At 39.1% G+C, this 60948-nt stretch overlaps 2 protein-coding genes across 7 annotated transcripts; one reads left to right on the top strand and one right to left on the bottom strand.

Moving 5' to 3' along the window:
* Window positions 1–10951: 10951 nt before the first annotated feature.
* erh (ERH mRNA splicing and mitosis factor) lies at window positions 10952–15693 on the bottom strand. Its single transcript, XM_066694586.1, has 4 exons — window positions 15537–15693; window positions 14468–14555; window positions 13095–13215; window positions 10952–12451 (listed from the first exon to the last, which is right to left on the bottom strand). Exons 1-4 carry the CDS (start codon window positions 15537–15539, stop codon window positions 12349–12351), a joined length of 315 nt encoding a protein of 104 aa, XP_066550683.1. The 5' UTR covers window positions 15540–15693; the 3' UTR covers window positions 10952–12348.
* On the top strand, window positions 14661–43532 carry psen1 (presenilin 1). 6 transcript variants are annotated; one of them, XM_066694583.1, is made up of 11 exons: window positions 14661–15069; window positions 17106–17232; window positions 21187–21428; window positions 28515–28656; window positions 29873–29940; window positions 31166–31386; window positions 33228–33326; window positions 34539–34628; window positions 35839–35994; window positions 40247–40365; window positions 40971–43532. In XM_066694583.1, the coding sequence occupies exons 2-11, from the start codon at window positions 17158–17160 to the stop codon at window positions 41124–41126; spliced, it is 1368 nt and encodes a 455-aa protein (XP_066550680.1). In that variant the 5' UTR covers window positions 14661–15069; window positions 17106–17157; the 3' UTR covers window positions 41127–43532. The 6 variants fall into 6 exon arrangements, with proteins under 6 accessions (XP_066550680.1, XP_066550679.1, XP_066550678.1 ...); XM_066694582.1 differs by lacking the exon at window positions 14661–15069 and adding an exon at window positions 15672–15722; XM_066694581.1 differs by lacking the exon at window positions 14661–15069 and adding an exon at window positions 15745–15924.
* The last annotated feature ends 17416 nt before the right edge of the window (window positions 43533–60948 follow it).

The raw sequence follows: 60948 nt of genomic DNA, 5'->3' as shown, positions 1-60948 counted from the left end.
CAACAGCTGCTTGCTGCTTGACTGTGACCCTACATCTTGACAGCACTTAGCTTTCAATGTCCAGGATGTAGGACCTCAATTACTGTACTTGTGTAAATTGTAAATTTGGAATTTGTAAAATGTATTTTGAATTGCTATGTTTTAGTTAAATTGAATTTGTAATGATTGATGCCTTGTTCTTAACTGTATTTTTGCACTTTGTTTGAACTTATGTTGTTACATATGTTGTTATGTTGTTATGTTACAGTGAATCATTTACACTAAAATAGCAACATAGTCATTACTTTTGTGAATCCAAAACTTTGAAACTAATTAAAACAAATTAATATAAACTCAATTAATACTGCACTGTAGATGTGGCATGGTTATCAACTTTAAACACCCACAAAAATGTTCTGTATCTCACAGAAAACAGAAAATAACATGTTTGAAATACAGAATCATTATGCAATAGCACCAACAATAGTCATAGCATATAGCGTAGGCATGGTTCACAAAAATAAAATATTTAAAAATAAAAGAATGTACATTCAACACACTTAAAAAATGCTTGCTAGTGACATCAGCATTCCAATATATAATGCATTCCATTGATTATTCAACGACTCTTATGTCAGGATATGTTGAACAGAAACTAGATATTATGACTGTGTTGTTTTATGAGGTTGGTAAAGTTTTGTGGCGCAACAATACACATAATTTAATCTCATAAGTCACTGAGAACCCTTCATTAGCTATTTTGGCTGTGATACTAAATCAAACACACAAAGCAAAAAGCATGGAAAAAATAAACATATAGAGCAGGATATGAAACAAGATTAAATAAATTCAAATTGTGGCACACAATGTCTTGAAATCATACTATGTAGCAGATCCCATTGTTATTAAGCAGAGATTTATGGTTTACAAACAGAAATTCATAGGTGTAGGTTTAGAAGGGGATGGGGAGGACGTGTCTCCCTCCAATGTTGAGAAAATGTTAAATTGTCCCCCCATTAATGTTTGCTGGGCTCCATAAGCATAGGGGACATGTGTCCCACAATACTGACAGCATCCCCCCTCCTGCTCAAAATGCATTCCCCTACATTCTGAAAGCAAACCTTTGCCACTGCAGAAATTGTTATTATTCATATTAAATCGTACCTTGTGCAATTAAAGACAGAAAACACAAGTGATAAGTACATTAGCTTGATGTACGTTGTTGGTTAAGTTTACAGTCCTTGCCAAATGGATTTTTAAGCACGTTTCTTAATTGTGCAGACCTGTTTAATAACTGAGGGTGAATAGTTATTGAGAACTGAGAGATTAATTATGGATTCTGGTAGAACATCTCTGTGTGTGGACTGTGAGATGTCTGTACTTAGAGTGTTTTAATTTAGGGTTTGATCGTTTAATATTGGATGGTTGATTCAAAGGCTCAAAGTAATAAATTGTTCCTCTTTGGAGGCAGTTGTTTGGAATGAATGCTAAAATTAGGCGATTATCATGCTTTAATTGAATTAGTTGCTGTGACTTGCATTCCTGTAATTATGTTTTCCGATTTACTTCATTTGACATCTTATTGCAATGCAGTTTTGTGCAGCTGTGAAAGGTTTATGAGTCTGTATGTAGAAGGACTTTCTGATGTATGAAGGTTTGACAGCCACCACATAGCCTATATGTTTGTGTGAAAAGAATAAGAATATTCAAGTTTATATTTTTTTCTTTTGGGGACTTCTGTGGGTCTGAGCATTGCTATACTCTTTCTGCTTAAGTTGAAAAAGTGTTGTTTTCAATTTGTTTGAGACCTCTTTCCTTTTCATTCCAACACACCTCACTGAATCAATTATTGGCTTCAGCAGTCAGGATTAACATTGTCTATAGGCACTGATAGAAGACACCTATAAAACCTGGTTGATTATTTTTGGATCAATTTTGGAAACCACTGATCTAAAACATTGAGACTGATGACCCCCACTGCTCAGGAAGACCACCACAAACATTCAGAAACCTGATCTCAAGACAACACTTTGGGAAACCTGTCTGTGCCCCTGCCCACAGACCAACATGTCATGCATTGTATAAAAGGCTGTCCACTTCTGCTGTTCAATAAGTCTCTGCTGAGGTAGAGTGCTTCCATGTTGGGCCCCTTCCAGGCCTGGCATGTTAAATAAATAAATTTATCATCTATAAATCCAGACTGTGACTTCATTTTATCTATAACTTTTCTGTCATATCAACTTAATTATTGAATGAGACTGTATATATTTGCTTCAAAATATTTTTTATTTGCGAATTTAAAAAGTATGAAAATATGATACATTTAGAGAAGGCTACCGCATAGGCTACCTCATATTTATGAATGATTTTAGTAACGCTATTGTAATTTGGACACATCTTAAAGATATTGTTTTAATTGGGCGATTTATTTATTCGGATACCCATTTCAAGTGAAGTTTAATTTCAACAATTCAGTAGGTTAGTATAAAAAGTGAGAGTCGTCAAGTCTAACGCTTAAATTGTTTCTATAAAACCTTCATTTTAGTAAAATAAAAAAAGGTTACTTTTTTAAAGGTTGCACCTTTGCCAATGATGTTTATAGATACCCTTGTTTCTGGTTCTATTCATATCAATTGGTTTCAATAAAATACGAGTTCGTTAGGTGTGGTCTTGCATTGCTCAATACTAAATAATAGTGAGTGTTAATCTGTAAACACGGGAATATATTCATGCATAACTGTAAGATTATTTTGGGTAAATATATTTTCCTATTTCCTATGTTTTGGAAGATATAGTGCATGTGAACAAACACGCAAGATCCGCGCCTGCGATTCATGGGATGATACGTAGTGTAATGCAGCATGTTTGATACGCATTTAACAGAAATTACAATGGGCAAAATATTCCATTACACAATAAAGACAATCCGACACGCCTGTTCTGAACAGAATTGCCATGCTTACATGATCACTGGTGCCTTAATAAGCAATTCTGTTCGATTAAAAAGGGCCTTTCCTTCTTTTCACAATCTCATCGCCTTGGCAGAAAACGATGACGATGTCGTCGTTTTCATGGGTACCGTAGGAGAGCTGCATCCAGCCCCAGACGGCATGTACCCCGACAACAGCTAGCAGCAGCATAGCGCGGCTACACAACCCCTAGCACTGCGCTCACTCACACGCCCGGAGGAGAGCAATACGCGCTACATCTGTCCGAAGTTCAAATGAATAACGCAAAACTGTCTTTTGCATTATTATTTTTTCAATCTCGTCACGGACTGCAGCCGTGGGGTCCCCACATCGCACCGACATCTTGTTACTTTGTTATCAGTGGAAATGACAGGCAAAAATAGAAAGAATTGCGCTCAGTGACAGATCGTACACCTCCAGCAGCTACTTCTGCGCCGGGCTATGGCTTTCCCGTCCCACGTTTCCATTTTCGCTCTGCACAATATTCAGGAATAAGGCGTTTTCCTCACGCCGCTGAAAACAAAGTGAAATATTTGGTGGTGTATGGGCTCTCATCTTTGTCATGTTGTACAAAACAAGTATATAGCTAACCTAGCAGATGCACGCCAATGGATTGAGCTCTCCTTGCAGCCTGATTATCATAACCCAGACACAAGTAATCATGTCACTAATGTAGTATAACGAAATTTACAGGTGTCTAATATGATGCACATTTACATATCTCGCCTACATACGTGTTTAGCGTATATTTGTGTGTGTGTGTGTATACAGCTTCCTTTCAATATAGCGCAGAAGAGTTAAAATAGCTGCGATACAATTATCCTCCCACTCACTGCAAGGGCAACTTGTCTATTTAATCAGCATCTTGATTAAGTGAGAGTTAAAAAAAAACGGAAGCTCATTTCCAATTATAACAAGCAAACTCCTCTGAACACTCGGTGTGTTTTTCCAGGGGAGGTCCTTGGGAGTGGGTAGACCTCCCAACCTCGCAGCACTGTCTCCCGATTCTTGTTTTATAGCTTTATTTACTGTATCTCTACACAAGCCCACAGCAGCCCGGGCTCTGCGACCAAACAGCCCAACTCCGGTTCATTTCAAACAGTGGCTGGAGTGGTGAAGGGTGAAAGGGGGGGCGGATGGGGGTGGGGGTGGTGGTGGGGGGGGGAGGATGAGGAAGATTGTGGAAAACAGGTAGAGCAAAATATACAGAAATAAATCCGTGTCAAGCAGAATGTCTGGTTGGTGCAGCAGTAGCGGGGTCCTTGCAACAGTCTATTGAGAAGCCTCCAAAAAGGTAATGCTCGATGCAGCCTTTTCCTAGCACAAAGGACCCTCTATCTCCCCATCAATGTGCCCTCCCCTCCTTCTCTCTCACTCCCGCTCCGGCTAAATCTGTATTTTAACTTTTAAAGCAACTCACCGCGTCTTTGTGGGTTATTCTCCTGTCAGAAGGGGCCTCTGCGCCATCGATTCAGAGGCAGCAGCGTTTTCAGATGCTAAGGGGGGGCGAGAAACAAGAGTGAGAGGAGATCACAACACAAAGGTGGAAAAGACTCCGGCAATGGGCTGTGCAGCCGCGTCCTTCATTACCAGGGATGCCTGCCACGGATGAAACGCAGCACACGCTTCAAAAAAACCCGCTTCTACAAAAAACAGATCATTTTTATCTTATGCTAATTCAAGTTCAGCCCTATTGAAAGGACGCGTCTTTTGGATCTATTTCAAGCTCCTTTTTTCTCTCATACCGATTCTTAATGATACATTGAGTGTGTTAACCCCCACTCCCCTTCGCATATAGGCTATACATTCAGAACCCCCCGTTTAGACAATGACACATTCAACTATAGCACCCTCTACACATTGATCAACGACAGTGACTCTTTTAAAACACCATGAACCAACATTGCTAACATTTTCTATAATTAGTATTGTACAAAATGTACCATACCTAACATGCATTTTGTATGAAAAATATTTAAATCGATTCAAGGAAGCACAAAAAAAAGAATCATACAAAAATAAGAACAAAAATAACGTGCCTCATAAAATGTGTTTTACAAAAAAAATATCAAAGGCAGGTTAAAAATGATAAAGGTATAAATAGGTGAATCAATAGGCATCTCCCGCGAGCTCCATCATGTGTGAAAATCAATACCTCTTTAGAACAACAAGGGGCTCCCCTACTAAGCGATTGGCCAGTTCGGCAATGATTGACAACTTGATGGTGTTTAAAAGTGCAGGGATAGGCGGGACTACGGTTGTAGGTTAAACTGGGCGCTCAGCGCAGGGATGCTGTGTGGCTGTATCGCTATTGAGCCTGGCTCTCCTCTCCTCTCCTCCGTAATTCAGTAGATACGTCTCCAAGCGAATGTTACATTGATATTGAGGGCATTTATTTCAAGTATGCTACATAAGGCGTCTTTGTGAGAATACAAAAATAGTCTATTATATATATATATATATATATATATATATATATATATATATATATACACACACACACCTGGAAAAAATGAAGAGACCATTCCAAGTTCAGAAATCAATGTTAAGTGGTCTCTTAATTTTTTTTATGTGTAATATATATATATATATATATATATATATATATATATATATATATATATATATATATAGAGAGAGAGAGAGAGAGAGAGAGAGAGAGAGAGAGAGAGAGAGAGGGTAACAGTTTCTCCCAATTCATGAACATCTCCTTAGCAACTATGGATAAATACAAACTGAAAGTAATGTCTCACTGTAGTGTATTTTTAATTATTTTTTGATATGGCAATTTAGGTACATTTCTGAATTAGAAAATTAAGTGACACCGTTCGGAATATTGCACCTTCATTGTACATTAAGGTTACAAATTTACTTCTGCTGTTCCAATTGTTGTTTGTATATACAGTTTATATATGTCTGTCTGTGTGTGTGTGTGTGTGTGTGTGGGTTAGTGTTTTAGTACCCTTTTAAGTACCATATAGTTACTGAGTAAACAAAACTATTCCTTGCTGAGAAACACATTTAAAACAATTTCATAACTTTCCATGAATTATGTCTGTTCCAAGATAATAGTCTTTAGATATGTTGGCCGGAACTGAATGAGCCTATTACAGACCAAGGATCCAATACTGATCCATTTCGAGTAGGGATGCATATCTGTGCACAGTCTCCTGGAGATTTGAAAAAATTATTTTTATTCCAAATTAATCCGCACAGTTCTAAACTAATTCAATTTGCCTTTGTATCAATTGATCACCGCTTTTCCTTCCTTGGACCACTTTTGATAGGTACTGACCACGGCAGACCGGGAACACCCCACAAGAGCTGCAGTTTTGGAGATGCTCTGACCCAGTCATCTAGCCATCACAATTTGGTCCTTGTCAAAGTCTCTCAGATCCTTACGCTTGACCATTTTTCCTGCTTCAAACACATCAACTTTGAGGACAAAATGTTCACTTGCTGCCTAATATATCCCACCCACTGACATGGGGTGACATTATTCACTTCACCTGTCAGTGGTCATAATGTTATGGCTGATCGGTGTATATATATATATATCCCAGTTTTTTCATGCTCCATACCTTACCTCAGTGCTGCTTCCAACTGGCACTGAGCTACACCCTCATACACACAGAGACCCCAGACGCCTGGTATCCTGCTTCCCTCTCCACTGCTTATAAACCCCTCAGTGACTTCCATTCAATGCTCAGTCTTGTCTATCTCACCATAGTATTTCCAAGCACTCCTTGTTATCCCTATTGATGTTTCACTTGTGTTTCCTGATCATCAACCCTTTGCCTGCTTCACCGACCATTGTCTCTTGGATTGTCCTCTCAGTGTTGTTTACCATTGGGCTTAGGACCCCCAGAGATTTATTTTTCTCCTAGGGAGTTTTCTTGTTTTTCTCTCTTCTGTACCTAATGGTGTATTTACCTTTTTGATCATTTCAATCTAAAGGTACTTAAAAAAAATTGAAAATGATCTGTGGCAACTCATTATGGGTGCTATACTAAATAAAGGTTGATTAATACTCCATAATGCCATCAAATTGGGAGATCGTTGTGTACATTCTATGTCTCGAATCCTCTTTGGATATATGTGCTACCAGTCAAAAGTTTAATGTCTCAATGTATTCTTTCTACAATGGAAATAAAATTGTTTGGAAAGTTCTTCCCAACACTGTTGCAGACGTTCCCACAAATGTGTTGCTTTTTCTTTCACCCTTCTGTCCAGTTCATCCCATGTTTTGTGTCATTATCTTGTTGTGGGATGAACCCCTGACCAACTAGGCATATACCAGAGGGTATTGCATGGCGCTGCAAAATGCTGTTTTGGTTCAGGGTGCCACTCATTTTGTGCAAGTCGCCAACTCTGGATCCAGCAAAAGAGCCTCAGGCCATCACCTCCTCCATGTTTGACAGTTGTCTGAGGAACCATCCTTTCACCTACTCGATGGCGTACAAAAACCCTGTGTGATGAACCGAAGATTTCAAATTTTGATTTATCGGTCCATAAGACCTTCTTCCGGTCTTCAGTAGTCCACTGGTGGTGCTTCATGGCCCAGGCAAGCCTCTTTCTTATTTTGCCATCTTAGCAATGGTTTTCTTACAGCCACTCGACCTGTCAAACCTGCAGCTTGAAGTCTTCTCTTCACAGACGAAACTGAGACTTGCTTACTTCGACCAGTGTTAAGCTGTGCTTGAAGCTGTTGTCCTGTGAGCCGCCTATCACACAACCTGTTGACTGTCAAACTTGTCTTCTGATTCTGTTGTGGCTTTGGGTCTGCCAGACCTCTTCCTGTCAGAGTTGCCTCCAGTTTCCAAGTGCCTTTTGATGGTGTAGGAAACTGTACTTAAAAACTGTGCTTAAATTTCAATAAAACCTGGAAAAAAGTTCTAAATATATATATATATATACACTCACCTAAAGGATTATTAGGAACACCATAATAATACTGTGTTTGACCCCCTTTCGCCTTCAGAACTGCCTTAATTCTACGTGGCATTGATTCAACAAGGTGCTGAAAGCATTCTTTAGAAATGTTGGCCCATATTGATAGGATAGCATCTTGCAGTTGATGGAGATTTGTGGGATGCACATCCAGGGCACGAAGCTCCCGTTCCACCACATCCCAAAGATGCTCTATTGGGTTGAGATCTGGTGACTGTGGGGGTCAGTTTAGTACAGTGAACTCATTGTCATGTTCAAGAAACCAATTTGAAATGATTCGACCTTTGTGACATGGTGCATTATCCTGCTGGAAGTAGCCATCAGAGGATGGGTACATGGTGGTCATAAAGGGATGGACATGGTCAGAAACAATGCTCAGGTAGGCCGTGGCATTTTAACGATGCCCAATTGGTACTAAGGGGCCTAAAGTGTGCCAAGAAAACATCCCCCACACCATTACACCACCACCACCAGCCTGCACAGTGGTAACAAGGCATGATGGATCCATGTTCTCATTCTGTTTACGCCAAATTCTGACTCTACCATCTGAATGTCTCAACAGAAATCAAGACTCATCAGACCAGGCAACATTTTTCCAGTCTTCAACTGTCCAATTTTGGTGAGCTTGTGCAAATTGTAGCCTCTTTTTCCTATTTGTAGTGGAGATGAGTGGTACCCGGTGGGGTCTTCTGCTGTTGTAGCCCATCCGCCTCAAGGTTGTACGTGATGTGGCTTCACAAATGCTTTGCTGCATACCTCGGTTGTAACGAGTGGTTATTTCAGTCAAAGTTGCTCTTCTATCAGCTTGAATCAATCGGCCCATTCTCCTCTGACCTCTAGCATCAACTAAGCATTTTCGCCCACAGGACTGCCGCATACTGGATGTTTTTCCCTTTTCACACCATTCTTTATAAACCCTAGAAATGGTTGTGCGTGAAAATCCCAGTAACTGAGCAGATTGTGAAATACTCAGACCAGCCTGTCTGGCACCAACAACCATGCCATGCTCAAAATTGCTTAAATCACCTTTCTTTCCCATTCAGACATTCAGTTTGGAGTTCAGGAGATTGTCTTGACCAGGACCACACCCCTAAATGCATTGAAGCAACTGCCATGTGATTGGTTGGTTAGATAATTGCATTAATGAGAAATTGAACAGGTGTTCCTAATAATCCTAATAATAATATATATATAAATAACACAGGTTTCAGATAAAAATGCTTTTATCATGTAATATCTAAATGTTCCCCCTGGCTAATTTTCTTAGGGTGGGTTTACACAATGCAGTAATAGCAAGGAACAATGTCTGGTTTAACAGGGTGTGAAGGAATGCTATGATTATGTATTTATTAAAATTATATAATTGCTTAATAAACCAACAAGGAACTGTAAGATGCATAGTTCATTAATTAGTGCCTACTGCATAAGAGGCTAAGCGGGCAAATATGTAGAATATGTAGAAGGTCATGCAAAAAGTTCTAAAAGGAAGCAACATGTAATACAAGATACAGCAGCTATCATACTGCAAGTTAGATGAAGAATTACAGCATAATACAATCGTCTAATAAACATGACTAAGAAGTAAGCAAAAGGTGCTTGAGATCAGCTGTTCCATAGTGGGCAATGCAGTTATAATAATTTGTAGGTGGGAACGAACATTTGGGGTGTACATTTACAGTTTGAACTGGCGAGTTCTCAGTAGGTGCATGAAGAGAATTAGAAACAGTACTGTAGATCAGCAGTTCCCAAACTGGGGTCCGCGGCAAATTACCCCCACCCCCACGAAACAAGAAAAAAGTTTTTTTTTTTTTAAATGCGGTCTGTCAGCATCAGTCCACACACCAACCCTTTACCCTAAATTGGTGAGGCAAGTAGATAACCTAAATATCAGTGTGGTCAGCCTCTGTGCTATCCTTCTTTGGTATGGTTATGCAAAGAGAACTCAACATTCATTCTGAACAGTACTTGCCAGTGGTACCTGAAAACTAAAAGCTCTGTCCATCAATAATCGGTGTAGGGCACATAACTTACTGTGAAAATTCAGAAAGTACATTCATTAAGGATTGATTAATTCCCTTTTTAACATGTCAGTTCGTAATTAAGCACTCATGAGCTGGAGAGCAAAGGGAAATGTGCTGTGCTGGTGCAAGACTCATCCAATTCATGTTATAATCAAGTCATTCAGGTCTCAAGATCCCAAGAGGTGGTTTTACTTTGAGTTTGTGAAAAAAATTATAAAGCAGACTTTAAATAAGAGGTTATACAGGTACATAGTTTAAATGGTTTAAATAGGTTTAAAATAATACAGCTTTACCCCCTTTCCACATTATTGTTCAAAGCATATCTAGCATTTCAACACACGTTAATAACTTCCTGGTTCTCATACTATATGGTAGCCTAATGTATACATCCATAAAGCTCTCATAAAATGTTTTTTTTTTTAAAGCCTCTCAGGATATTCCAAGCTTTTTTTTTTATATATTTTGCCTGGAACTGCTAAAATGACTTAATGCAGTGCAAAATGTGGTCCCCTCACAAGTTTTGCAAAACTCTATAAAAATATAATTTGCAGCAACATCCAAATACAAGGGATGAAACTAGTTTACCTTTGAAGCCTACAGTAAGCATTAGGCAAGTACTTGCTATTTTTGGAACATTTCAGTTAACTCCATTTGTGCCTTTCATTTTTAATTTTTAGTCCATAAACGAAGTTCATGCTTGCACATGCTATCTGAAATGCAAAGCTGTTCACACAGACTCAACTACCAAATCACTTTTACACTCTTAGATCAACCAGAATCCTAAATGGTATTCTAATATACCATCATAACCTACATGAATGTTAAAATATAATATATAAGTATAATGCTAAGACTTATGTTGTAAGTCACCCTGGATAAGGGCATGTGCCAAGAAATAAAAATAATAATAAAAGTAGAATATTTAGATTTATACAAGAAGAGATCTAACAAAAAAGTGATCAATGAGCTCTGTTTACTAAATTCTCATGGACAAAACGTGATTTAAAAAAGCAAACGCTAACCAGAAGCCTGAAGAATTAAAGAGGTATTTTTTTTATTTTTTGACAAACACTCCAAAAAGGAACATTATGCATCATTGCAGAGGGCACTGCACAAGGCCTACTTACAAAGAAATAAAGGAGAAGGTAAAACATTTAGGGTCAGAATTAAGAAAAGAGTAACCTCAAAAAAGATCAGACACTACAACTTGCAATGAGACCATGTTTCATCCAATGGCATATTGCTGAATGTAGAATTGTTGCAAAAAAATATAGAAAACCAAAAACAACTTCAGAGAAAGTTGTATTGCCCTTTCAGTTCATTTTAGAAGGCTTTAACATGGGTGTACCAACTCTAGAGGTCCAGACTACAGATTTTCATTCAGTCTGAGCTTTTAACCACTTAATTGAACAGTTCTGAGTTCAAAGTGCCATTGACAAGTTTTATAGGTGACAGACTGTTGGCTATCTTAGACTTAAACAGAACACCCCTGTATTAACTTTTACTTCTAATAAGAAAAGGTAGTCTAGGTACAGCACACAGGAGGTGTGTAATGACATCAATACATTGTATGTACTATAAGCACAATTTCTTAAAAGTCTGCACTGTGCCAGGCCATTTCTTGAGATCCCCTGACTCCAGTCTTAATCCAGGAAATGACAGCCAAGCATACTCAGTGCTTGCTGCTCTGAGACCAAGGGGCAGCCGATAGTCAAATTTAAGAAAGAAGAGGGGAGGGGGAAAACAAACAAAAAAAATTACTTGACAGCTTCCATGGTTGAAAGGGGGGCTATCTGAAATGCACAAGCACTGATAGTATTTCAGCAAGGGGATGGTAAAAATAGGCTTAAGTTACCATGCCAGCACAGTAACATTTAAGAAACCGCTTAAAAACTAAAATAAAAAAACAGCACAGTAGCTTCTCAGATTACAAATTGTTTTGTATTCAGACCTGTACATGAGAAACTGATGTCATTAGTTGATCAGGAGATACATTAAACAGCATGGACTAAGGAAGAACCCCTTTTCATCCACTGATAATCTCTGTCAAAGAACTGTCAAAGTAAGAAAGGGGACAACTGCTTTTGTGTGTTGCATTATGGGGAGTAACCATATCAAGACAATTAACCTTTTCTTCCACTAAGCACCATCAGGTGAAAGACCATAATCACAATCACAGATGGCAAAAAACCTTCTAGCAGAATAGCTGAAAACCAAATTATTTTTCTTATTTTGTTTGGGAGGTGTAAAAAGTGTGTGTGTGTGTGGGGGGGGGGGGGGGGGAATCCCTTACCCTTCTCCCTTAAAAAATAAAATAAGTTCACTAAATTAGCCAAAAATTCAACTAGTATAATACAAAAGTGGTCACTTCTTCCCCTTCACCTGTCCCTCCCCCCTCCCAAATAAGGCTCCCCTAAGGCCTTCCTACACTATTTGGCTGCCTGTTGGGCCTGGCGACGCAGCAGGACATAGATCTTCTCCTTGATCCAGTCCTTGTTGTTGGGCTGGTATGTCTGAGTGTCTGCGCGGAACCTGATAAGTGGAAAGAAAAGGTATACGATTACTACACAAGAGCTTTATAGCATTATTCTGTGCTGAATACTAATAATGCACTGATGGACTTTCAGAATCATATGACATGAGATTGCAAATATGAACCAACATAGGTCTTAAAAACTCAATATAGGAAGCAAGTTTTCTTCCCCCTCAGTCTGCCGAGTTGTATGATCTCTGAAAGGGTACTACTTTGCCAAATTTGATGTGAGGCTTTCATTGTTGGCACTCTCTTATTCACAGGTCTCTTTTTGGCTTTTGAAGACCCCAATGAGGTCTCCTTGAAGCCCTCCAAGTTTATAACATTCAAACATTCTCAGCAAAAAATAAAGCAGCCACTAATTGTAGCGCTATTCAGAACAAAAAACAAAACCAGTGCAAATTCTCCACCCCCCTCTCACATTCACAACGCCCAACTCCCCTCGCTCGACAATCTACCAACACCACCCCTCCCACCCCCCATTCTGTAACATACTGCCATGCCTGTGCTAATTACTGTAGGGAAACCCTACAGACACATATACAAACATACATGCACACACAAATCTCTATATAAAGAGAAATAACTTCAATTAATTTGCACTTTCATAAATTAAAAAGTAAAAAAATAAAATGCACTTACACAAGACAACTAAGATCAGCTAGTTCATCAATGAAATCAAACAGCTGGCTGATATCATACGTGATGGACGGGCTGTTGGGATTCATCCTCTTCAGATGCTCTTCGTACATTTTGCACACACCTGCAAAAACACAAAACACTTTAGGAATCCTCCCACTTTAGCACTATCCTACACAACACTCCACAAACCAGTGAGTACCAATCCAGTGAGTTTTACAAGTCTCCTGAAAAAACAATTACCAAGTCTGGTAAAACATGCCAATTAGTTATCAATTAATAGAGTCAAGTGTTGAATTAAGAGGAATCTGACACTTAAGGGCTGAAGGGTAATCGGGTGTATGTTCAATGTTATCTAAATTACTGAATTCAACAAAACACCTGATCAAGTCTCCAGAATTTTATGTTCCAAGTCTGACCTACCAAACCTACTGGTTTGGAGTTCTTCAGGACAGGCTGGAGACTCCTACTATGAAAACAAAACAAAAATCTACCTCAGTCCTAGCAAAGGTTACAATTCATATCTGGGTTAGACAGTCAAAAGAGGGGACTTTAAAAGAAAGGAAGTTATATTTTAGCATTTAAAATGCTAAAGAACACCAAAGGGTACAGGCAATAAACCCTGAAATAGTAGTCCATTGTGTCCAACTATCACATTTGCAATATACCTCAGTGACAACTTTCTGGGTTTCTTGGACAAGCCATTACTAATATAAATAAAACTTATTTTAAGATTTCTGAAAGCTGAGTGTTAGGAAACACAGTATGGAGGAAGATCAATGTTGCTTCAGGAGACAGTATCAGGTCATTACAATATAATGAAGCATAATCGTAACAGATATTAAAGTAACCGGACTGCAAACTTTCCATGGTTAATATTCTACTATGTACTTAAGTTTTACCATCTTGTAACCTGACATCTTTAAAGTTACTTACATTAGTGCACCTGACAGGATTAATCATATTTATAGTTGGTGCCTACCAATGAGAAGATCAGCCTAGACAAACTGTTTCTTGAAATAATGACTTCCAGGCAAATGGAGAGAGAAATCATGCCCCTCTCTATACACAGATGAAGATAATGTTAAAACCCAACTGATGGTTTAGGTAACTTTCCTACCATATTAAATCATACAGAATAATCACATTTTACCTATAGTAAAACAAATATTGGCACTTGGTATCTTCCTACATTGACTTACCCAATACATATACAATTCTGTCCATTTTAATGTGTGATTTTTGTGTATGTAGTTGTATCCTCCTTAATATATCAAAGCTCTTTAAAATAAATCTGCATAATGAAATAAACCTTTGAAATGCTTCATTAATAAATAAAACACTGCAATACATTTTGCATAAAGGAATTGACATACCTTCCAAACACTCGTTGACAGACTCATAATCAGCATACGTCCTACCTTCTGGCCTCTTGGTAGGCTGAACCAGCAAAATTGTGTGAGACTAGAACCCCCCCCCCCAAAAAAAAAACGTTTCAAGTTATAACACTATGTAAGTTAGTTTCTTATATTTGTGGGTTAGTTTCATTGAAGGAAGTGCGTTGGCAAAACGTGTTGACAAACGTTGAGTGTTGCCAACAGGACGTTTTCCAAGAGCAAACAAACCAAGAGATACTACATACATTACATGTATATGCATTTGTTTTTGAAAGTATCCGCGATGGTAAAATACTGGTTTTAAACGGTCTCTGAATAATCATACACACTGCTTAATACCAATTAGCTATACATCACTAATCGTGAGATCAGGAATCGCGAGTGGGGTTTTGGCTAATTAGAGCTTTAAAAGTACCCTTCACTATATGATCTGAATATCTGTTTAAAATGATATTAGCAGCATTAAGCTCGAAGGAAATATCCGTGTGTATCCTTTCAAGTAACATTTCTGCACAAAGCTGTGTCCGGACATGTAAAACGCCTTGGCAAACTCCGTCGCAAGTTGGCTCTTCGGGGTTAAGGTAAGGCTTGCAGATTTTTCAAACTCTGTGACTACTTCATTCACTTTAGATTAAGTAATGAAAACCACACTGGTATGGTCTTTTGTCAATGCTATTTTGTCGTTGTCAATTTGTACATTTTAGAAATATTTACGTGCCACATACGGTCCCATTTGTTGTAACTGTGCATTTTCTCTTGGCGCCATTCAAGTTGAAATATGGTGATTAAAAAAACATCTGATTAATTTAATCCGAGTTATGGGTACACAATACATACGCATCTTCCATCTGGACTACATTAAACTTATTATTTTCAACTGGACACAAAACACTCCATATATAGATGGTTATCACGGCACAATACGTTGGACACGGGCCTAGGAGATTGTGAAAACCAAAATATTTACTGAACGGAACACTCAAACTTTTGAAACATAGCGTATAATAGCACAAACAATATATGAACCCATCAAAGTCAACCATCTTACCATAATTTTCTCAATTCCGGAGAAATGTCGATTGTAAGGTTGTATTTCTCGGTGTTTCTCTCTCCTTGCTACCAAAGAGCACAAGCGGAAGTTAAGACCTTTCACCAGCGGAAGAACAACTCAGTCGCGTTGCATTGTGGGATGCATCGTCATGTGGGGTTGAGCCTGCAGACAGACAAGATAATCGTGTGTATTTCCTAATTATATTAAATATATGTATTTATTTCAATATTTTATTAATAAGAAAACTATACTCATGTAAAATAGACATATACGTCAATATAGCACTTTTCTCTAGTGTCGCTGTGATTTGAGGACAATCAAGCGGAGTTCATTGCAGCGACCCCTCACCACGGCCCGCCCCACCCTAAACTGCATTGTCTTAAGTGTACGATCTTTTTTATTATTATGTTCAATACAATAATGTATTTTACATCTGGCAACATCGATCTTATCTCCATTATTTTTCAACTCACATCCATTAATGCTTATGCTATCGTATTAGAATTAAAAACGTATTTCCGGTCTGGGTGGGAGCGGAAGTGCCGGATCTGGCTGCTACCCTTGTCACTTCCCTGATTATTGTGAGTGTGAAAACAAATGAGAATTATTTTAGCTAAGGCGAAATATAGCACAGCCACATTCTAAGTTAAAACTTCCCCAAAAAGTCTGTAATATACCAGTGTAGAGGCACTCCTACAAGGCCTTGAGGTAAGAATTTGATCGTGGAGTGAGACACTTGTAAGTTAGCTAGTTGCTGTAATGAAGTAGTGCAAACGGAGGAGAGTATACAGAGATTGCACTGCATTTATGTTATTGCTCATGATATGTGATTTCTTTCAATTCTTGTACTTCATAAACTGCATTCTAAGCCAGGAATAAGCGCACACAGCTGGGTTTTTACGCGTACGATTACTGTTAATATTGTTGTGTTATCCTTAACATTTTGTGTCACTGCTGTGGCTTACTTAAACCTATTATTAATCGGAGATTGCCTTGTTAAATAGCATATTTAATTTTTAGATTTAAATAAATCGTTATCTGGTTTTATTCGAACCCCGCTAGTGCAGCCATGATATCCATCTCATACACCTATGGGTGACTACTTTTGCATTGATTGCTTTTTTAAACTACAAATCTTTCACCGCCGCCCCTCCCCCGTGATTAATTGAATGAGCTGTAAACGAGTGAGACCACCCCACGCTGAATACTGTAAAAGCTTGAATCTGCAGACAATGGTCTTCCAGGACAAGTGTTAGGAACCACTGGTTTACACCGTTACATCCTACTACCTTTCTCTTTTACATTTTGATACTGTTTTTGTCACCATTGTACCATTGGGTACCATTTGTGTACCCTTTACTGCTTTTTAAAATCATGCAATAAGACTTTGGTAAAGGAATCTGCTAAATCCAACAATGCTTAAGTGCTAAACATAATTAATGTTGACCCTGGATTATTGCCTTTTATTCATGATAGTTGAACCACTTGGTTATTTTCATATACCTTCTGTGTATTACCCACTACTGTTCAGATCCTGCAGAAATAACCCTGACTCCCCCTCACCAGGAACCAGGATCTGTGATTTGTATGATCGGGATACAAGCATCAGATCTTCCAAATGGCTGAAAATCTGGCTAGTGTGTTGCACGAGCAGCTCTCGGAGGATTTTGCTGAGAGCCATCGAAATAATGTGGTAAGCATGCTTTGACCGTATGTGTGTTTTGTCAATGTGACAATTGACAGTGGTATTTTTAATTTTTTTTGTATTATTATTTTTATTTCTTGGCAGACGCCCTAACAACATATTAGCCAGTAGTGTGCAATCTTGGTCCTGGTGTACCTGATACTGTCTTATTTTTTGATCCAGTTTTCTGTTATCCTTACCTTACCTCCAATTGTTATTTAAAAAAAGTCAAGTTAAACAATACGTGTTTATGTAATAAAGAGTTCATCTGCAACAAAAAGTTACAGACACAAGGCTACAGAACAAAGATTGCGTATAATATAGGTCTAGGTGTTTTTAATACTGCCTAATAATCTTGCCAATACTGTCATTTAAGTAGACTTATAGCTAATACTACAGATGTATGGCATTAGCATAACCACATTATTATTATTATTATTTTTTTTTTTTTTTTCTTGGCAGATGCCCTTATCCAGGGCGACTTACAACATAAGTGTGAAGTGCAAAACCACATGTGATTCTAAAAGGTTATATATAGTATCTTTCAGGAAAAAAGCAATTGGTTACACTGTTATTGTATGGGCGACAACAGCCCATAAAGTAAAATACTGCAATATAGCAGGGGTGTGCGACCAGCGGCTCAAAGTGCCTCCACTTGCGGCCCACGACCACTGATAAGAAAAAAAAAAATAAAGAAGTGTATTTATGACAACTTGCCAATTTGTATCTACGTGTAACTCCTTTATTACATTGTTGATATGTATTTATTGCATTATATTGCATTTTTTTCATTAAAATGTAGCATTTGTGGATTGTAATGGTGTTAAAGGGGTTTTGCGGCCCAGACACTTATTTGACAACCCAACTTGCGGCCCACTGAATAATTTAGGTTGCTTTCCCCTGCAATATAGTATACACTCACCTAAAGGATTATTAGGAACACCTGTTCATTTTCTCATTAATGCAATTATCTAACCAACCAATCACATGGCAGTTGCTTCAATGCATTTAGGGGTGTGGTCCTGGTCAAGACAATCTCCTGAACACCAAACTGAATGTCTGAATGGGAAAGAAAGGTGATTTAAGCAATTTTGAGCGTGGCATGGTTGTTGGTGCCAGACGGGCCGGTCTGAGTATTTCACATCTGCTCAGTTACTGGGATTTTCACGCATAAACCATTTCTAGGGTTTACAAAGAATGGTGTGAAAAGGGAAAAACATCCAGTATGCGGCAGTCCTGTGGGCGAAAATGCCTTGTTGACGCTAGAGGTCAGAGGAGAATGGGCCGACTGATTCAAGCTGATAAAAGAGCAACTTTGACTGAAATAACCACTCGTTACAACCGAGGTATGCAGCAAAGCATTTGTGAAGCCACAACACGTACAACCTTGAGGCGGATGGGCTACAACAGCAGAAGACCCCACCGGGTACCACTCATCTCCACTACAAATAGGAAAAAGAGGCTACAATTTGCACAAGCTCACCAAAATTGGACAGTTGAAGACTGGAAAAATGTTGCCTGGTCTGATGAGTCTCGATTTCTGTTGAGACATTCAGATGGTAGAGTCAGAATTTGGCGTAAACAGAATGAGAACATGGATCCATCATGCCTTGTTACCACTGTGCAGGCTGGTGGTGTTGGTGTAATGGTGTGGGGGATGTTTTCTTGGCACACTTTAGGCCCCTTAGTGCCAATTGGGCATCGTTTAAATGCTACGGCCTACCTGAGCATTGTTTCTGACCATGTCCATCCCTTTATGACCACCATGTCTCTGATGGCTACTTCCAGCAGGATAATGCACCATGTCACAAAGGTCGAATCATTTCAAATTGGTTTCTTGAACATGTTCACTGTACTAAACTGACCCCCACAGTCACCAGATCTCAACCCAATAGAGCATCTTTGGGATGTGGTGGAACGGGAGCTTCGTGCCCTGGATGTGCATCCCACAAATCTCCATCAACTACAAGATGCTATCCTATCAATATGGGCCAACATTTCTAAAGAATGCTTTCAGCACCTTGTTGAATCAATGCCACGTAGAATTAAGGCAGTTCTGAAGGCGAAAGGGGGTCAAACACAGTATTAGTATGGTGTTCCTAATAATCCTTTAGGTGAGTGTATATGCTTTCAGGGTAGAATAAAACTTTGTCATCAGATCATTTACAGTAGGTGGTGTCAAACACTCACCATAGAAACCAGTTAATGGGAAACTACAGCAGGTAAATAAATTATTGCAGACCGAGTGACAGGAAATAGAGCTGGGAGGGGTTTTCAGTAGATGACTTACAGGTATTCTTTCCTAATGGTTAGAGTAGAAGAAATGCCAAGCATTTGTAGAAAAATAAAAACGGAAAAAGCTTGATTGGATAAGCGTCCATCCCGATTTTAATAGTAATCCTAACTAAGTGGTGGTGAAGGGGAATCCTCATTTAAATGCATGAAGCTCTGAGGGCACTGTCAATACAAAAGTTAAGTTCAAGGAGTGTAGACTTTCTATAGACATTATAGTATATTCGGTACATTTATATACAGTGCCTTGCCAAAGTATTCAGACCCCTGACCAATTATCTCATATTTAATTACAAATGGTACATTGAAATTTTGTTCCATTTGATTATTTTATTTCAACACTGAAACACAAAGTCAATTATTGTAAGGTGACATTGTTTTTGTGTTGGGAAATATCTGTAAGAGCATTCTACAGAAGTTAAAGTAATGCAAAATAATATCCAATTGTTTGGATATCCAAGTGAGCACAGTTGGATTAATAATCAGGAAGTGGAAGCTGCAACACACCACCCAGGCACTGCCAAGAAAAGGCCGTCCCTCAAAACTCTGCACTTAAACAAGAAGGAGACTTGAGATAGAAGCCACAGAGAGACCCACAATCACTTTGAGGTAGCTGGGAGTGGAGTAACGGTGCACCAGTCAACCATATCAAGAGCTCTGCATAACACTGACCTGTATGGGGGGTGGCAAGAAAGAACAGGATAGGACACTAAACATGTGAAAATCCACTTGAGACATGAGATGAGACTCATTCTGCCTGGGCTTGTCTGTTAGTCCTGGCATGTGTCTGTCTCTCTCTCCTTCCCCTCAGAAGCTGCAGGTTGTCACAAGTGATCTCAAAGAGTCCTGAGCTGTTTGCATTACATAACTACGTAAACATAGAATCTAGCTCTGTTTAAGCGCTTTTAACTGAAATTTGATTATAAAACCTGTGAGATTCATCAGCCTAATTATATATAAAAAGTATTCACTATTTTGCTTTGGGGACTTAGCTCTATAGGACACAAAATAAAGTATGGGGTCTGACTGATGTACAGATGGCTGTGGTGCCAATTTAGGCTATATGAGAGCTGACTGACCTGGATTCCCTAAGTGGTACTGAGCAATTGGTCAACCACCGTCTGTGCCTAGCAGTCTTGAAGTAGGTCAGTGTTTCTTCAGTTTGCAACAGAGACTGTTGTATCTCACTCATCGCCTGTGAGTCTGTAGTTCTAACCATGAGCGCCGCACTAGTATTTCCCAATACTCTGTTGCTCTCCTCAGCATCACTGTCCTAATAACTAAGGCCCCTTGAATCTGTTTGCCACAGAGAATGTTTAGCTTACCACTGACATAATCATACTCTTGTGATCAGTGCCAAAATATACTATAATAAACTTTGGGTTCCTCTCTGTGCTCGACCCCAACATCTCATCAGAAATGTTGCTGGAATACAGATGGAAATTTCTAAGTAAACTTAAGTTTAATCATACATACACAGCACATGCTGTATTACTGAAACAACAATAATAATGAATATATAGTTTCCATTTCTAGATTTTTAAGAGCTAAATATTGGGGAGAGGATGCTCTCCAGGATCAGGATTAATATGACAATCAGGTGGTTACGTGTACACAGTGTTAGGAGCAAAGTCTATATCTTGGCTGTAACCCTGTGCTTTTCTCTCCCAGCAGAGCGAAGTGGGGGAGCCACGGCGGCGGACAGAGGGTGGTGAGCCGGAGCAGAATGGGCAGCCCCCCTTGTCGCGTGCCTCCCAGCCCATGGAGAGCGAAGAGGATGAGGACGAAGAGTTGACACTCAAGTATGGTGCCAAGCACGTCATCATGCTGTTTGTCCCCGTTACCCTGTGCATGGTCGTGGTCGTGGCCACCATCAAATCGGTCAGCTTCTACACTCAGAAAGATGGACAGCTGTGAGTATGAGGTCCAGCTCTATGCCTTAGCTGCATGACTCTCGTCCTTTAGAGCAGAAAATCATCCAGGTTTTCCTTTTTCTCTCTGAATCATCAGAGCTTTAATCCCCATATGCTAACCCTACCAACAATGCTTAAGTGGTTCAATATATTAAATAAATGGTCCAGTCATGTAATTGAGACTTGAGGTGGTACAAAAACCTGAAGCAATGTAGCCCTCCAGGACAATAAAGAGTTGAATCGGGCAGGTAAGAACTTGGGTATAGTGAAAGCCTGACCGCAGCCCTCCAGGACCAGTCTTCTGCACCCATGGTCTCTAGGAGATTCTGGGATGCATGTAGGGTATTAGTTAGGGTTCTCTTAGTTGAGTTGCTTTAATCCACAGCGCTGGCAGCCGGTCTATAAGGGGCGTTGGGGCCCTGCCCCACCTGTTATATTACTTTTCTGTTTTATCAATAGCCGTTAGTAACACTCATTACAGTACCAGTGTGCACTAGCAGTAACCATTACAGTACACTTACATTGCCTAAAGCTACAGTTGCAAATGAGTGTGCATGTGCAGTAAGCACCTTCAGAGGTCACTACTGTGCTTGCGTTACCGGGGCGTTCTCGAGAACACCCGGCACCCACCAATGGCGGGTAAATCTGTGGCCAGTGGCGGGTAAATCTGTCAATCTTACCAGCCACTTTGGCGGGTGGCCAACAAGTGTACGGGAACTCATCTTTTAGTTTCTGATAGAGTATTTGTCAGTATGTTTCAAAATACGAATTAATTTGTTGACGTTGTAGTGTTGGTATGTTAGTTGATTTGGTAAACCGCAATATCATGTTTTTTGAAAATATATGGTATCTGGACAGTCTTCGGTCCGGGAGGACATATTTCATGGAGAGCAATGAAGGAGAAGTAAGGTGGTTAAGGATGTGGAAAAATAATTACTTTTAATTACTTTTCATAGTCATAATCACTTACTTTTTAATTACCTGGACCAAAGTGTTTCAGAATTATAATATGACAGAAAAGGAAAGAGGAGCAACAAACACATGAACACACACTGCCAGCTATTGCTATTTATTTTGTATTCACTGGAACTCGAACGCAGAGCGGCAGTCTGAGTGTGGTTTGGACAGGAAAAGCCAATCATTTAGTCGAGTAGACTGTATAAATTAGCTAGCTAGATAGGTCTTATACATTTTATATTTCGCTGTTGTGACCGGAAAACAATTCCACAAGGACGCTAATGTTAAGGCATTTTTGTTGCAGCTCACATTGCTAAACTGGCAATTGAATGAAAATGTATAAAAAATTTAAAAGAAAAACATATTGGTCGGTCAATTACAGCTGTAATTGCAAAATATTCCTTTATAAAACAGATAGTCACAACCTTTATAGTTAATTTGAAATTGTGACAATAAAAAGTCGTGATAATGTCGGGACAATAATACAAGAGTTGAAAGGTCTGCTCTTATTATGCTATTTCCATACATCTTCTAATAATGTATTTTTACATAGATATGTATTTAACAAAGTTATTGTGTTAGATAAGTATTCATCAGTTGCATCAATTACAATTAATTAATGTTGAAACGATTTGCGGATAGAGACATGCATTTTCTGCTGCGTAGCGGAGATTCTGCTGAAGAGAAACGTGCAGTTTGTTTGCATTGCATCTTTGCTGGCATGCATGGTATTGACTAATGGAAACGATGTTACTGTCTGTCATCATTCCTAGAGATTATATATTTTTTACCCAATCACAGACCGTGACTATGAATATCTAGCCGATCCAATGAAATCCTTTTAATGATGTGCAGAGGCCCAGAGAAGGGAGTAGCACTGAAGAGGAAGAGGAGTATGAAGAGCAATAATGTGTCACCATATAAAACCCCTTCTCATGTGTTAGTGTGTTTGTACAGATCCCCATTAGCTGCCGTGTTATTGTGTATGTGATTGATTAATTTGAAAATGATGCTCCCACCTCCACCTCAAGTTTTATAATTCAATAGAATGCAATGTTTTAATCAAAGACATTATAACACCTGTAAGTAGAAACTGTGGGAACATGTTTTTTCTATCCAGATCCTTTTTCCTCATATGCACCTGTCTAGTCTATACAGGTGTGCAATTAGCTTTTGTTATAGTGATTGATTAATTACCTGAATAATTGCCACATTTTAACATGTTCACCACACATTTACACACCCTCATGCATTTTTGGTGATGTTTGCCTTTGGCTGGTAAAAATACCAAGTGGCTGGTAAGTTTTTTCCTTCTACCAGACACAGTGGCTAAGTGGCCGAAAAAGTTAATTTTATCCCCTGCCTGGACATTTGTTGAGGAATTAATTCATCAGAATGAGTGTGAGGAAAAGATGGGATAAACAATGGATAAAAACATGTACATTCTGTCACACTTGATCGACTGTATGTGGTTTTGTGGTGCTTTTGTACATGATGGAACCGAATTATCTTTGAACCCGGGAGAGTGGCGGGGCTGGGTGGATTTTGTCTAGTATAGGCGGTGCAATGGAAGAGCATTTGAAAACATTGACTGTGTTTAAAGTGACTGCACAAACAGCACAGACAAGCTGTAAACTGTGTATCCTTGAGGTGACCAAGGGAGTTCATTAAAAAGTGTGCTGCCCTTATGGATTGCAGATAAATCAAACTGTAATCACCTACCTTATACAGAAACTTTTAAGAAATTTGATACTATACATGTCAGCAAAGACACTGCGGGGCAGCAGCTAAAAAAACCACTCGGCAAAACCACTGGGTGGCGGCGCTGAGAAGTGCTGACTTTGGGGATTGATGACGAAGTGCTCAGATATACCCCGTTTCCACTGGCGGACGCGTCCGGCCCCGGACGCTTAAACGGGTGTTTCCACTGGCTAAGCGTCCGGACGCGTCCGTGTTTTGTGGACGGTTAACTTGCTGGTGCTGGACGTGTCCGTAAGCGTCCGTCCCCACTGAGGACATGATTCGCTTTCATAATTGGAGGTGTGTGCTTGACTTGAGACAGGGAGGAGATCAGATACATTGTATCGGAAGATATAATCTGAAGTTCCGTGTGCGATCACGAAGAAATTACAAGTTTATTAGCAGCATGGAGTGAAATCCACGTACAGAAACAATGACTGCTTACAGTTAATATCCGAGTGCATTCAAAACTTGTATTTCACAGGACCGGTGCAGTGCCCTGACTAGTTAAAATAAACTTAAGGATAATAATCGGAGCGTTAGCAGACAATATTCTTAATATTTTATGAATAACTGGCCGGTGTTTCAGGCTGTGTTTTTTGAATGGTGTGCAGGACAATCCGCAGAGACAGTCAGCGTGAAGGCGAACACGATTTACTTAACGTGTCAATTTACAAGTTAAATTAATAAATAAATAAAGCAGATCTGGGTTTCCCTCTAAAACATTAAGAACTGGTAAAATAAATGCGTCCATAAACGCCATGACTGAAACGTGCACACTTTAGTTAAATTATAACCTACTATATTGTAGCTGGATGATTAATCGTGAAACGTGTGTATTTTTCCCTGGTTAAGGACGTCTGTTAAAGTAAATTAAAAATAATACGGCAAAAAGTATTGTTTGCACTTACAAATCTGTAGTAAGAGTAATAAATTAAGGGAGTAACGCTGTGCCGTTTAAAATACATATATCCTAGCACAAATTACGATAATAATAACAATACATATTTAATATTTATTATTATTGTTGCACACGGAACCGTATTCGTATGTGAACATGCTTGTCTGAATATAATGTTGTCTATACACGTTTAGCTCTTCCTAATATCTCTGAACAGAAACGTGTATTTATTACGCTGTTTACAATCATGTAAAGCACAAAGAATAAAACAGACACAAAAGTCCTCTCCACGTCAGGCTGTATCGCTCGTAGTGTTGCTCTGTCTCTGTTTTTAAAACGAAACACAAACCAAACCCACAGTCGCTGCTGCTCCCATCAGAGGGACGATTCACAGCTGCCTGGTTTTGCAAAAAAAAGCTCTGGGACGCGTCCGGCACGGCATAGCACGACACGGACGCTTAAGCCAGTGGAACCGAGGCATAAGTGTGGTATTCAGATGGTATTTATGAAACCTTGTAATCTATATATACACTCACCTAAAGGATTATTAGGAACACCATACTAATACTGTGTTTGACCCCCTTTCGCCTTCAGAACTGCCTTAATTCTACGTGGCATTGATTCAACAAGGTGCTGAAAGCATTCTTTAGAAATGTTGGCCCATATTGATAGGATAGCATCTTGCAGTTGATGGAGATTTGTGGGATGCACATCCAGGGCACGAAGCTCCCGTTCCACCACATCCCAAAGATGCTCTATTGGGTTGAGATCTGGAGACTGTGGGGGCCAGTTTAGTACAGTGAACTCATTGTCATGTTCAAGAAACCAATTTGAAATGATTCGACCTTTGTGACATGGTGCATTATCCTGCTGGAAGTAGCCATCAGAGGATGGGTACATGGTGGTCATAAAGGGATGGACATGGTCCGAAACAATGCTCAGGTAGGCCGTGGCATTTAAACGATGCCCAATTGGCACTAAGGGGCCTAAAGTGTGCCAAGAAAACATCCCCTACTCCATTACACCACCACCACCAGCCTGCACAGTGGTAACAAGGCATGATGGATCCATGTTCTCATTCTGTTTACGCCAAATTCTGACTCTACCATCTGAATGTCTCAACAGAAATCGAGACTCATCAGACCAGGCAACATTTTTCCAGTCTTCAACTGTCCAATTTTGGTGAGCTTGTGCAAATTGTAGCCTCTTTTTCCTATTTGTAGTGGAGATGAGTGGTACCCGGTGGGGTCTTCTGCTGTTGTAGCCCATCCGCCTCAAGGTTGTACGTGTTGTGGCTTCACAAATGCTTTGCTGCATACCTCGGTTGTAACGAGTGGTTATTTCAGTCAAAGTTGCTCTTCTATCAGCTTGAATCAGTCGGCCCATTCTCCTCTGACCTCTAGCATCAACAAGGCATTTTCGCCCACAGGACTGCCGCATACTGGATGTTTTTCCCTTTTCACACCATTCTTTGTAAACCCTAGAAATGGTTTATGCGTGAAAATCCCAGTAACTGAGCAGATTGTGAAATACTCAGACCGGCCCGTCTGGCACCAACAACCATGCCACGCTCAAAATGGCTTAAATCACCTTTCCTTCCCATTCAGACATTCAGTGTGGAGTTCAGGAGATTGTCTTGACCAGGACCACACCCCTAAATGCATTGAAGCAACTGCCATGTGATTGGTTGGTTAGATAATTGCATTAATGAGAAATTGAACAGGTGTTCCTAATAATCCTTTAGGTGAGTGTAATATTATATACGCTGTAGTTTAGGTGGAGATGTTCACAAAGTATTAATGTAACACATTTTAACAAACTTGCAACAGTTGATGCAGTTGAACATTAATGCATTTTCTTTTTTAAACTGTTTTGTCTGTGAAATTGATTGTATTTTAGTAATCTATATAATTTACAATCCTCCTATTTATTTATTGTTAACAGTCGATTTTCAACAACAACAAATAAACATTTTTGTCAATTATGAGTTATTTGTTGCACTGTTGTAAACAAAATTTAAACAAATATTTTATTAAGAAGGTATGGCACTGCTAATATTTATACACAGTTCTGGTAATATTTACATGAAGCTTCTCCCGCCCCACGTGTCTCTGAGGTCACCGGCCGTAACTGATCCTCAGTCTCCTCTAGTTCCAGTGGTGTTCTTGGTAACATAAAAAAAAAACTAAAAATAATGGTTGGAGATTCCATATTGCTCCAGATTCCACACTGCTATGTTATGACCTTGAAAATCTGTTAAGTGTTAGTTAAATTTAGCTATTTGCCATTATAGAATGGTGAATGAATGACCAACAGATGCAGTAGCTCTCAAAAATTTGCCTTGAAGTCCTCAGAACTAACCAAGGTAGTGTCTCTATATAAGGACTTCACCTGGTGAAATATGCATAGTTTCTTGCTTATGTGAGCCTGTTATGATGACATCAGTTCCCCTAGACCTGGTAGTGCTTAAAACCCTCAATATCAGGTGACCAGTCTTTTGGTGTTGCAGTTTTTTTGCTTGTGTGGGACTGTGGCCAAAGACGGCAGTATGTTTCTGAGCAGGGTCTGACCACACACGCCAAATGTAAACGTTAATAGTACTATCAGTACACTCATCAATTAAAATATCTGCACTCCGGCATATTTTTGCATCTGGACTTTGTGAGACATACATTGAAGATTTTGTGTTGTTGTTGTTTCTCACTGAGTACCATGCCAGGCAGTGTCAGTCTGCAAGGATTTAATAAATGTCCCCAATATAAGTGTTTTCACTCTACATTATCAACATGTTAATCTAAATTGTCAGATGCACAAATTGATTTCTGTTTTTGAATTTAAAGATTAACCGCAATTAATTTTCTTTAATTGAGAGTTTATAATGTTATAGTGAAGCTAGCAAACTGCAATATTTTGTTTGATTTTACAGTGATTTATTTTGTATTTTGAATTCCATGCAGGAGATGTTGTCGAGTGCGCAGTGATCCCTACAGTGCTTCCACTGATTTGTTTTACATTTTTTAAATGTAACACACTTTAGAGCAGACTACCGGCAGATTATTTTGTTTTCTATTATTGCTGAGCCTTTGAAAAGAAGTAGCCAATAAACAAAATAAATAAATGCATTACCATACTATGGAGATTAATGATATTGTTTCATGGGGCAAAAGGAAGGAATGTAGTTGTAATATAACATGCTAAATTTTAAATTAACTAATATGTAATACATATTAATATATTACTTTTTATCAGTAATGGCCCCAAAACTACTGCTGTGGGGGTGGGGGTGACACTCACTTTCACACTTATAGGTATATGTAAGCAGTCCTGCAGTTCACTTGATCTCCTTAAGATGGCAATCATGATTTGCAATACAAAGTCAGTCAAATGGACTATATATATATGACTGATCAGTCAGTAGGAGAGGTACTGGTCTTTTTTTCTAGTCATGGAGCTTCATTAACCTTATTTCATGTTCTGTCTGCCTGCAGGATCTATACGCCTTTCCCAGAGGACACTGAGACAGTGGGGCAGCGGGCTCTCAATTCCATCCTTAATGCGGCCATCATGATCAGCGTCATTGTTGTCATGACGCTGCTGCTTGTGGTACTCTACAAGTACCGCTGTTACAAGGTGAGGGAGATGCATCTGGAGCTGAGCAGCACTGAGCAGTGAACACCTGTTATTGCATTCATTAAATGTATAGATACATTTTTCTGGTGTAAAAGCATGAACCACTATAAATCTTCCCCTTCTAAATTGACTGACATGGTTTTATACATTGCTCTATGTGTCCACAAAATTACAAGGGTTACAGTATCACTACCAAAAATAGAAGACGTTGAACAATTAATTTACTTTTGTTAACCTAACAACTTAAAAAGTAGTTTACCACTACTTTGTACTCTTTCCCTCATCAGACAGTAAAATTTTCATGAATATTTCCCCATAGTGTCTTCAGCTTGGATTCTAAATATTCATGGTCAATTACAAATCCCATGACTTTTAGTTTCAGGCCTGTGCCTATAAGCAAAGGATCCCTGCATTACAGTTTAAACTTTGAGAATAACAGTTAAGGCAGAGTCTAGTAAAGTTCACAGATCACACACAGTGCCAAAACTGAAATATATTCACTTGAAAAACATATAACATGTCTTTGTAATGCTAGTTGTAATAACATTTGCCATTATGGAAAAATTCTGATTGTGTCTCGGCAGTATAAATTGAGATAAGACTCAGCAGTGGGAGCATAAACATGTCTTTTCATGCTTTTTAGTATCAATTTAAAAAAATGTTCAACGTAGCCCATATTTTTGGGAAAGGAATGCTGTTTTGCAAAACTGTGGAAAATGAGACTTATCTTAAAAAATGTAGCATTTTAAGATAAGCCAGAGAACCAGACATTATATATTGTCATACACTTACTGACATAGATAAGTTTTCCTGTTGTAGGTTGTTGAGTCTTAATGCATAAAGCCTTTAGACTTTGACACATTTTCAGCAGCTCTGATAGAACACCAGTGGTACCTATTATAAGATGTTACAAGGTATAGTTATCTTTTGATCAATTCAAAATGATAATTTTTTACTTTGTCCTTGAATTCATGATATTAATCAATCTTACAATTCCAGGTTATTTTCATTAATACGGCAATTTGAGTGACTTGAATAGTTTTGTACACTCACATACTGCATACGGAAATATAAAAACAATCCTTTGTGTAAAATGTTACATTTGGATGAGTAAAAGTACAGCAATTTCTCTCGTCACTCCTGTTGCCCGAAGATGTGTAGTGTGGTCTTCTCTCTAAACCCTATCCTCGCGGTCTTGGTGATTTCTTCTGTGCAGGTAATCCATGGTTGGCTCATCGTCTCCTCCCTGCTGCTGCTTTTCTTCTTCTCTTTCATTTATCTGGGGTGAGTCCATTTCAAATGATGATAGTGACTCTGCTGCCTGTATGTGTTACTACAGCACTATTCAGCATCTCAAATATTCAGGCAACAAATTAAAAGTTTCAAGTAACTCTAAACTGGAGATTCACTCCCTCATCTGCACTATGTGCAACTCGCCAGGTAACTGCAAACAACAGCTTTCACTTGAGTGTGTAATCTAGAGTGACAGAAAATCATACAGAAAACATTATAGCCCTTTCAAATCTCTAGCCTTTCCTAGGCAACAGCCTTCTGCACTCTCTGCAGTTCAGCGGGGGCAGAGTGCTGATTATGACACGGTGTCCATGATGTTCAGGAAAAAAACAAAAACAAGCAGCTCTTGTTTCTTAAGAGAGAGTGTCATTGCCAAAAACCCTGGTCCTAAAGAATAAATGGCTAAAGATCATGACTAACCTTGACTTATTAAGTCCAATAATTGTTTCAGTGGTCTAATTTAAAGCTTAGAAATTAAAAGCAAAATACAGAGTTCTTCAGTACCAGGGCTGATGATGCCTGCTGTAGATTTCTACACAATACTGTGGAAATAAAATCTTTTTTTTAGTGCAGAATCCCATGTGTATTTTTGGTACCTTTAAAGTGAGTTTAAGTCTGCACCCCACTGAATTAATACTTGGTCGAAGCATGTTGATGTACAGCAATCTTCCAAGTCATGGATCAAATTTCCAATTGGATTTTGGTTGGGGCTCTGATTGGGCCACTCGAGGATATTTACAGTTTTGTTGCTTAGCCACTCCAGTGTGTAGTTTTGGCTGTGTGCTTCGGTTAGTTGTCAAGCTAAAAATTAAATGTCCATTCGAGCTTTCTTGCAGAGAGCAGCAGGATTTCCTCAAGGACTTTTCTATACTTTGCTCCATTCATTTTGTTCCACAGGACACATTCAAGATTTACAGATTTGATAATTGTGTATGCTTTTCTGTTCCTATTTATTCAAGTGTATGAATACATGTGGAAGACTGGATGTGGGTGGGTGGGTGTATGCATGTATGTATGTATTTGTGTGTATATATAATAAATTAATATATTATAAATTAATTAATTCAGGCCCATGACCCTCACCAGGATAAGCGATTTCGAAGAATGAATGAATGGATTAATTCAGGATTATATGTATTGTTGATTAGGTTTAAGACTAGGTTTGCACTGAGTAATATGTTTTTAACCCTTTGCTCTGTGTGCATGCCTTTGACAGAGAAGTATTTAAGACCTACAATGTGGGCATGGATTACATCACGCTGGCTGTGATTATCTGGAATTTCGGGGTGGTCGGGATGATCTGTATCCACTGGAAAGGCCCCCTGAGGCTCCAGCAGGCCTACCTCATCATGATCAGCGCCCTCATGGCCCTGGTCTTCATTAAATACCTCCCAGAGTGGACTGCCTGGCTCATCCTAGCCGTCATCTCCGTCTATGGTGAGCTCTGCATGTGCGCTTGTCATCTCTATGGAGGTCAATCTGATCTTACACTGTGAGCAGTGGTGGGGGAGCATCCAGCATCTCTCTTTATATCATTAGTGCATCCAGAGCAGGTGAAGTGGGAAGTGTTGTTAAATTAGCACTGTATAAGGCAATTATGAGTTGTTAGGTCCCCACTAAAACATTCAGTGATCTAGTATTATGTTTGTCTATTTATTTTCAATCTGCAAAGTGCTCTGTGTCTACCCTTTGAAGGTCACTATACTAAATTAAAAATGTATTTATTTATTAATGACAGATTCCTGCTCCTGACAATTAAGGGAAATGTTCAGTTTCTTTACTTTACTTATAATATAGATCCTATCAGAAAAATATTATGGGTAACCTCTGTGCACTGTAGTAAAATGCCTTCCAACATTCATAACTGATACTCCTTGCTGATAAATTAAATAGATCAAATCCCATTTATTTTTTATTTTTTTTGGTCATAGCATGGATTGGCCTTATTTGTGTAGGTTGAGGAATTGCAGCCTTGCTCGAACTGCCTCTGGAAAGCACTGGAGACTCCAGTACTTTGACAATGAGCAGTCTAGGGTCTTCAGTCAAAAGCTGTGTACCCTCATTTAATCTAATATTCATGTTAAAAAGTAGCCTCCTTATTTAGAACTGCAGTTGAACAAATTATCTCTGTTGTTAACAGTAATCCAGGTATTGACGAACCTCTGAGGAAAAACACCCAGTAAGAAAGTGCGGTTGCAATTTACCATATTAAAATTAGACGGGGAGTAACTGATTGAAGTGATCGTGAAACTGCAGAATATACTGATTAATTTTATTCCCATGATACAGAATTGCAACACTGCATTGAAGTAGGCCAATATTATTCTTAAATGTACCTCCTAAAAGACATGTGTGACACTGTGTAAAAAGAGCGTGATAGGAAATATTTCCTGAAGAGTCTGCAGTACCATTTCTCTGCACTTTGGTGTTGGACGGTCAACTGACAGTATTTTAACTTATTCCTCTTGGTTTATAGTAATTTGTTTACAGTAAATTATAATACATTATCAACATCTTAAGGCTAAGGTTTAGGTTAGTCCATTTCAGCTAATAACTAGGTTAATTATGTAATAGATCATGTGCAATAACAATGAAAGGTATGTTGGGCACCCCTTGTTTTCACGGCCCACAGGATAAACATTTCAACAGTCAGTCAACATAGCTAGCTAGTCTATGAAAGGAATAGGGTTCTTTAAAACCTTACCATAAAATATGTTTTGCAAAATATATGATTTTGAGGGATGCACAAAATATGGAATTATATCGAAGAGACATCCAGTAAACAGGAAGTAACTCTCAAATGAGTCCTGTGAGCTGAAAAGATTATAAATACTCAAGGTTCTGTACAAATGCTTCCTGTAAGCCAAAATGTAGAGGTCAGACATTCTGTGGTGAATACAAACATTTGAACATTTTATTATTATTTTTGCAATTAAGTGAAGTACAAAATGGAACACATTAAATTAAGTTTGCACTAGGTGCCAAATTTACGTGGCTCTTTTCTCTGAATGGAATTAAATGCTGATATTTCAGAACTGAATACTAACAACTTCAGCTATTAAGTTAGGTCTAATCCTTCCCACAGAAAGATGAGGTGCATTTAGGAAATATGCCATAGAGTACCACATTTATTACCACGTTAAATAAAACTACTAAAGATGGGACAAGATTGTATTTAGATCAAGTTTGTATTGCCTCCCATTTCTCAGTGAGCAGAAAAGTTTGGGGAGGATACTCTTTTAGTTTATACTAACCTTGCTCTTCTACCCCATGCCCAGACCTCATTGCGGTGCTGTGTCCAAAGGGTCCCCTGCGAATTCTGGTGGAAACAGCCCAGGAGAGGAATGAACCCATATTCCCAGCGCTCATCTACTCCTGTGAGTCCTAGTTTCACATTGAGTTATACACACTGGCCCTCAAAGAGCCCCTGAGACATTGGCCCCTGGTACAGAAATACAGCTTAATCTATCTTGTCCCCATGTATTGACTACCAACAACTAGTTTATTTCTCTAAAAGGATTATTATTGCTATCCATTGCAATGAAATAGTGCCCCCTTAATACAAACAAGTGATTTCTTCTTTGCCTTTAATTCTAGACATTACTTTCTCACAAGATTGTAGGTCATGTGACTGTTTTTTCATCAAAAAATACATTTTATTTTAATTGTTAGGTGTTTTTTGGTTTACATTTATCTTGAAGAAATTAATGTCTCATCTCATGTCTAATGTCTTTTATTATTACCCATCTGTTACTGATCTAGTACTGACTTGTGATAACAGGTCTGTTCCAGGCTGGAGCCGGGTTCAGCACACCTCAGAGAATTCTCACAAGATTAAAAGCTATTTTCTGACAATGATGCAACTGCTACTTAATTGGCTAAGTGTTTACAAGGAGCAGGGCAAGATAATTAGTTGTTAAATCCTTTTTTGAAAAGTGACCCATAGCTCCAGAGGATTCCAGGAAAGGTAGACATAATTAATCCTGCACAATGGGGTGTTTAAACATAAACCGCCTGTGCCTGAGTCTAGACATCCAGTAAGTAAATCAGACTTATGCAGTGATAGTGTCACTCAAAATTGTTTGACAATTTTAAGCTTCATTGACTTCTCCATATGGTTGAAGTATATGCTGTCTTCCATTTTCTGGCACACACACAAACCCAAGTTTAAACATTTAGGGGCAGATAGCCAACTATTTAACATAAAACCTATATTTAATAAGGTTAATTGTGGCTGTTCTATACAAAACCTGACTTGGTAAACGATGACACATGCTACACATTTATGAGACTGAAGAAACAGTAATAATCATGTCCACTGAAATTAAATGTAGTATATTTTAGTATTTACATTACCAATTCAGTTAAGCTGGGACTGTTGATGCAATTTAGCAAAGTGACAGAATAGTAATCGGTACATTACTTTTATATTTTTTACACAGCATCAGAATTCTTAAAATCAGGTTAGTAAATAAACCAAACATGGTCACTTCTTTTTAATGAAATGAATTATTGTTTGAGCACAGAAAGTATTTTGTTGAGGTTACATTATGCCCACTATACTGACCATCTTGTCCTTCCTCTATTAGCTACAATGGTGTGGCTGGTAGGAATGGCGGACACTGAATCAGGGTCCAGGAAAAAAGAAACTTCCAACTCTGCTCAGCCAGAGAACCAAAGTGAGTCACTTCTCAAAAGAATGTATCCCTAGGGGCTGATGGGTGTGGGTGAGGAAGGAGTGGCATTTATTGACTTTGGAAAGCACAGGTAAATGCTTATATGTTCAGTGTTTTTAGAAAAACAAATGTATCATTTTTTGTTATATAGCTCATGCCTTACAAATTAAATTGTTCCAGAATTAGAGAGCATACTATGTGTCCGGTCCCCTACTCATAGGCAGTCCAACCATGAGAATAGCTATCATCAGTGCTTTTCTTCAGTGAGCTCCAGCCATCATGCCACTGCACATCTCTGAAACGCACCTCCAGAGTTGACTGCCTCTCAGTTTGTTATTGAACTCAGTAGTTTCTGAAAATCTGTAAAAGATTTTTCAGAGCTGTAGTGGTTGGTCTCTTTAAGTGTCTGATAGGATGGTACTGACCATGCTCAGGGAATGGAACATAAAAGTTACTTTACTTCATCAGCAAGCTTTAAAAAAAAATATAATAATAAAAAACTAAAATTAGTTTGACTGAGACTTGATAACTTGTTGAACCAGCACTGACCACTCATTTTCCATTCCAATATGTATGTATATGAAATACACTTTCATATCTAAATTTTCTCTTCCATTTTCTCAAGTTGAATTTAAATTTGTGTTTCTTTATCACATTGAGTTACATTACATTTACATTACATTACATTTTAATGCACCATTGCATCTTCGCAATGGTTTATTTAAAAATATTTTTCATGAAATGTATTTATGTATGATATTGGTAAAGTATTAACACCCACTTATTTATTCCCCATCACACATTTAAGTGCATCTCAGTTTCACCTTTCAAGCACAACATTCAGCACTCACACTCTAAAAGGATCTGCAAGTAATTTTGTGCTTATCCTAAACAGGCACGTAATGCCATAACCTCCTTTCATGACCCCAGCTTTATTTCTGCCCTGCTGTGCTGGTATACATGTTGTATTGTGCAGTTTTGCTGTGGTTTGTTTTTCCCTGTTTAAACACTAGAGGGAAGCTCTCATTCACTTCATTACTTACCATAGTCCATGATACACTTAAGTCATTCCACATTATAGGTGTTCTGTACGGGTTGGTGGAATCAGTTGGGTTATGCATCCTAATATTCCCTTACCACATACAGCAATTATGCAGATTTAAGTTCTCCAGATGGTTTCTCAGCATAACAGTTGGTTCCCATGTCCTTCCAGCCGCCCCCCCTGAAGATGATGGTGGCTTCTCTCCGGAATGGATGGGGAATCAGGAGGCCACGCTGGGGACGATGGAGCCAGATGAACAGTTGCGGCGGGAGATCCAGCAGATGCCCCCCAGACCTTCTGCCATCCAGAGTGATGACGCAGAGGAGCGTGAGTATCACCCAGGAAAGTCTGGGCTTTGAAGGCCCAGACCAGTGGTATAATGCAGCCAGTGGTATTCGAATAATCTTGCTAAAACATACACTGCCTTATACTAAACTGTTAATATCGTGGAAGCTCATTTTCTCAACTTAGAAACCACATCCTTTCATAGCAGGCCCCATCACCTGGTGACAAGATTGGCTTTCTCTCAATTCTGGGCAAGCCTGTGGTCCTACCTGAAGTTTTTAAACACTTGTAATTTACACACTCAAAAATATTGAATAAGCACAGAGGAGAGAAAACAAAAACCCCAATGGATGGCAGATTGATACAGGAGAAAATAAATCTGGGGCTTAAGGCCTAGGCCTTATTGGTTGCATCCCCTCTTACAGCAGAATGAAAATCAAAAACTCTTAAACAGTGCTGCTGTGGTCTTCACTGTGGTGGGGGCCCCTCACTGGTTCAGTTGGAAATTGTGCTCAGCTGCTGATCATAAAATGCAGGAGATGACCGCATACATTGTGCATATTATGTCAATGTTACACCAGCGGTACTATGGGTTAGTTATTGGTATACCGAGTTTTTGCGATATAGTCAATATATTATTTTGGGCGAAATGTAAAATGCTTGTATCGCGAGTATCAAGTTTTTGTGATTTTTATGCAAGTATGTATAGCTACAGACACTTTGACCATGGAATGTGGGAGGAGTAACTGTCAGTTTTATGCAGCCAGTCACTTTGCAGGATGCTTGTCAATCTCTTTTTATTTGGTCAATCACTTGCAGAAAACACTTTTTCAGTATTTTTTTATGCAGCCAATCGCCTTCTTCATTTGTAAAAGTAAGGCAGGAGAAGGAATGAAGATCTTGAATATTACACTCGATATATTAATTTTTATTATTTTAAAGTTACCTAGTTTTAATGAAATATTTGAATTGCACACTAAAAGCAGAAATGATTATGGTTTTATATATAGATATATAGAGGGTTTCCCACAACACTATTCAGGCCAAGCGCCCCCCCGGCCAAACGTGCATGAGCGAAAAACATTTAATAAAATTATTAACAATAAAAAGAAACTTCAAAGCACAGGTGCACATGCTCCGCCCCCCGCTCACGTTTGTCACTGCTAAATACGATCTGCAAGCACGCCAACAATACGCAAGCGCACCCCCCTTTATATTTGTATAAAATGTAAAGAATAATAAAGTTTGTTTGCATTTTCATAAATTGTAAAGCAATGTAAACAAATGTAGAATGTTTTTATTTTCTTTTTATTAAGAAGTGGTGGAACCCAGTTTTTTATTATAATAATGACAACGATCACATTATATAGTCGATCGAATTTTCTGCAGGATTCATATAGTCTATTCCGCAGGCATGAGTGTGTATTCCATGCTTTTTCATCAAAATATAGTTTGACAGCAAGTATTTGTTATTTTGCGCATTGTTTTTACAGGAGTAATAGAGGCATTTTTTATGTATTTAATGTACTAATTTAAAGTCAGATAAAACCAAAATCATAATTACCATGACAGCCTGGCGAGTGGTATTTGTTAGTTTTGAAAATGTTATGATTAAAGAAAGACTTGTTGTTTGAATTATAATGTCTTTGTTCTTATTTTGTAGCTTGTTTGGAGAAATACTAGAAATATCGATATATCGTGTATCGCCCAAACTTCTAAAAATATAGAGATCTTATTTTTAGGTCCTATCGCCCAGCCCTACAATAACTTTTACTAACTAGAAAACTAGACTAAAAAGAGGCTTCAGCCCCGATTTAAAGGCTAAGACAGAGATGGCATCTCTTCCATCGAGTTTCGGGGCCCTATAACTAAATTCTCTACCACCAAAGTTTTCTTGTCAATTTTAGTGACCAATAAATTAGCGGCTTCCTGGGATCTCAATAGCCAACTTGGAGTGTATTTGATAAGATAATCTTCTAATTAGTTAAACTAGTTAAATTGGTTAATTTAGTTTTTATATCTATCCTGTAGCTCACTGGGACCAGTGAAGAGAAGCTAATACAGTGAGGGAAAAAAGTATTTGATCCCCTGCTGATTTTGTATGTTTGCCCACTGACAAAGAAATGATCAGTCTATAATTTTAATGGTAGGTGTATTTTAACAGTGAGAGACAGAATAACAACAAAAAAATCCAGAAAAACGCATTTCAAAAAAGTTATAAATTGATTTTCATGTTAATGAGGGAAATAAGAATTTGATCCCCTATCAATCAGCAAGATTTCTGGCTCCCAGGTGTTTTTTATACAGGTAACGAGCTGAGATTAGGAGCACTCTCTTAAAGGGAGCTCTATTTCTGCTACCATTAATAAACCCTAGTTCTTCTATCAGTGTAAATGACAACAATCCATATTCAAAAACTTTTTATCAAATATTAGCTTTCAGTATTTAAAGATCTGGCACAACTTGTGTGCCCAGACCCATTAAAATATGAAGTGATGTCTGCAGTGTTCTTTTTTCTCTATTCTGCATTTCTCTTACTCAAAGTTTAAAATGTGGCTGCAAATAGATTTTAAAGGATGATTGACTGCTGAATAACCAATTTGGCTGGAGTGATACACAATGGGATTAAAATAAACTGCCAAACCATGTGTGCCAGCACTCGGAAGCATTTGGAACACTTTGTTCCTTCCTCAAAGGAAGAATCTGTGCAGGGATTCTCCTTGCCTGTGCTGGAAATGCTTCCAAGAGTGTGTTAATTTTGTGGAGCTCTTGTGTTGCTGTAAACACGTGCTTTATGCTATTGAAGTTTAATTGTGTGTTTTATAGTTTATGTGCTTCTCAGGCAGTGAGCAAGGACAATTAATTTTCTCAGAAAGACATGTTGCCACTTATTGTAGCATGGGGCAATGAAAATAAACCTTTGCTATGAATCTTGACAAACACAGTTCTGTGCATCAGTGTAAATGTATCCTGTTTAATTATGTATATCCTGTATATTCAAGTGTTTTAACTTTAGCGAAGGCAGAGTAATGCAACATTGATTAAATAGGTATCATAAGTAAAACTAGAAAATCTGTTATCACTATGACTGGTACAGTTCAGTCCAGCACTTGGGTTTCCTTACAATATACGTAAAACATAAAGCCAAACCAATTGTCATGATCAGTCTTGGAACCCTTAAACTGCAGAATCCAGAGCAGTGCGCTGACATGCACATAATAATGATCTCCTACATTTAAAAGAGCTGCTTTTGCACAAGTCAGGGGGCATGTGCTTGCTTGCAGAAACACTCTTTCTGGAATGGAAGGGCTATGAGGAGGGGTAGGGCACTTGCACAGAAAAAATAATAATTCAAATATGACAGTCATCATTTGTGGAAATGCTGTGGTGCTGTTAATAAGCTGTGGAGCTGTAATGTTTGTTTTGGGTCCCCGTTTTAATAAACCTTTCTGCTCCCGAGAGGTTCCTGACAAAGCAATTTGTTCCCAGGTCCCTGAAGTCTTACTCGGATTATTACCTGGTTTAAAAATCATCCTCTACTGTGCCTGGATAGTTCACTTTGCACACGTGCTAATTTCACCATTTGACAGTGCTTTCTTTAGAAATTTTTAAACCTAGAACTGAATTTGAAACTGTTTAATTAATCCTCTTGAACTGGTTTCAACTTTTCAAAAAGGCAAATGTTAAATGATATAGCTAACTTCAAAACTCAAATTGCTTAAGAGCTAAAAAGTGTAATTCTCTAAATAATTTGATTTAAAATGAAAGTTTAACTACATTAAGACCAGAAGAGAGATTATCATCAAGACACAGTTTGAGAAATCTAGGAGTAGATCCCATAATTCTGGAATGCAAGTTTCCAGTCTATAGCTGCAACTATAATTAACTCTTAGAATAAACATCATTAAGGTGTTTTGATTGAAGACACCAATTTTATTTGTTTTGCATACATGTATTTTGAAAGTGTTTTGTTTTATTGAATATAATGCTAAAAGCTGAAATGTATTGTCTGGCTTATAATTAAGGATTTACTGACAGATTTAATTCGGAAGCAAACTCCTCCATTTATATTTACTCCTCAACGAAGTGAGGGAGTAAAACCTGTTGTTTTCTAGCAAGGTTAATTCCCCTCCAGAAGAAGGGGATTGGTTGGTATTTCTTGTACTGCAAAGCTTAGCAATCCTTTGATGTTTGATTATGCCACAGGGCCATATTAAATGTGCAGGAAAAGCCATCAGGTCCTCCAAGAAAGGGAATGTTATTACAAGGCTGAATTGATTGGTTTTGTTTCCAGGGGGAGTGAAGCTGGGCCTAGGAGACTTCATTTTCTATAGTGTGCTGGTGGGGAAGGCCTCAGCCACTGCAAGTGGAGACTGGAACACAACACTTGCCTGCTTTGTGGCCATACTCATCGTAAGTACCAGTCTCTTACACCGGCTACTGGGCTCCATGCACACAAACACAGCATTAGACACACAGAACTGCAACAAAAGCCCCCTGCTTTTAATCCAAGCAAATGCAGCTTGAGAACCTAGTATCCACTGACGACCTTTATTTTACTTGATTTGATTTAGATATGTATTTTGAATAATACTGTATTAATGCTTAATCTATTATTTGAAATCACCTTCTAAATAGTGAGATTATGTGGAAGAACTCTTTATCTAACACTCAGTTTCCATGAATGTTCTAAATTAAAAATTAGAGCTCATGCAAGTTCTGTTTTTAAATATAGTCCCACTGTAGCCATCATCACAATGTACTACAGTGGCCGTCCATATTAAAACGAGCAGCCACGACATAGGTGTAATTGGAGCAGATGCACTCCACAGTATTTAATAGCTTACATCTGTGCATCATGCAGGACTTGAAGTGGAAGCTGCTGATTGTACCTCTGAACTTTTATTGGGTGGGGGGGGGGGGGGCATGTCTTGGCAGTGAGCTGTTCATTTTAACATGTCTGTGATATGACAGAAATTAATGAGAGATTGTACTTTGCTGCCTGCCTACCTACCCAGGGCCTGTGTCTGACGCTGCTGCTCCTCGCCATCTTCAAGAAGGCACTGCCGGCCCTGCCCATCTCCATCACTTTTGGCCTGGTCTTCTACTTTGCCACAGACAACCTGGTGCGCCCCTTCATGGACCAGCTAGCACTACACCAGTTCTACATATAGTGGAGATGCGATGCCTCCTCTCTCTTTCACCTCTCCCCCAGCCTTTAACATGAACCACCGCAACACTTGTGTGGGACAAGTGTCCTCTAATCTCACCCTCTCTGTTTCTGGACTGGACTTGACTGGAAAGATTTGTTTGTGAATTAGAAGGATTACCACCTCCTCATCTCAAACCCATCATCCTCCTTTCAACTTTGTTCTAACATACTTTTTTTTTTTTTTTTCCCCTCTTAGAGGTTTGTAAAATTAGGGGCCTTTGGTATACTACATTTAGGGTGTTGATCAATACTGGACAATAACTGGTCTTATCCTGTGTTTTGAATTGAACAGCAAGAGGCAAGTGTAAATAAGTGATGTTATAGACTTAGCATACAGCCAACGATATTCACCTAGATTGACCATCACACTGTTTCTTATTTTGGAGATTTGGTCCATCTTGAGTTTGAATTGTTGTCTGATAACTTCAGCTATAATTTATAGGTTTGTTTTTGTTAGTTTAAGAACCACCTGATGAACTGTCCTTGAATACAAGAACTTATAGCATTAGCACCTCCATATGAGGTTTGTAGTTTATTAAACATATTTGAGAGTTGAACATAATTGGTAATCAAAGTCTGAGGTATGTATATTCTTCTCTGGTGAGGCAAGCTCAGGCTATGATGTCTTGATATTTGCTGATAATTTTGGGTTGTACTGGAATCACAGAAGTGTGTGTGTATTTCTATTTATTTTTTCTTCAGGATTTCAGTACAGTCATTTAGACATTTCCATGTTTCTGGTCTCATTCCCATTCATTCCAGTTGGATGGTGATTGGTGATTGAACAGGGTCTGGACAAGATCTGCATGGGCTTTTCAGGCTATATCTGCATGTGTGGTCATTTCCTACTACAAATCAGTACAGATGTACTGCCACTGTGCATCAGCCTTAATTAATAATCTCATGGTTAATGTTTTAATGTATACAAATCATAGTGGCGGGCTGTTCATTAAGCTTACGGGTGTCCAATGGGGTGTAATTCTCAGAGTTGTCTCGATTTGCTAGCACACCAACTGTTGTTGCCTCTACAAACCCCATATATGCCAGTCTACACTGCATGGGAAGAAAAATTGAATGAACAGAGAAGTACATAGAGGTAGGGATTTGTGAAGATGGGCAGTTTGGGCAGATAACTTGGGGTCACCCTTACATTAATTGTAATCCCTGGTCCTTGTGGACAGTCCTGTAGGTTTTCTAGGCCTCTTTGTACCACCTTCCAGAAAACTAACATCAGTATTTAATTTGTTTAGTTCAGCAAATGTTTGGATTCAGCTAAGCCACAGTTCCAGTGTAGTGATTGCAGACATCAACAGCTCACTTATATGGTAGGTAATTCTCCATAGGGCTTCACTCAGCAATCCATAATTTCCTGCTGCTTTAACAAACAGTTGAACAATTTCAAGACATCATGGCATACAAACAAAATGGTTTTCCTGAATCTATTATTCTGTGAAAAACACACCCTTTATCCATTCTCAAGATGTGCTGTTAGTAGAATTATGTCCTTAAGATATGAACACTCATCTTTATTTATCAGGGATTTGCCCACCTTTTACATTGTCTCCTGATAGAATGGTAAGATTTATCTTGTCATTCATTTAAAGTTATTGACTGCATCATAATGCACATCAGACAAAAAATATCATCAGTCTCCTACACATTTCAGACCGGTTCCAAGTACTGAATGATTGTCTTTAAAATTCTTTTGTCCTTAAATTGTAAAATGTCTGAAATTCATAAACCACAGTGCAAATTAATGAATGGTTTAAAATCCAGGATTATCTGGACAACTGCCTGCTTCAGAGCTGTGTTGCACACAATCAAATTGTATAATTTGCATTGTAAATAAAATTACATTGTTTTTTCTTTACCCTTTGTTAATTGTAAGGCTTTACTTTGCTTTGATGCCAAGCATGTTCTCAATTTTAACCACAGTTTGTTAATATCTTCAACTTGCTTCAAGCTATGCTGGTACAGGTTTTCTAGTAGGACAATGTTCTTTGGAAATAAATTGGAGGAAGCAGACTTTCTCAAACTGCAGAATCCTATTTCAGGAATCTACAGACTGTGACGAAAACATTTACTTCTATCAGAGCAAAGGAAAGCCATACACTGAGTTATGGCTGAATAGTGTCTTGTATGATGTAAAGTCTGGGAACAGGGACGATTTATTTTATTTTTCCTGTAAAGAACTACTGGTCTGTAAATAGAAAGTTGTTGATTTGTAATCCCAGCTCTGATTCTATTCAGGCTGCTGCTTCATATATTAATTTATAACTACAGGATGTTTCGATTTTTGATACATTTTCAATGATTTTTTTTTTCCAGTTAGTACAGGTTCTCAAATAAATAAAATGCATGACTAGTTTCTTTGAAAGTTTTATTTTGTGCCTCCGTCAGATGTGCCATCCACCACTACATTGGATCAGCAGATACTTGCTTACAAAACTAGCATTTCTGACATTCAAAATATAGGAGGTGAATAAAGCAGAGATGTGAAATATATTTATTCTAAACTAAAGTAGCTTAAAACAAGCTAAAAATAACCTGTGACTTACTGAACTAGAAATAGAAAAAAATGCTAAGGCTTCTTAAGCATCTTTAAATACTTCAGAACATTTCAATTGAAGACCAGAGTTAGGCATGGGCACTTATTGCTGTCAATTTATTGTAAATTGTCACTTTGTAGTCCATGTATGGATTCTAAAGACCATCATTTAAAAAAATTAACAACTCACTCTTGAAATAAAATGGTGGTACCCATAGAAAAAGATAGGAACTGGACCTCTGGTGTAGTGCTGTCCGCTCTGCTCTGCTAGCTCTGACTGGCAGACGCTGGCTGCTGTTTCAGACCAAGCTTAGCAGCATTACTGTCTCCATAGCTACAGCTTGGCGAGGCTATATGCCTTTGACTGGGTCATCAGGTAATTGATTACAGGGATTAACAACTGGGGTGATAACTCTGAGCAAGGGAGATCTGCCTTGTGTGTCTTGTTGACAGCCTTGTTTGTATAGTATTGAATGAATGTGGCTGTGGATTCTCTTTAACAGCAAAGATGTTTTCAATCCAGGATGGCGATACAATATGGGAAGAGAAAAAGCTTTTCTAAATGCTATCCAAACTATGATGAGCTGTAGTTGCTCTTCAGGTTAGCATTGCTTTTTTGTGGCAATGGGAATTTCTTCCTAAAAGGACTGGCCCAATTTCAAATTTCAAATATCTGCATCACATGCATATGGATTTATTTTTATATATATATTCTCAGAACATAGCTTGGATACACATAATATAAATAACGTGCAGAAAAGACACAGTTTTTATGGTTTCAATTTTCAATGTAATGTTTTACATCACTTAAAGAAGGTACCTCTGTGTATAGCTCTGAATCTCCATATATCCCTCCAGTGGCATCTCAACAATAACTGTACCAATTGTGTGTTAATAGGACAAACGGAACCCACTCTACAAGGGCTTTTGTGGTGTCTAGGTGCTGTCCAAACACATACCCAAGTGGCCAAACAAAACTGTAGATTAAATAATACGAATAACCAAATAATACTTACAAATCCACCACAGGATCCAGTCTTTCTAAAAAAAAATAGCTCTCCCCGGCCACATCAGAGAAAGCTGATGTTTTTAACATCAGCGAATACTGGACACCATTTGAAAGCTCTGAGTCTCAGCTTTCATGTGATCCCAAACACTCTGCAAACAACGTGAAGGTGAAGGGTACAGTTGATATTAAACATAAATACACATTTTTGGTGCCCTTTTAAGGGTACAGAACCAACAACTCTGGTTACAGGTCCCAAAAACCAGTACTCCTCACTGCCTCCAAATAATGAGGGACAGCTGTGACCATTGTGTAACATACATTTAAACATCTTTCCTTAACAATCCAAATCTGTAATTGAGATATGATTATTGTGACCGTTCAGACCTGTCAAGGCACAGCTACTGGTAAGGACTGGATTGTCTGCAGCCACGTCTCGTTTAGGTGCTTTGCACCAGGTAGTTGGACGCACGTGCGGCACTGATGCAGTCTGCTTCTTCTGAGCCTCTTCCTATTTAAACCTCCATATTCCCCCTTTCAGGGAGATCCCCAGATCATTTTTTTATGCCTGGTTTTGTTTATTTTTTATTTTTTTGTTTGTTGTTTTTGAAGTCCTCTTGGAGTTTTAAGGTTCCTCCATGAGGGGGGATATCATTATTTTATTGATGTTTATGTAGGGGTCCGAGCAGTAGCGAAGGCACTGGGACTGATTATGGACAGTAACAATAGGTACACACATGTAGAGGTCAAAACATGTGGCTTTATTCCTTCTCCATATTACTCTCTCTTTCACACCTTTCACTTCCTCCTGCTCACATCCGGTTCACTTTACCATATTACCCCTAAAACACAACAGCTGCTTTAACAATATAATTATCACTCTACACTGATACATATTTCTTTTCAAAATGGGGGACGTCTCGTCCTTTTTTTGGAAACGAGGACAATAAAATTACAGAGACGGTAAGAATAATGCAAAAAAAAAAAAATACAGAAAAACTCAATGATGTTTTATTTTTATTTTTTTAAGTATTGAACTATTCATGAGAATGCGCTAACCACAATAACATAACACTACTTGTATCAACTATAGGAGATACACAAGGTCAGAGCATTGTAATATTCAGTAAAAGACAAAATCAAGGAACTTAAAAGGTCTCCTGCCAGCACGTAGAACTCTTGAATATTTAGGCACTGTACCAGACGGCAGAGTAGTGTCAGTCTGTATAACAGTCTCAAGGCACCTAGAGTCTGAATCCAACTGTTCAGTAAGATAATTGGGCAAGAGCATAGGGACCTCAGTCTGTACAGTCTCAGGCAGGTCAGAGAGTGCTCAGATAAGTCAGATAGGTGAGAGGTGTTGCTCATAGGTGATGAAGAGGGTGACCCCCCGTCCTGTGCAGGCAAGGTATAAGGGTGCAACTGGTTGTAGTGAATCACTTGCTGGTGCTCCTCAGGGAATAGCAGACTGCAGAGCAGGTAAGTAACACCAACCCCTACGTCTTTACTATCAAAGCTGCGTTGAATTTGATAGGGACTGTTCCAGTGAGGCCCTAGTTTCAGTCTGGTGTCAGTGAGCACAGATATCCACACTAGGTCCCCTGGCTCATAAGGGTAGTGTCGCACTCCTAAGTCATTGTGAAGTTTCTGCCACTCAGAAGCCAATGTATTATTGTTCCGGGTCAACACGCGTGGTGCTATTGACAGGAGGGTCAGGCCAGGGTGAGGTGGGGTGCATGGAGTGTTCCAAGCAAGCTGGCACAGTGACAGTAGTCGTGGTCCGTGGCTCGGGCTCGGGCTCCGGTGGCTGTACCTTCTGGCAGAATGGTCGTGCTGTGATGTACAGTACTGTGCAAACGTTTTAGGCAGGTGTGAAGTTTTAGGCAGGTAGCATTAATTCTCCTAGGTACACTTGCACACAGTTTTTGAAGGAACTCGGCAGGTAGGTTGGCCCAAACATCTTGGAGAACTAATCACAGTTCTTCTGTGGATTTAGGCAGCCTCAGCTGCTTCTCTCTCTTCATGTAATCCCAGACAGACTCGATGATGTTGAGATCAGGGCTCTGTGGGGGCCATACCATCACTTCCAGGACTCCTTGTACTTTACGCTGAAAATAGTTCTTAATGACTATCGCTGTATTTTTGGGGTTGTTGTCATGCTGCAGAATAAATTTGGGGCCAATCCTTATGGTATTGCATGATGGATAAGTATCTGCCTGTACTTCTCAGCATTGAGGAGACTATTAATTCTCACCAAATCCCCAACTCCATTTGCAGAAATGCAGCCCCAAACTTGCAAGGAACCTCCACCATGATTCACTTTTGTCTGCAGACACTCATTCGTGTACCACTCCAGCCCTTCGGCGAACAAACTGCCTTCTGATACAGCCAAATATTTCAAATTTTGACTCATCAGTCCAGAGCACCTGCTGCCATTTTTCTGCACCCCAGTTCCTCTGTTTCCATGCATAGTTGAGTGGCTTGGCCTTGTTTACACGTAGGAGGTATGGCTTTTTGGCCGCAAGTCTTCCATGAAGGCCACTTCTGACCAGACTTCTCCAGACAGTAGATGGGTGTACCAGGGTCCCACTGTTTTCTGCCAATTCTGAGCTGATGGCACTGCTGGACATCTTCCGATTGTGAAGGGATGGTAAGCATGATGCGTCTTTCATCTGCTGCAGTAAGTTTCCTTGACCAACCACTGCGTCTACGGTCCTCAACGTTGCCCATTTCTTTGTGCTTCTTCAAAAGAACTTGGACAGCACATCTGGAAACCCCTGTCTGCCTTGAAATGTCTGCCTGGGAGAGACCTTGCTGATTCAGTATAAGTACCTTGTGTCTTGTTGCTGTGCTCAGTCCTGCTATGGTGTATGACTTCTGACAGTAAACTGTCTTCAGCAACCTCACCTTGTTAGCTGAGTTTGGCTGTTCCTCACCCAGTTTTATTCCGCCTACACAGCTGTTGCTGCTTAATGATTGTGTTTCAACCTACATATTGAATTGATGATCATTAGCACCTGTTTGGTATAATTGTTTAATCATACACCATATGCATACAAAATCCCTGACTTAGTGCAAGTGTACCTAGAAGAATTGATGCTGTTTTGAAGGCAAAGGGTGGTCCCTAGGGATGCCCAGATTAATCGGCCAGCAATCGGTATCGGCAGATTATAGGCAAAAAATGTAATAATCGGTATCTGCCGACTACTTTAAAATGGCCGATTACTTGCGACCGATTGTGGTGTCTGAAAAGGCATCATGCTTACCTAATTTGTATAATAGGCTAACGTTTCTTTGTCCAGTCAGGTGTCAATGGCAGATAATATAGTGCCAGGCTGCTTGGTGAGAGCTTTCACACTTACACCCCGTTTCCACTGTCAGCGTCCGAATTTCACAGGACCGGTGCAGTGCCGTGCCGTGACTAGTTAAAAATAAATTGAAGGATAATAATCGGATCGGTAGCAGCCGATTTTATTAATACTGTATGAACAACTGGACGGTGTTTCAGGCTGTAGCTTCGTGAATGGTGTGAAGGTTTTTTGTCTTGGTGATGATTACAATAATAACAATAATAATAAATAGCAAATATGTATTTTACTGTTGCACATGGAAACGTTTTCTTACGGTAATGTAATGCTTGTCTGAATATAATGTTGTCTATACACGTTTAGCTCTTAATACCAATTAACAGAAAAGTGTATTTATTACGTCTCAATCATGTAAAGCAGAAAGAATAAAACAGACATAAGGCTGTATCGCTCGTAGTGTTGTTCTCGGTCTTTTTAAAACGACACACAGTTCTTCCATTGACGTTTTTTAATCTATAAAATACAGACGGTGTAAATACACAGATGTTTCAATGTTTTAAAGCTCGTTCTTTTTGCAACTTACTGTAATAAACTACGTTATGAACTCATCTGTCTGAAATCATTTCAGATAACATATGCATAATGCATGAAACCTGCTAATGTAGTGAATAATAATCTTCAGAAAAATTTGAATAAGATGTGCACTTACGTGCATATTTAATAAGCCTACTGCGTAGCCTGTATTGTACGTTATTAAATACAGTAATCTGTAAATAAATCACAGATAATGTGTTCTTATTGAAACTATTGCCACAGTATTAATTACAAAATGCTACCAAGGCTTGTACACCATGCATAAAAATCCGAGGTAAAATAGACTACCTCCGTTGCAGGAAAGAAATGTATCGTCTTGTAGACGGGTTTTCCCTTTGCGTACCTTTCATTTCTACAAAATACAGCATCTGACAAATTGGTGGCCTTTTATCCTATGTCTGAATGGGTTACATGTCATTTCTTATTAAAAAAATGGAAAAATTAAATTAAAATGAGCTGAAATTAGAAGCCTCATCAGAAGCAACATTTGTATTTAATTTATGACAGGGTAGAAAGTTACAGAAATGTCAAAACATCGGTATCGGCCAATAATTGTCTTATATTGGTGCATCCCTAGTGGTCACACCAAATATGGATTTGATGTAGATTTTTCTTCTGTTCACTCACTTTGCATTTTGTTAATTGATAAATATAATCTATTAACATGTCTATTTTTGAATGCATTCTTACTTTACAGCATTTTTTCACACCTGCCTAAAATGTTTGCACAGTACTGTATACGGATTGTCCTGTCTCTCATCTCGGTTTCAGCGAGGAGAATATGAAGAATCGCACTCCCATCTTCCCTCCTAAGTCCTGTATCTGTTCTCAGATGGAGAGGGACAGTCATCAGGCGAAGCTCCTTTGATGCACAGTGATCATGAGGTTCTCGGTGAGCAATGTGGTGAAGAGCTGCCTCCTCTGTCGGCCCTGCTGTGTATGCCCCTGCCATTTGTAATCCGTCTACTTTGGCAGTAAGGTGTTCTACAACTGACAAAAGCCTATTGTCCCTGTCTGAAACAGGATTTACCTTGGCTGACTGAGGCACAGGGCAGTAATGGCAGTTTTTACTTCATGCTCTCATAATTAGATTGCACTTCGGCAGGCAGACTATCCCACAGCAAAAACGTGGCGCCCTCTGAGTGTGTGTTCATACAGACAGGCCGCTATTGCTGGTCAGAGCCGCCACCTCATTGCCAGGCCCAGCTCAGAAAAGACAGGGTACCATCCCTTTGGACGGCAGAGGTGATCGGTTTTTTATGGGGCCAGCATCCACGTGTGAAAAAAACTGGGGATACGCTTTAACTCGTTTGTGTAGAAAATGGCTCAGACTCAGATAACAACGCTACCGAAAAGAAAAAAGTCCCCCAAGTTTAGCTAGTATTGTCACTCTCTTATCCGTATTTATTACTCAAGTCCTTACATTGTCCCCTGTTAGTACTTACAGTCCACTCATGTTCGTCCTTGTGTATATTTATTTTAATATGTAGGCTATAGTTTGTAATCCTGCATTGTCTTTCTTTTATGCAAAGCCGACCTCTTTGTACTGGTTCATATCCTCAGTCGAAAATCATTATCTGCTGAAAGGCACCCAAACTCCGACGAGAAGTTAAAAGAAAGTAGCCCCGCTGCCACCAGTGTAGGGGTCCGAGCAGTAGCGAAGGCACTAGTAATGGACAATAACAACAGGTACACATGTGTAGAGGTCAAAACATGCTGCTTTATTGCTTTTCCAGATTACTCTCTCTTTCCCACCTTACACTTCCTCCTTCTCATATCTGGTTCACTTTACCGTATTACCTCTAAATATAATTATATTAACAATATAATTATCCCTTCTACACTGCTACATTTACAGTGCATCCGTAAAGTATTCACAGCGCTTCACTTTTTCCACATTTTGTTATGTTACAGCCTTATTCCAAAACGGATTAAATTAATTATTTTCATCAAAATTCTACAACCAATACCCCATAATGACAACGTGAAAGAAGTTTGTTTGAAATCTTTGCAAATTTATTAAAAATAAAAAACAAATAAAGCACATGTACATAAGTATTCACAGCCTTTGCCATGACACTCAGAATTGAGCTCAGGTGCATCCTGTTTCCACTGATCATCCTTGAGATGTTTCTACAATTTGATTGGAGTCCACCTGTGGTAAATTCAGTTGATTGGACATGATTTGGAAAGGCACACACCTGTCTATATAAGGTCCCACACTTAATAGTGCATGTCAGAGCACAAACCAAGCCATGAAGTCCAAGGAATTGTCTGTAGACCGCCAAGACAGGATTGTATTGAGGCACAGATCTGGATAAAGGTATTGAAAAATGTCTACAGCATTGAAGGTCCCAATGAACACAGTGGCCTCCATCATCCGTAAATGGAAGAAGTTGGGAACCGCCAGGACTCTTCCTAGAGCTGGCCGCCTGGCCAAACTGAGCAATCGGGGGAGAAGGGCCTTAGTCAGGGAGGTGACCAAGAATCCGATGGTCACTCTGACAGAGCTCCAGCGTGTCTCTGTGGATAGAGGCGAACCTTCCAGAAGAACAACCATCTCTGCAGCACTCCACTAATCAGGCCTGTATGGTAGAGTGGACAGACGGAAGCCACTCCTCAGTAAAAGGCACATGACAGCCCGCCTGGAGTTGGCCAAAAGGCACCTGAAGGACTCTCGGACCATGAGAAACAAAGATTGAACTCTTTGGCCTGAATGGCAAGCGTCATGTCTGGAGGAAACCAGGCACCGCTCATCACCTGGCCAATACCATCCCTACAGTGAAGCATGGTGGTGGCAGCATTATGCTGTGGGGATGTTTTTCAGCGGTAGGAACTAGGAGACTAGTCAGGATCGAGGGAAAGATGAATGCAGCAATGTACAGAGACATCCTTGATGAAAACCTGCTCCAGAGCGCTCTGGACCTCAGACTGGGGGGAAGGTTCATCTTCCAACAGGACAATGACCCTAAGCACACAGCCAATATCACAAAGGAGTGGCTACAGGACAACTCTGTGAATGTCCTTGAGTGACCCAGCCAGAGCCCAGACTTGAACCCGATTGAACATCTCTGGAGAGATCTGAAAATGGCTGTGCACCGACGCTCCCCATCCAACCTGATGGAGCTTGAGAGGTCCTGCAAAGAAGAATGGGAGAAACTGCACAAAAATAGGTGTGCCAAGCTTTGTAGCATCATACTCCAAAAGACCTGAGGCTGTAATTGGTTCCAAAGGTGCTTCAACAAAGTATTGAGCAAAGGCTGTGAATACTTATGTACATGTGTTTTTTTTGTTTTTTATTTTTAATAAATTTGCAAAGATTTCAAACAAACTTCTTTCACATTGTCATTATGAGGTATTGTTTGTAGAATTTTTAGGAAAATAATTAATTTAATCCATTTTGGATTAAGGCTGTAACATAACAAAATGTGGAAAAAGTGAAGTGCTGTGAATACTTTCCGGATGCACTGTTTATGGAAAAAAACACCTGTCATCTCAAAATGTTACAATTATACACTCACCTAAAGGATTATTAGGAACACCTGTTCAATTTCTCATTAATGCAATTATCTAACCAACCAATCACATGGCAGTTGCTTCAATGCATTTAGGGGTGTGGTCCTGGTCAAGACAATCTCCTGAACTCCAAACTGAATGTCTGAATGGGAAAGAAAGGTGATTTAAGCAATTTTGACCGTTGCATGGTTGTTGGTGCCAGACGGGCCGGTCTGAGTATTTCACAATCTGCTCAGTTACTGGGATTTTCACGCACAACCATTTCTAGGGTTTACAAAGAATGGTGTGAAAAGGGAAAAACATCCAGTATGCGGCAGTCCTGTGGGCGAAAATGCCTTGTTGATGCTAGAGGTCAGAGGAGAATGGGCCGACTGATTCAAGCTGATAGAAGAGCAACTTTGACTGAAATAAGCACTCGTTACAACCGAGGTATGCAGCAAAGCATTTGTGAAGCCACAACACGTACAACCTTGAGGCGGATGGGCTACAACAGCAGAAGACCCCACCGGGTACCACTCATCTCCACTACAAATAGGAAAAAGATGCTTCAATTTGCACAAGCTCACCAAAATTGGACAGTTGAAGACTGGAAAAATGTTGCCTGGTCTGATGAGTCTCGATTTCTGTTGAGACATTCAGATGGTAGAGTCAGAATTTGGCGTAAACAGAATGAGAACATGGATCCATCATGCCTTGTTACCACTGTGCAGGCTGGTGGTGGTGGTGTAATGGTGTGGGGGATGTTTTCTTGGCACACTTTAGGCCCCTTAGTGCCAATTGGGCATCGTTTAAATGCCACGGCCTACCTGAGCATTGTTTCGGACCATGTCCATCCCTTTATGACCACCATGTACCCATCCTCTGATGGCTACTTCCAGCAGGATAATGCACCAGGTCACAAAGGTGGAATCATTTCAAATTGGTTTCTTGAACATGACAATGAGTTCACTGTACTAAACTGGCCCCCACAGTCACCAGATCTCAACCCAATAGAGCATCTTTGGGATGTGGTGGAACGGGAGCTTCGTGCCCTGGATGTGCATCCCACAAATCTCCATCAACTGCAAGATGCTATCCTATCAATATGGGCCAACATTTCTAAAGAATGCTTTCAGCACCTTGTTGAATCAATGCCACGTAGAATTAAGGCAGTTCTGAAGGCGAAAGGGGGTCAAACACAGTATTAGTATGGTGTTCCTAATAATCCTTTAGGTGAGTGTATTTCTTAGCAACCACCCTTATCCAGGGTTCACAGTTGTTACAGTACATAATTATTATTTATACATAAACATTTATACAGCTGGGTTTTTACTGGAGCAATCTAGGTAAAGTACCTTGCTCAAGTGTCCCCCACCTGGGGTCGAATGCACAATTTCAACAGCTAAACACCCACAGTTACTCCACACTGCTGCATGATAGACTATTTTGACTGTGTGACTCATGAATTCTGTATTCGTGTATTAGTTCAGAAGCTGTTAACAGCTTCTGATCTAAATGTTATGCTTGCAGATCTGAGTCCCTGCATAACAGTAAAACTGAGGTAAGCTTTTAGATTGTTCAGTTTCACATTTATTTATGTATTTCTTTTTATGAGATCATCTTATCCAAATGACTTTTTGGGCATATGAAATATCAACTGATTACAGTCAATGTTTAGTTTAACCACCTTAATTTCCTGTAATTGCCTCTCAGTCATTGTTGATGATTTACAGTTTTCCAATTAAATAGACAATTCATTTTTTCAGATCCTCAGAAGCCATGGTATTTTGCATTAATTCTTGTACCAGTTCCTTTGGAGGGAGGTAGAAGCAATTTAAGTTAAATTGGTTTATTTTATTGTATAATATTGTATACATTAGTTATGGTTTATTTATTTTTGTGGGCGCTATACAAATACAAATTGATTCATTGATTGAATCACTGTGACAGAAAACAAAAATTAAAAGAAAAAACATTGAACTGGTAATCCATTATTCACTCAACCTCTACAGGACATCTGAGGTGCCTGGGTTTATCAACTGTCTACAGGGGCAGATCCCGAGATAGCAACCTTAAGGGGATTAGAGAAGATGGATAATCAGCTGCTCCAGGAGACAGGATTGGTGTTATGTGTGTAGTGCTGGTGGGGTGGAGGGATTAGGTGTTAAATAGGAAGGCAGTCTGTGCTATGGCTTGCCAGAGTCCAGATCACACAGGAGCAGCAGTACAGAGGAGCTGAGCGGCTTGCAGAACCATTAGGAGAAAGAAAAGATGTCGAAAGAGAAGCTGGAGTCACTGGTGAAGAACATGGAAATCATGCTCTCTGAAGTAGAGCAGCTGAAGATGTACTGCACAAAGCAGAGTGAGGAGCTCAACCAGGTGGTGTTGGAGTTGCGACGAGAGAACAAGGAGCTGGCCCAGAAGTACAGTCAGCTGACCCAGGATATGAAGGAGGCCAAGGAAACCATTGTCCAACTCCAGGACACCAAGTTTGCTTTTGAATCCAAGGAGCGGCAAGCCCAGAAACTCAATCGGCAGCTCTGAGAATAAAAGGAGGCTGAGAGACTCGGGGAGAGTGGACAGCACAAATGGGTAAAGGGTTTGGGAGGGACATGGCATGACATATATATATATATATATATATATATATATATATATATATATATATATATATATATATATATATAAATAGGGAAGAGAGATGGATTGTGGTGAAGAATCTGGACATTGGTTATCTAGAAAAAAGGTATGTGAGTTTGGCGTGCTGAAGAAAGAGAGATTGAGTGTTAGAGGTAGAAGGGAAGGGCAGAGAGGGGAGAGAAATTGTAATAAAAAACATTATTTGGTGCAGAAGCCATCAAATGAAAGAGATTGTCTTGCAACAACTGGATAAATCTAACTATGGAAAGAAATAGACACTGAACCAATGAGGTTCAATAACTTGGAACCATTTCAGCAGGTTTTGTTAGGCATCTGGTGTGGCTTGACACACTCACTGAGCTGCAGACACACTGATGCCAGCACAGCACAGAATCTGTAACCAGATGAATTAACATAGTAAGGAAATAAGGCTACATTGAGCACAGTCCTGACAGATCAGATATAAAATCGTAAGGGAACCTATTAGACATTAATTTATTTGTCAGATGTCAGATCCCCAAGCATCCTGAAAAGGAGGAAGGATTTCCCAAGATAACTTGTCCCCAGGGAACAGCTGTAGATCTCTGCCAATGAAGATCCCTGCTTTTGGACTGCATTGTCAAAGGACACAGTAATACAGAATACAGAGAGGCCGTCTTGCAGTGCACAAAATTACACCCAGGAGGCAATAACATCCTGTGATGATTATCTCATTACACAACCGGGATAATCTGCCAGGCTCAGTGTGGGTCTGTCAATGGGAATTATTGACTCGGAGGGGTTTTTGGTTCACCCTCTACCATCATTTGGCAACTTGTCTTGATTGACAGGCACAAGCACCAATGCCCTGAACAAGTCATCTTTCAGGATAAAAAAAATCAAAACAATGAGACTGCCACTGCGGGACTGCGGCTTAAGATTCAAACTGGATTCATTCTTCGATACTCTTCTCTGTATTCTACACGAAAGCCAGACACCTCTGATGAATCTGTTATCTTGAATTAAAAGTTGAAGGCATGTAGATATTTTAACATGAGTCATTTTGGTTAAAGGTTAAAGGCATTGAAAATACAAATCAAGTTGGGTCCTGCTTAAGTTCTTATGAGCTTGAAAATGTTGGTTTCTCAGCTCATCTTTGGTGCATTTTATTTTATTTTATTTTATTTTTGGTTAATCTGATTACTGAAGCCCTGGGTATTAACACTTCTTAGCTATAGTAATTTAAAATATTTTGATTAAAGTTAAAATCTGCACTATTTCACCCTAATTCTATACATATCTGTTGGTTTTTCAAAACTAACTGTAAAATGTTTAGACGAGATTGCTATAATTTAAGGGAAAGTCACTATAAAATAATATTATTGAACAGTTACACTCCAAACTTTTCTTCTGTCTATTCCAACAGCCAACAAAATACCTGAAGCAGGTACCACTTGTTTTGTTGTATTGAAATAAAGAGATTTCTGCTCACCTATGAATGTAGACAGGTTTGGGAAGGTTACTTTTAAAAAGTATTCCGTTACAGAATACTGATTATCTTGTTTTGAAAATAATCTGTAACCTAATCCAATACATTACTCAAAATAAGTAACGTAATCAGAATACTTTTAGATTACTTTTCGAATACTGTTTTTTTCTTTATTAAAGAACAAAAGCAGCTGAGCTGAGAAGTGAAACAACATCTATTACATCTGCTCCGCCGGAGGGATCTGATGGTGGCGGCGAAGTAAAGGGGAAGAGGGGGAAGTAAAATTCCAGAATGTGCGGCAATGCACATCAGTTTTGTAACAAGAATGCACATTACCGTAAGACATTTCTACATGGACAGTCAATAACCTGATAAAATTAAATGTGAGGGGGCACTATAATCCAACTGAGGGGGCATTACCCGCTTTTGCCCCCCGGCGCCGGGCCTGATCTTGATACCCTTATATTTTTTACAAACCGACATAAATCGGACATATCAGTAATGTCAAAGAAGGTGTGTCATGTTCAGTCATTTTAATGCAGGAATTGGTTTCAGTTTTCTGCTAATCACTGATATCGTGAAACACATTTTCTTGAAAACAGGTACCTTGTCTGTAAATTGTAAGTACGTTTAATGCTTATAAAGACTGCAGTTTATTTTGTTCTGTCTGTGAAGATACACAGATCAAGCATCTTGTTTTAATAAAGGGATTTAAACGCCATGTATTGTTATTCATGTTACTGTTATCACCGGTTTCAATTCACCAGCACCGAAAACAGTTTGAATTCAATGCAATAGGGCGTTATTATTAAGTATCAACAAGTGAGGAATATTATGCATCTTTTTTCTGCAATGAACACATTACTGACGTCTTACCTTCTTTTAAGTGATATCTATCGGATTGTAAACGTGTACAGGTTCACATGTGAGGATCCTGAACGCACACTGTATAGAGCACCGCACCGCACCGCACCGCACGCCACGGGTCAGGAGTTTATTCATCTGTGCGATTCGTTTTGATTTAGGCTATAAACACGTTGTATTTTGCTATTTTGGTATTTTATTATTTCATTGTTAAGATCACAGAGCCAGCTAGGATGCACAGGAACTATTTTCTTTCTGTACTTCCAGAGTTCAATCCCTGCTCGCACAGTGTTGTCACAGCGGCCACAGTAGAGCTGCGTGAAAAAGCCCCGTTTCCACTGGCGTGGTCGGCCCCGGACGCTTAAACGGCTGTTTCCACTGGCTGAGCGTTTTGTGTTTTGTGGAGGTTAAATATCTGCTGCTGGACGCGTCCGTAAGCGTCCGTCCCCACTGAGGACATGATTCACTTTCAGAAGAGAGGAGTGCGATGGACTGAGACACAGGGAGGAGATCAGATACATTGTGTCGGAAGATATAATCTCAAGTGCCGTGTGCGATCACGAAGAAATTGCACTTTTATTAACAGCATGCAGTGAAATCCACGGACAGAGACTAATAACTGATTACAGTTAATATCTGAGTGCATTAAAAACTTGGATTTCACAGGACCGGTGCAGTGCCGTGACTAATAATCGGATCGTAGCAGACGATTTTATTAATATTTTATGGACAGCTGGCCGTGTAACTTGCCCTGGTTAAGGACGTCTGCTAAGTAAATTATAAATAATTCGGCAAAAAGTATTGTTTGCCGTTACAAATATGTAGTAAGATTAATAAGTTAAGGGAGTCACGCTTTGCCGTTTAAAATACATATATATTAGCACAAATTATGACGATTAAATCAATACATATTTGCTATTTATTTTATTGTTGCACATGGAAACGTATTCTTATGGGAACATGCTTGTCTGAATATAATGTTGTCACACGTTTAGCTCTTCCTGATATCTCTTAACAGAAACGTGTATTTATTACGCTGTTAACAATCATGTAACGCACAAAGAATAAAACAGACACAAAAGTCCTCTCCACGTCAGGCTGTATCGCTCGTAGTGTTGCTCTGTCTCTGTTTTTAACACAAAGATGATGGTTACATTAGAAAAATAATAACCACTGAAGTGTGTATTTATACCATATATATATATATATATATATATATATATATATATATATATATATATATATATATATATTGTAACATCCTGGGAGTTTCTGGCCACAGTGAGATTCAAACCCTGGTCTCCCACATGTTTTGTATACTCAGTGTGTATGTATGTGTGTAAATATAGATATCTCTAGATATCTCAATATCTCTAGAGGTCTATCTCATTTTTAGTTGTTGTCAGATGTTTCCACTTGTTTCAATTTTTCAGTTCACACCAGCAAAGTCTCATGGTGATTCATTATCAATGCCATTTGTTTAAAGAAGGACAGATGCTTACTTTACACATGTGTGCATTTCAATTTGGATGTAATTTTACTGCAAATAGTTTCCCCAAGTCTTGCAATAATAATTGGCTTGGGAAAAGCGACAATCTATAAATATCTGTTGTGAAATAAGCAAAGGAAAGTCAATGCCTAGATAAACTGAGGTACATTTTTCATCACTTCACAAATATCATACTGCACACTTCTATAAGTGCATTAAATGAGTACTAGAAAAAACAAATAACGTGTACTAAAACTAATTTGAAGAAGGCTATTAAAATGGTTCAGTTAAATTGGTTTAATAGCTAGTTAGCTAGCATGTTTACCAACATGGAAACAGTTAGAAGTGCAGCACAGGGAAAACAAGACTTAGCAAGGAAGGATGGCAGCTAACAGTGGCTGGGAGTGCTGGATGAATGGGAGAAGAGGATTGATTGAACAATTCCACATGGTGTTGACTAAATGTCTGATTTGAGGTGCAGAGAACCAAAGGAAAGCAGTGTGAAATTTCTGAGAGGGAGACATCTGGTGATGAACATGGGAAATGTCATGGGGTAAACATTAGAACATAACAAAATTTACAAACGAGAGGAGGCCATTCAACCCATTGTGCTCATTTGGTGTCCATTAATAACTAAGTGATCCAAGGATCCTGTCCAGTCTGTTTTTAAATATTCCCAAATTGTCTCTTCAGCCACATCGCTGGGGAGTTTGTTCAGATTGTGACGCCTCTCTGTGTGAAGAAGTGTCTCCTGTTTTCTGTCTTGAATGCCTTGAAGCCCAATTTTCATTTGTGTCCCCGGTTGTGTGTGTCCCTGCAGATCTGGAAAAGCTCCTCTGGTTTGATGTGGTCGATGCCTTTCATGATTTTGAAGACTTCGATCAAGTCCCCACGTAGTCTCCTCTGTTCCAGTGTGAAAAGGTTCAGTTCCCTCAGTCTCTCTGAGTAGGACATTCCCTTCAGACCTGGAATAAGTCTGGTTGCTCTCCTCTGAACTGCCTCTAGAGCAGTGATATCTTTCTTGAAGTGTGGAGCCCAGAACTGTACACAGTATCCAGATGAGCTCTAACTAGTGCATTGTACAGTCTGAATATTACTGCCCTTGTTCTCAATTCTACACTTTTGACAATATACCCTAACATTCGGTTTGCCTTTTTTATTGCTTCCCCACATTGTTTGGATGGCAATAGTGATGAGTCTTCTTCCAGTTCAATTTCTCCCATATTGTAATTATATGGACATTTGTATTACCTGCATGTAATACCTTGCACTTGTCCACATTGAATCTGCCAGGAGTCAGCCCACAACTGAATATTATCTAAGTCCCTTTGAATAACCTGTGCTGCCGAGATTGTATCTACTGAGCCACCTATTTTTGTATCGTCTGCAAATTTGACAAGTTTGCTAACTATCCCAGATAATCCCAGTCCAGATCATTAATATAGATTAAATTATAGATTAGAAAAAGCAAAGGCCCTAGTACTGATCCCTGTGGAACTCCACTAACAACCTCACTCCAGTTAGAAGCAACTCCTCTGATCAACACCCTCTGTTTCCTACATCAACCAGTTCATAATCCATCTACTTGCATGAAAATCTAAGTATATCATTACATATAAGAACATATAAGGATATAAGAAAGTTTACAAACGAGGAGAGGCCATTTTACCCATTGTGCTCATTTGGTGTATGCTTTTACATGATCTACAGCTGCAGCTGCATGTACAAAAAACTTGAATACATTACAAAAGACATGATCTGCCTCATCTAAACCCATGTTGACTGTCACCAAGAATATGGTTTCATTAAAGGAGCTCCTCAATTTTCCAAAATGTTACAAGTAATGCAGGTGAGACTGATTGGTCTGGCTCAGTTTTGTCCCCTTTCTTGTGGATTGGTATGACATTTGCTGTCTTCCAGTCAGTTGGCACATCCCCTGTTCTAAGTGTCATTTGGAATATTTGACTTTGCGGCCTATAAATAATTTCCCTTATTTATTTAAGTACTGTTGGAAATATACCAACTGGCCCAGGTGATTTGTTTGATTTTAATTCTGCTAGTCCCTTTAGTACCTCCTCCTCATTTATCCTGATATCTCTTAGGATTTGACTGGACTGATTGTTAACTCGTGGCATGTTATCTGTTTTTTCTTTCATAAAAATCTCTGTGAAATACTCATTTAGAACATTTGCCACATCTTGTTCGTTTTCCAAGATACTTCCATTTTTAGCCTTTATCCATTTCACTTCCTCCTTTATTGACCTCTTACTGTTATAGTATTGAAAAAAGTTATTTGCATTAGTTTTAGCTCCAAGAGCTACAGTTAGGTCCATAAATATTTGGACAGTGACACAATTGTCATAATTGTATGC

The sequence above is a fragment of the Amia ocellicauda genome, chromosome 21, assembly GCF_036373705.1.
Source record: "Amia ocellicauda isolate fAmiCal2 chromosome 21, fAmiCal2.hap1, whole genome shotgun sequence".
NCBI lineage: Eukaryota > Metazoa > Chordata > Actinopteri > Amiiformes > Amiidae > Amia > Amia ocellicauda.
This window is presented reverse-complemented; position numbering and strand designations above follow the sequence as displayed.

Coding starts and splice junctions, on each gene's coding strand:
- psen1 (XM_066694583.1), top strand. CDS start 17,158: ATGGCTGAAAATCTGGCTAGTGTGTTGCACGAGCAGCTCTCGGAGGAT. Junction 28,657..29,872: donor ACAAGTACCGCTGTTACAAG/GTGAGGGAGATG, acceptor TCTTCTGTGCAG/GTAATCCATGGTTGGCTCAT. Junction 33,327..34,538: donor CCCAGCGCTCATCTACTCCT/GTGAGTCCTAGT, acceptor TTCCTCTATTAG/CTACAATGGTGTGGCTGGTA.
- erh (XM_066694586.1), bottom strand. Junction 13,216..14,467: donor TGTCAACGAGTGTTTGGAAG/GTATGTCAATTC, acceptor GTGTTTTTGCAG/GTGTGTGCAAAATGTACGAA. Junction 12,452..13,094: donor GCTGATCTTAGTTGTCTTGT/GTAAGTGCATTT, acceptor TCCACTTATCAG/GTTCCGCGCAGACACTCAGA.